Genomic DNA, 72,089 nt, shown 5'->3' on the forward strand with positions numbered 1-72,089 from the left:
AATAAGTGTATATTATTTCTCCAAGAATTCATTCACTGTACCTTACCACATGCTATCATACGACGATTTGTTCCATGTATGTTTCAGCAATACTAAAACTGTTTCGAGTTTCTCCTCCATGTACTGTACTTCAGTTAATTCCCTGTTTCCTCTAACTTGCTTTCACCTGTATCTCATCCCCTTCCCTGTGTCTCCTCTGTGCTTCATTGTCTTTTCATCTCCAGCTTTCCTTTTGGTTTGCTATTTGATCCTTTGTGATCCCTGCATTGCCTCCTTGCTGTGCTCCTGAACTCCCAGTGTATTCAGTTTGCTTTGTGTTTCTAATGTTTTTGATCATCTGTTCCAATTTTAAGACTCCACCTGGCCTTGGATTCAAGAGGAATTGGAAGTGGAAGAGATGAGGGAGGAAAATAAGAGTGGGTGGAGAAGGGTGACGATCTTGTGTTATTGTTGATGTTATTTTTCTCCATTTTCACTGCAGAGTTTAATGTTGTGGCACAATAGCTGAACAGAAAAGCCTTGTTATAGACCCTTTACACTCTCTACCCAAACTCATTTCTAGTGCAAATATTTTCCCCTCTTTTTTTTCATGCTTCTATTTTTCCGAGATAGTTTTCGTGTTTATTTGCACCTCTGTCACTCGATGGATCACCCCATCTGTCTCAGCTTCCTTTTCTGAATTCCTTTACTGATTCAAACTTTCATTTTCATTCTGTATTCAGCATTTGTAAACTGATTGGATGTGATTTCTGGAATGAAGCACAATGCAGACTTGACATATTGCTTCTGTTGCTTTTTGTCTTCCCTCACGTGTTTCCCAAGAGATGATTATTTTGTCATTAGATTTTTTCATGTCATTATCTTCTGCACACCTCTTAAACCCTTTAGTTCTCTAGGCTAACCTAGTTCTATCCACTTTTGTTTGGATGAAGGGGATTCAAAGAAGACATATTGAGGAAGGTTACAAGAGCTAAGGTTAATTGATTTCTCTCGTTGGTACTGATTGCACCAGTTAGAGAAAGCTTCTTCATACAACTAGACTTGTAGCACAACAGAAAATAGCTTTTACAAGCACGAGCAACACCAAACCACACCAAAGCCAAAGAGCTTGTTTTGTCATTATATCTCATGAAAAGTGATATCCTGTCAAATCAGCAGGAGATGTTGATATTTTGACAATAAGAAATTGTCTTTAAATTAACTGAGCACGGCAAATTCTAGTTTATGATCCTAGTGAATTTTATTATGGAGAGGGTATGAGTGTAGTTGCCTTGCCTCTACATTGTAAGGAAAAAGCAATAAATCTGATAAATGCACTTTTGTTCCCTCAGTCCATCTACCACACTGCCCATGTACAAACACATGCACACACACACACACACACACACACACACACACACACACACACACACACACACACACACACACACACACACACACACAAACACACAATTATCTGTCCAATTCTCTGCACCTGGCAACACAGTGTAAAGCTCTATCTTACCGCAAAGGTGAAGACAGGCCACTTCCGCATAGCAATAATATTCTAGCCAGTCAAGGTCACACCACAGCTGAATACATTAACACTTATACAAATCCCAGGCACACATGTATTTACAAAACCTGTAGACTTACTGCATGGAGGCAAACCAATGCTAACAGGCGGAAGTGAGGGCTAAACACCAAGCACATAAATCAGAGAAACTGGAGTGTTGGACTTTTTTTTTAAACTCCTGTTAATATGCTGTTAATATATGCTGCAAAAATGACCGGCCAACCAGTGCTCCAGAGGTCGGCGGGGGGAGATGCTGGTTATGACAGGTAAATGAATTCTCTATGTCTTTCTCTCTCGAGTTCTCATTATGTTTATGCCTCTGCCGCTGTCTCTTCCGCAAAGTCGAAAAAACTCCAACTTTTATATCTAAAGCTAAAGGAAGGGAGCTGAGTTTAAACAGTTCACACACGGAATGGCACAACGCGGCGCACTAAGAGAATGTGTATCGTTCAAAAGGCAGGCTAGCTTGATATCCAATAATAGGGGTTCCATTTTTGAGTTTTGTATTTGAGTTTGAACCGTTGTATGAAATGACATGAAATATTGTGCAATGTTTTAATGATTCCTTTTCTTTGTATGAATTTTATTTACCATGGCCTAAACACTTCAGAAAATGTCCACACAGCTTGGACATCACCCAAAGGCCATTGTCTCGTACTTTAAAATACTGTCTAGTGTGGTTATACTTTAGGAAGAGAGAGTGAAGGTCAATTCCACCTAATAAAATCTTCAGGGTTTGTAAAAAAGCGATGAAAGGGAGACAGAATGATGAGTGTGTGTGCATTTGTGTTTCCCTGTCAGCTTCTGGGAAGCAGAACTGCTTGTGGACAAAGGGGTTAGGCCTGACTTCACTAAATTACTCTCCTTATTCCACAGGTCTCCATTATGTGTGTGTGTGTGTGTGTGTGTGTGTGTGTGTGTGTGTGTGTGTGTGTGTGTGTGTGTGTGTGTGTGTGTGTGTGTGTGTGTGTGTGTGTGTGTGTGTGTGTGTGTGTGTGTGTGTGTGTGTGTGTGTGTGTGTTTTCTTCCTGGACTGACCACACACACAGTAATAGCCCTCAAAGGTTAATTGACAGCAAGCGGAGCACTTGTTCCTCCAAATAGACATTCAGGGTTAGGGTCTCCCTCCTGCTCTCTCCTCTGACCTGCACAAGATATCATTATCAAGTCTCTCCTCTGTCCTCCCTCGCTTTTCAGTCTTTTCACAGGGAGACACACACACACCTCCCCAGAGGATACCCATTCCCTCTTATTAATCCAACACCATGTCAATCTCTGTGAGATTTTAAAGTCAGTTCTCTCTGCTGGAATGTAAAGGACTCGGCTCGATCCGCTGGTGTTTTAAAGCTCAATATGGGACAGGTTTCAGATCAAGACTCATCAGTCTATATCAATGATTACTGATGAAGAGAAATACAACAGTAATAGATATTAATAACTTAAGTTATTTCCCTTGACTTTCATGAGAAAGAAGTCAAAAGATCACATTCATCCTCATGTCCTCAATGTTTAATTTCTTTCTATATTGCCGTCTAAGTGTTAAATCTCTGCCATGGTACAAGTCTGTGTCTGTAAATTATTTTTATTTTTATCAGTTGTGCCCACTCCCTACAGCGTGTCGCTCATCTTAAATAAGTGATTTAACATTCGGGGAAGGGGGGGGGGGGTAGGGGTGATTAAAAAAATTAAAAACATGTCGTGCAGGATGCTAAGAAAAACAATCTCTGGAGATTGTGATGGATTCTTGAAATATTTCAACATTTCCTGAGTAATGAATACTAATATATGAACCAGCACGCTCTTCTTAGTGTGTCTCCCATCGTCTTGCTCAGTTAGCATCAGTGGCTAATCATGGCAAATGAAAGCAAGCAGGGAGGCTGGATTGGCATAAGTTGGCATTAGCTGCTGCATTAGCAAGTGTTGGGCAATTACTTTAATGACGCAAATTGGACTGAGATTTCCCCCTGCACAGGAAGTGTATGAGAGAAATCTAACAATGATTATGATTAGGCAGTTAATTATATATATCAGCTCAATGCCGCACATAAGCCTACACAGATTCTGTTTATTTAGACGATCGGCAGGGATGGTTGGTGTGTTCACTGATTACAGCGTGTGTGTGTGTGTGCGTGCGTGTGTGCGTGTGTGTGTGTGTGTGTGTGTGTGTGTGTGCGTGTGCACTGTCATTGACATAATTATGACAGACTGAATGCGCCGATTTAAAGATGGAGTTACTTTTCTTTGATATGTTTTATCTAGTACAATATATCTAATTCATGAAGGCAATACACATGCATCATGAGTCATTCGGTTATGAGACATGAAAATAAGTGATACGGATTAGAATATTACTTTTGCATTAGACTCCAATTTAACCTTTTATAAAGGCAATCATTTAGCAGTGCAGCGGATCAGTGACATCCCAAAGCAGGTCAGTGTCAGTTCCTCACCTCCATGAAAGCATTACTGAATAATAGAAGGAATCGTCGTAAAAAAGCAAGTGAAATTAAGTGAACTGATCCGATTCCAATAATTCCAATAAAAACAACACCTGAATAAAGACCCTAAGAACTTTACCAGTTTGTGCTTCTGTATGACGTCATAGATTAAAATTGAAATTTCATCTATGAGGTCATAGATTAAAGTTTAAAATTGCATCAGGCCAGTGGGGAGACACAAACACCGCCCACTGAATAAGCTGGGTAGCTTCATCATTCAGCTACTCCGTCACCCACAGACACCAGTTGCCCTGCAAGTAAGGTCAAGGCCCCGCATATCAGGGACGGAGGAGGGCCACATTATAAGCTAATATAAAAAATAAATAAATAATTGACTTGGCATACAAGTGTGCTCACTCAAAATGACAAAATGTAAATCATTTCCTTCTGTGTGACATTACATGGCCACAAGCCATTTCTGGCATCATTATTATCATTATTTTCTTTTATAGTGGCTCCAACCTTGTAGGAAGTGAGAGACGAATGATGTGTGATTGCCTTGTTGCGCTGCATGTCTGTTAGTTCGGTTCCCAGTGCTTCCAGACCTCAGGCTGCTGCTTTAGGCCTGTTGGTTTGCCCAACATGATGGCAAACAGAAAAGCATAAAGCACTTGATGTTCCACGCTGGGCTTCAGAGACAAGAGGCTGAGGAGCACCTCTGATTCCCCCTTATTGTTCACCAAGCCCATGTTAACCAACCACCCATCACCCAGAGAACCATCAGGCTTAAAGTGTCACTGCAGGGTAATTGCCTGCCTGTCTTGTGGTCGCTACCCACAAGACCTGATGATGTATAAAACATTTATGTGTTCAAATGGGTGACTTTCAAAAGATATAAATGCTTTTAGCAACACTGACAGAATGACAGATATGGCTAAGAAGTCAGGAAAATCAAAGAGCAACATGGAATAACGTATGTTTGAGGCGTGGAAACACACCTGTATACCCCCAGTCCGTATTTAACAAGTCAACAAGTCAAATAGTGACCTGCTGACCTGAAGACAAACAACTTGATGTTCGGATCTTCTCTCTTTCTTCTGACCTCAAAGTTATACACGGGATAATTACTCCTCTCTAAATGTGCCAGATTAGCTGACCTCATAAAACAATTGTTCCACTGAGCACTCGCTAAAGACTCAGACTCCTCCAAATGGGTTTTTATTTTGGGTGCCATCCATTACTAATGATGTGAATGGTATGCTGCTGGTGATTGTGCCTTGGCCATGTTGAAGGGGTCACAATGAGGTCAAGTCTATCTGAATGTCAGAGAGGGAAGAGAAGGGGATCCCGGATCATTCTGAGGACAGATCAATCAAGTGATGCTCCATTGCCAGAAAGGAACAATACAAATTTTAATGAGCAAATTAAGTCATATTTACACATTGTAAGTCTACTGATTAAATAATAGGGATAGCTCTCCGATAAAATGTAGCCCATTAGCATGAAAAACTGCAATTAGCTTTCAACCAAATGGCATTCAATTCCTAATGTGAACATAAATTTATGTTTACTTAGCATCCAGCCTGATTTCCAGCCAGGAGTGTAAAAGAGATGAGTTGTGGGTTTGATCGAGATTGACAGGCTGTATGTTTTTGAGAAGACATTTATATTGTGATTGTCTACAGGGCTATGAATAATCATGTTTGAGAAAGTCAAAATGAATTGCATGTTTTTTAACACTGAAAATGGTTCCTAGAGATCTGAAAACGACACCAGGATTAAAACAAAAACCAATGTATGTCAACGATATCTTCGCTGCACATGACGTGTTTGCTAAATTTGACTGTAAGTGCAAATAAAGTTAGAAAAAAAAATCTCTATTTCAGTAGCAGCCATCAAGTGACCTGGTCGGCGGTGAGACCTGAAAATGGAACTCTTTTTTGGGCGATTTGGATGCATCCCCAAGCATGTCAGCTCTTCAGTCAAAGAGCGACACTCCTATCCTTGATTTTGATGGAGAAACTTCCATCATTCAAGGCGTATGGCTCAACAGAGTGTGTAACATCACACCGACTCCATGTCCTTTGCAGACAGCATGTCGCTTTTTCCTGAAACACATAACAGCACCAGGTACCAGACAGTTCACAGTCTTGGCAGTGTCGTCTTCCCCTCCACTCCTCTCCAGATTTGCAAACCCTAGATATGGGCTGTCATGCAGAGAGGTTCTTGCTTCTCTGCCTCCACACAATCAGCTTGTTACATTTCAGGCAGAGAACACTGTCTCAAGGCTTGTAGGCACCATCTAACAAGCAGTTTGGTTTGTTGTGGCCAAGGAAGTGTAAACTCTAAACTAGTCATCTCAGCAGTAGACCTCAACACTTGGGGGGTTCTACTTCAGCAAAAAGAAGGGTGAGATGTTCTTTGCAAAAATTATACAATACCATCATTGATGCCAAAGTGACATAGAGTTGACAAAAAACCAAACCAAAAAGAAAAACAAATGCAGGGCCACTGGCTCAAACTAGGAAATATATTTGCAAACCTAGAGCAGTGAAATAACTGATTTACAATGATGTGTCTGTATACATTTTTAATTCATTTTGCTAACACACCCCCAGGTGACAATGTTGATAGAAGAAATGAACATTATTTGACTTTCTAAACCATTTTTCTTTTACTTAACAAGTGTGACTTATGTCCCGAGGGAGCACACCCCATTCACTCACATCATTTCTAAAATTATTGTTATCAGCATATTAATCTGACGTTTATTTACCACAGTGGGAAATGGATGCTAGTGTCTCAGCAGCTAAATGGAATATCAATGACAGGCAAAATACTCCTGTGGCTGTCGCCTTATGTCTGTGTGTGTGTGTGTGTGTGTGTGTGTGTGTGTGTGTGTGTGTGTGTGTGTGTGTGTCTGTCCACAAGTGAGCCATCTTACACACACACACATACACACACGCATGCAAGCTGACTAATGAATAATTGTATGCATGCTGTTAATAACAAGCTATGGGTTTATTTTAAGTGATCCTGAATTAGTTGATCAGCCGCTGAACAAGACACAGTTCTATTTTATTAAGTTATTTGAATATAGCTGAGGTGCCAATAGGGTAATTACACACAATTCAAAACACTGGAGCCTTCTTTGACAATTCATATTTTACCTTGCACATGGCTGGTGTATCATATGTGAGACTTACTTCAAATAACCAGAAAACATGCTCACTGATAATTTGTGCAACATCTTAGGAGTGGGCTGCCTGTGTTGTTGAGTGTCACTGAGTTTTTGTTGCAAACAATAAGTGTACTAATCTATGGCCTGGTTGACACTTGAGACAGTCCTTTACTTTAAAGAAAGAAGGCCAGCATGACCACCAGAGACTCTGCTCTCAGCTTCATTCATTACAGTGATGTCACATGAAGAACTCCATAGAGTGTTGCTTGTATTTTTCACTTGCCTAAATGTTCCAAAGTAGCGTTATTCTTTTTCTTTATTTGCACAATGACATGTTTTTATTTTAATATTCATTCTGTGTCGCGAAAGTTTTGTCTCTGATTAAAACACATCGCTTGGTGAGATGTTTGCATGAATGTAAAAGTCCTCATTGGGACTGCAAACGACTCCAGCCTGACTGCCCTCCTCACAGCGCTGTACAATGCTCTGCCACATTCACCTATTCACATGCAATCAAAGCCCACATTCAGGCCACCGACTGCTCATCAGCAACAAGAACCATTCACACAATCACTGACACACAATGGAACAGCCAGAGGGAGCAATTTGTGGTGCAGTATCTTTCTCAAGGACACTTCGACGTGTAGACTGAAGGAGCTAGGGATCACACAAAGTGGATGGCCATTCCACCCTCTGGGCCAAAACCACACCACGTAGTAAGCGAATAAATTACCACAACTCCTCCTAAGGGAGAGTTTAAGATAATTAGTTATAATTTAACTTACAAAATATGGCTATGGAACAATAAGGGGAGAAGATGTCTATTAAATCAATGCAAGTGTCGAGTTCAAAGCATAGCTTGTAATGTAAGGTCATGGGGAAAAGAGAGAAATTAAGGGATTTAAAGGAATGCATTAAAGGTGATTGTGGATGGATGTAAAACTGAAAGTTGGATTATAAAATGTGTGAAGAATAGCTTCAAAGCAGCTGGAGTAGATGTGTTTCTGGGAATAAAGTTGAATGTGTGAGTTCTTCTGTGTATGTGTTGCAGTGTAATGTTCACAGTCTTTGCGTGTTAGTGTTTTCACAGATCAAACAAACACAGTTTGCTTCATGAGTTTGAGTTTACTATAAGGAAGGCTAGCACAGCTGCTGTGAAGGTCTCAATGAAAACGACAAGAAGTGAACATCTTCTCTTTCTAAACATTGAGAGATGTGTCTTCATAGACAGCATACGGTAGGGATTTAGAATGTCTTTGTGTATGAGATGCACTACTTGATCAAAAATAATTCAATTCAAAAATGTTCCACGCTCTCCTGAAAGGAAATTTCACTTATACAGGTGTAAGTGAAGAGACCTAGCCACGAAGACTAACCTTCAATGAGATTGTCAGTCATCTGAAATCCACTGGGTGGAGGTGTCCTTTGTTGTTGTTGTATTTGTTTTGTAATGGGGTGTATTCCTTTTATAGTTGTCCACAAAATGCCCAACAGTCCAAAGAGTGAGTGGTGGTGGTCGCGCTGCAACATTTTAAAATGAAACCTTGTTCAATAAATAATAAGCTCTAAAGAACACCTTTTCTTTATCTGTTTGAAGTTGATGAAAGTCCTCGAGCATTTTAGTGGCAAGAAACTCTTCACGCCCTTGTGAAGTTTTTATTATGAAACATTTGTAGGACTGTTGTGGAAAAGTCTTTGATTTTCAAGGTTCACAGCAGAACTTGAAATCTAGCTATTTTATAAAGTTTCAATGATCCATAATCAAACTTAATTTTTTATAAATCTTAAAGGAAAAAAAATATTACTTGAGTGTCTGCTGTGAAAAATCTAAACACACTATGTCATATTTGTCCTGGTACTGTGCATCCCAAATCATGGGCTCAATGGGAATGACAGATAATGACGTGTGATTGCTAATGAAAGAGAAAAGTACTGCTGGTGTAATTGATCGTTTGATGCCCACATCAAAATTGTGAGAAGCATTTATCAAACACAGCAACTTCTCAACCTTCTTCTTGGTCATCTATCACACAGTTCCACCTCCATCAAATCCAGGTAGGCTAATCTTGCCAAGGTTAGGTTCTTGCTACTTTGATGATCGGGGGGGGGGGTCTCTGTGGGTCTTGGTGTGTTTGTTATTTCCCCACGAAAGCCCATTAATGCATATTGCTTTCAGTCTGACCTCATCATTATCTGGTTCCTCTTGGGACACTCTTCAAGGAACAATTGCTCAAACCCCAATAAAGTGCCCCATTGACACAAGGCCAAATTAGAATGTGAATTAATTTGAATGCAAATGATCATCTCGTCTCATTATCTGCCTCAGAGACAATCTCCTTTAACGTTCCAATGCATAATTCTTTCAAATATATCAAAAATCACTTTTTGAATGACTTCCGCTGATTATTAGAAGTGGTCATATTCAAAATGAGTGAAAACAGCAAGGTTATCTCATTGATAGCTTGATTAGTGGCAAGGCAAGCCTTTGTAGAAATACAGCATAATTATTACAACAGAATAAATGTTGGTCTAAAAATTAAATCAGCGTTTGGTCTTGTAATTAAAGTTTTAGTCGACAGAAAGTCAGTCAAGACTTTGGAATTAATTAAGTGAATGCTTATGTGAGTTGGATTCTGGGTCATCTTGTCATTTTTGCGATGTAGCTGTCCTCCCGTGCATGTCAGCAGCATTATGAGGATGTTCCCCTTAGTTGTCTTTCAAACAAATAAAATTCTAAGGTGCTCTCCAGACATTTTCCTCTTTTAGGAGATATTTACTTTCCATAGATTTTTTCCTGGCTTCCACTAGCTGATGTCATTCAAAACCAATGGGAAGTCTCTCTCTTTCTCTTTTTCTCTCTTTTCTCTCTCTCCCTCCCTAACAACAAAACCCCACTATACTGTATGGGCATGAGTCTAGTATCTTATTTACCGCCCCACCCCCACCTGATGATGTCAGGAAAGGATGTAATCACCAAAGACCTTTTCCCACCCCAATTTATTTTGTTATGGTCCCTGACAATAAAACTGTATTAATTCACTCAGTATGAACATTCTCCTGATGGAAACGTTAAAGCCAACGAGAGACCACCCAGTTTAAGTAGACTACATGCATACAATGATTGTTGCTAAGCAACACAGATGTTCTTATCTAGAGTGTGGCTAATGTTCTCACCTGTCTGGATGCCACTCAGTGGCAGTTGTCCTCTACAAATGTCTGAGTATTCTGCAGCCATGTTCCTAACATGTCATAAACTTTTTTTTAAAGCTATCGTGAAGTCCATCGATGCAACAACGATAATAATTTGATGCATTGTTGTGTAGCTGTCACTTTTTGGAACCTGTTTGGGTGAAATTTCTTGATCATACTCCATTTCATACTTTCTGCAGTCACAGTCATTACACTGGTGAGTTGCTGAGAAGCTATAATGCAAATCTCACAGCTTATCTAAAGTTGCTTAGCTTGCATAAACACATGTACACACACAACCCAGTCGGAACTATGGCTGGGATTTCAGAAGCATGTGACAATTTGTGGCTTCAGTGGATTCCATTATAAGTACTGTAGATGAGATTGGAAATTAATTCAACTTCATTTTGATTTCAACACAGTGCAACTGTACTTTGATTTGCATTCACCTGCTGACTATTTTCACCCATATCCAGGTATGCATGGAGATTTGTGTTACCTTAAATTGGTTTTATGATTTGAATATACAGTACATTTGTGTAAAATACAACACACACACACACACACACACACACACACACACACACACACACACGCACACACACACACACACACACACACACACACACACACACACACACACACACAGACACACACACACACACACACACACACACACAAACACACACACACACACACACACACACACACACACACACACACACACACACACACACACACACACACACACACACACACACACACAGACACACACACACACACACACATTACAGGGAAACATATGTATTCTCTACGTAAGGAAAATTAAACCAACAAAAAGTTATATAAATCAAAATATGTGATATCTTTCTCTCTGACACACATGCACTCTGGTGGGTATGTTTCCACCGAGTTAACAGCACAAAAGTCTCATTAATATCATTAAATTTGTGACGCAACAACAAGAAATAAAACAAATTATAGAGTGGAGAGCAAGCCCTTACTCCCACGACCCAACTTTAGTATTGTAATGAACAGAATCAGAAAAAGAAAGAAAAGAGAACATTTTAATGAAATATACATGCTTGAATAGACAGACTTGTAAACTGCCTGGGTGTAAATTATTTGTCTGCTTTCTTCAAAAGAGAAACTTCAACTTCTCATTTTGATGACTTTTATTTTCATTAACTTTTAAAGCTCTTCATAAAAAGGATAATATCCCAATGGACTGACGCGTATACCTTTAATTCTCTTTCCTCAGTTAACATGAACCATTCTTCACTTCATCTGTGAGCAATTACTATAAACCCACCTTGAACAGCAGCATGAGAGAGAGAGAGAGAGAGACAGAGAGAGAGAGAGAGAGAGAGAGAGAGAGAGAGAGAGAGAGAGAGAGAGAGATTTAAAAAAAAAACTTTATTAGTCACTTTTTTTCATTTTGTTCCGGTAAAAAAAAAGACTAATGTATCACTTTAAATGAATAAGCATCAAAAATAAAACACTCAAAGAATCACATCTCCATTCAATATTTTTTGTTTGCTGCAGAACAGAGAACCATCAGAACCCCCCCAGGCCTGCTGGAATGAGTCCAGATCACTAGCCACTTTCTAAAATCAGAAGTCCACCGTTATTCTGGACCTGATCATTTTTTTGCACAAAGAAACACGTCAATGTTCAGGTCCTCCTCCACCTTCCTCCTCAGAGATGATCTGCTCACATTACTGGTGAAGAGGACACTCTGCGGAACCCAGTGCATTCTGTCCCAAAAGAAATCAGTTAAAACCCTCTATACCTGAGACAGGAGAGCGACTGGAGGATCAACGTAGGTCAGCCAGTGCCACAGGGTAGATGAGACCAGGTAGATGAGACCAGTCTCTAGCTGACAGTTTTTCTCTGTGATTACCTGAAGGAGACCCCTGAGGAAGCTGCTGTGCACCTCTGGATTTGGTGGCCATTCACTTGAGTACAGGTCTTTGTAGAAACCAGATTAGTCTGAGATCTCAGAGTGAATGATTTTTATGTCCTCCATTTTTCTGCTCCAACCCGAAGAAAAACTGGGAAGGAACGTCCATTGTTGAGATGTTCAAGAAAAGAGACCTGACCAGACCTTCCTGTGCTGTAACGCCCAGCAGGTTGGCTATAGACTCCTTTTTAGATTTGAGGGATTCTAAACACCCTCAATTTCCTGTAGACTCTGCTAGAGACTGCAGTTCTACTATCTCGGTCTCCAGGTCTCTCATAGACCGGGTTACATCCCTAGTGACATTGTGAGTGTATTATTGACAGAGTTGTTTGATATGGGCTTTTCCAAAGTCCCACCACTATTGAATACAGCTGAAGGCAGGTTTACTCTCTCTGTGGGATGCCCAGAAAACCTTAAAAGCAGTTTTAAAATCCTGGTCATTTAAAAGGCTTGAATTAAAGTGCCAATATGCACTGTTAAAGCGTACATTTTTTATAAAAATGGAGAAGGAGAGGAGACAGGCTGGATGTGACATTTTTTTAAAATTTCACCTGATGATTAAAACAGGAAAAACGGTCCAATCTGGCCAGAGTCAAACCATTTGCTCTAGAGTGGCTCCAGGTGTACTGCCTCTGGTCTCTGTTAAAAATCAGACAACTCATGTGTCACCATGAGCTGTCTGATTCTGTGGGACAAGGCATGATGAGGCTCAGGATGATTTCTGTCTATGTTTTGATCCACTGTATAGTTAAAATCACCCCCGAAAAACATAAAATCAGTCAGTCAGTCAAAATGACATACACCATTGGTGGGAGCCTGGACATTTAAGACAGTTTGGAGCTAAATCCTGCACCGAACTGTCCGGGACCTGAACAACCGGATCCGGGATCCGTGCCAGCCTTCCCGTCGCCGGGGGAACCGGAGCCGGGACCAGCGCCGAGGCAGCCGGAGGATCCCTGCCAGCTGCAACGGGAGCTGCGACTGTAGCTACCTGTTCTTCTTCTTTTCCTTTCGGCTTTTCCCTTCAGGGGTCGCCACAGCGAATCAATTTCTTCCATCTAACCCTGTCCTTTGAATCCTCTTCTCTCACACCAACTATCTTCATGTCTTCCCTCACTACATCCATAAACCTCCTCTTTGGTCTTCCTCTAGGCCTCCTGCCTGGCAGTTCAAAACTCAGACTGTAGCTACCTGTTGCTCTCCACTTTTCTTCGGGCAGGAGCGGATCAAGTGTCCCTCCGCCCCACAGCCAAAACACTCGATCATTTCTGATGTCACAAAAATCATGTAGTTGAAACCGTCTATTTTAAAATGAGAAGACAGGTTCAGATCGCGGGTGGTGTCTTTCAGGATCATATAAACTTGTCTCCTGTGACACACTACATGACTCAAATTTAGAGATTTGCTTCCCAAAGACATCCTTTTTACAGATGAGACCAGCTGGCCATACTGTGACAGCTCTTTTGCTAGCACTTTGTTTTTGATAATTGCAGGTGCGTTTGATATTATTACCTTAGTGGCTGGGCTAACGAGGGGGAGAACAGAAGTAAAGGTGTTTTGTATAACTACTCCTTTCTCCACTACCTCGCCAACCTTAGCCGTGTTGTCTAGAAACATCACGATTGCTCCATGCATGCGGGAGGCAGACTTCACGCTGCTGTCCCCGATCACTTCTCCCACCACCAGCCCCGCTTTCTCCACGGAGAAGCACAAGGCTGGCACGAGTTTAATGGCCCAACGACGAGTCAGCTACTCCAACTCGGCCTGAGCCGCCTTCACCACGGGCATGGTGCCACACCTAGCATTCTGCCCCACTCCCCACACACATACAGAAACCACCCCACCACCCCCCACCACTATTTACACACCACTATATACACACACAGAAATAAAACACATTCACCCAAGAAAAAAGATGGAAAAAGTTACAAGAAGGTACCAAATATTGGTCACAAACAATTTACCACGCTCTCAGCTCTACACTCAGTCCACCATTCTCACAGAGAGAGAGAGAGCGTGCGTGAGAGAGAGAGAGAGAGAGAGAGAGAGAGAGAGAGAGAGAGAGAGAGAGAGAGAGAGACAGAGAGAGATGGTAAGGACACATGAAAGTCAGGGACCAAGAGGAACTGGAGGAAATGAAACTCAATTGGAAAAATGACAGCATACGGTAAGAAGGAGGCAACGAAAATGAATAAGAACATAAACAAGTCTCCCACCTCTCTTTCTTTCCCTTCAATCTCATAACAAATGTGATGGTTCCTCTCCCCATACAAAACCCCATAGGCAATTTAAAGAAACTAGGCCAAAATGAAATATGGCTGCAATATAAAAACAACACTTCAGACGCACAGCAGCCTGATGACACCAATTTGTGTGTGCATGTGTGCACAACAGCGAGCATGAATGCCTGTTTTTTTTTTTCTTCCTGAGAACATAGGTCCGTGACAAAGACAGAGTGAGTTTGAGGTAGGTATGGGACCACTGGGACACTAAATCGGTCACAGTGCAGTTGAGTATTTTATTAAGATTGAATCCGAAGTAGGATTTCAAGAGGAATTTTACACCATCAAAATGGTTGAACAATCTATCATATTGTTTCTCGCTGTCTCTCCTTTCCACGACACACACATTACACTTTTGTTCGTTTGACTTTTATCCCACCGTCACACTGCACTCACACTCTAACCTTTTAGCCACCAGCATCCCGGAGCATAAACAGACTAAACCCATGATAATCCATCTGTGACATGCACGAGGACCATGTTGACTTACTCTGAAGAGTGAAGCCTGACCCAAATATAGATGTGGAGATAAGCCAAGAATGTATTTAGTGATATGATTGCATGATGACAAGGAGTATTTTTGTTGGCTAAATGGACATTGCGTGGAAATGCCATTGGTGGGCCGTCCCTTGTCTGGGTTTTAAAGACTTAATTACCCAGATTTGTATGCAGTGACATCAGCAAAGTGAGCGCTCATCTGGCCTAAATATCTCAGTCTGAGTGGTGGGGATTTTAAAAAATGCATCAGGTTCAGTCATCTTGGACAAATCCAGCTTTCAGTACAGGGTGCTCACTCTGTGCTGTCACACTGAGGGGAAATTGTGTTTTCATTTTACTTTGTTGATGACTAATTTCCAGACATGAGAGATTAGAGTGACCGCCTTAAACCTGTCCCAAATAATCCTAAGTGGCTTTATTTACAATCCTCACTTATGAGGTAGAAAAAAAAAACTAGGAAAATGTTTACAGTACTAAAAAACTGCACACACACACACACACACACAGACACACACACACACACACACACACACACACACACACACACACACACACACACACACACACACACACACACACACACACACACACACACACACACACACACACACACACACACATCTAGTCAGAGTGGTCATGAAACCCATTAACTGGCTGTCTGACAATCTTTTATATAACACCAGATAACACAAGCCCACCAGGCATGTCTGGGCCCCCCTATCTATCTGTGTTCTACCAATTAACAGAAGCTTATGTCAGTAAAGGACAAGTGCTATATTACCTGTGAAGGTTAATGGAAGGACCTGTCCCCTGTTTAATCAAGTCTCTGAATGTCTGCATGTTAGTGTACCAGTCAGCGTGTACCTGCTTCCATCTGGACGTCGTGTCTGATATGCATCAAACTGTGAGTGAGTATTCTGCATGGGAAATCAGAAGGAGGGTACTGATGCCGATGAAGGGAGTCTGAGAGTAACAGGTTTACATGTTTAGCCGTTGCACATTATCATTAGACTCACTGTTATAGTTGCAATTCAAGAGTATGGAAGATGATTTTAAAAATCATCAAAATTTTCTTAAAGGTGTCCTATTATGAAAAACACTTTTTTTTTCTCAGTTTTCTACGTATGCATAGTGGTTCTCCCTAATTATACCAACCTTTACTATCTTGAAAATAAACCAGTCCTTTATCGAGTGTTTATCCAAAAGTGTTTCAGATCAGCGCCCATTGTGATGTCATAACAGGAATGTGTGTGTGAGAACACCGCCTCTTTAGGAGCGTTTTCATCCTCGTGGTTAAGTTCGTGTCCAGCGGTATGGGAGCAGTATGATCCAATGTAGTTGCTCAGAGCTAAACATGCTCCGGTGGTCAGTTGTTGTTGAAGTCAACCTGTATTTGGCTAACTAGTTAGTTCCAATTTGGTCTATATATATATGTAGTCTTCCTACACACACACACACACACACACACACACACACACACACACACACACACACACACACACACACACACACACACACACACACGCTACTTAGCTCTGCGTCGGTCAGTGTATGTGTGTGTGTTTACGCTCAGTTTTTCCAGCTCACACATGACCACAACATTACATGAAGACAGAATGCACGACATGAACCAACTTTCTCTGAGATTGGATATTTATCTCATTTTTCCAAATTTGCGCATGAAATTAAATAATTAAATGTTGATGTTTTTTTCTAAGACTTATCACGGCCTCAGTAACAGCCTATTGGCATTAAAAGGGCAAGGGTGAAATGAGATTGTGTGTTTAAGTATGTGTTTGGCTGGTGTGGGGGTGCTGGGGGAGTTGAATCCCAGTTCTTAAAAGCTGCCATTTATTCGTCTAATCCCTGATGATGCTCGGTTATGACGCCGTCGCTCTTCTTAAACAAATTCCTTCCTCCCTCTATGTCTCCCTCTCAGCTGGGCTGGCATCCGATGCTACATCAGGCTGCAGTGTTGGATGATGGAGAGACTGTGTGACAGTGAGATGGAAAGAACAAAATTATTCTAAAGGGAATGATGATGGAATGTATCAGGGGACTTTTTTTTTTTTGCTCAAGAGAAGTTTGATTACAATAAAACAAGGATTGGGAACTTTTATAAAAATCCTGTGCTGTATTCTTGAGACAGCCGGTCCATGGAGGCTCCTTCTCTTTTCTTTTTAGAGGCAAGAGGGAGATCAAAACATGAAAAGACGAGTTTATACATATACATACCCATTAGTGATTGCCATGGCACATCATCTAAGTCCAATACCCTCTGTGTCCTATAGCCTCTGTACTCACACCAATCACCTGCCTGTCCGCCCTCACTGCATCCATAAGCCTCCTCACTGATCTTCCTCTTCTCCTCTTGCCTGGCAGCTCGATCCTAAGCATCCTTTTCCAGACATAGCTATCATCTTTCCTACATACATGTCATCTCCAGCTCGTCTCTCTCTCACCAAACTTTAAAAAGTGAGCTTCCCTTCTGATTTATTTTGTAACCCTGCTCACCCTTATTTCCTTTCTCCAATGCACACCTGCATTTCTCCAGGTTCTCCTCGACCAGCTCCTCAACCTGTTCAAACAGTTAATGGGATTGACAGTGATTTTTTTTTTATTGCTAAACACCCATTATCAAAGAACACTGACATTTATTCATTGATCTATAGTAGTTTCCTTGTATTCAAATGAATGCTGGGGAAATTAAACAAACCCTGAATGTATAAGACATATCAAGACAGGATTTATTGTTAAGTGTAAAGTAATGACACCAACCAAATAACTTTCAGGTCTGTTGTCTAATGTAAATATTAACTTAAAGATATATTCACAGTAGTGTGGATGGTTCGAGTGAGGATGCTTCTCGTTTTTCAACATACATACTAGTTTTTTAAAAAAACGTGGTGGGTGGATTCAGGGAACGCACAATCTGACATGTGATTGGCCCATGAAATGTCCCTGCCATGTTGATTGTTGTTGTTCTTTGTCTATATAAACAAAAACTGGGTCAATACCTTTTGTATAACTATCGTTTTTAATTGAGACATAGATATTTGAAGTTGTTTGTCATCCTAAACCAGAAGCCTGGGATTTTTTTTATTTTTTGACGATTTCCACTTATCATCTTCAAATCTAGACTTGTGATTAGGTGAAAATGATGGGTCACTGATTTCCACCGGTGTATCTCCCCCAGCCATCCAATCTGCTTCTTTCTTACTTGTGTTTCAGGTGCCTGGAGCACTGGAAAACTTCCTGGGGATTCATCCGTCTTCTGCTCTGGTTCATGTTATCTAAATTTTATGGGTCTAGGTCTAGCTTGTCAGCTTGTTTATCTAAAGACATCCAAACACAAGGCGTCGCTTAGCAACCGGATGTATTCAGCGCTGTGTTCAGCAGTTTCTACAATGGGTAAAAAAGTTATTACTTGTTAGTTCCTGTTATCCTTTCCTTTTTTATCTCCCATCTTTCATGATTCACAAGGTGATTAATAAACTCACTGTGGGAAAACCCATGTAGTCAGCGATATATGAGTGTTATTTTTACAGCTGCTTGAAAATGTCAGTGGAGTAAAAATGATCCCTTGTTGGTTCACGTAACTTCCATCTTGGAAATGGGAGTTTGTGGCTTGTGTGGATCCAATAATGTCTTAACTGCAAACTTGATGCCAATCTAAACAAATTCAGGAGAAAGTTTGAAATAGATTTTGTTGATTTATGTTTAGAACCTTAAGAATCCTTGGGAAATCTATTTAGTTTGTCTTGACCAAATTTCTTCAGCTAAAGAAACTCATGACTGAGTTACAGAATTGTAAAAATAGAAAAAAAAAAGTTAGCTGAGTGATTGACTCTTATTGAATGTACATTTAATGCCCATTGGAGATGAAGGGTTGTTCCCTATGTACTAATGTGACAGATGGGTGGTGGATCACCCAGACCATCATCCAATGCTGTCGCAGCACCAGCCTGCAGCTATTTGGTCATCCTCATTCACCAATTCCTCTCACCTGTTAATCACCTGCTCATCTGTTTGACTCCATGCACTGCCTTAAACATTTGAATTTTACTGTTTGAGATTTTGGCATTGCATTGTTTGGGTTAGGGTTAGGGTTCACTATTGCAGGAGTGGTTGTAATAATTGTGCCCTATAATGAAGTCTGACTGGTGTAAAAGTATGTAAAGCACAATATAATAGTAAAAATATTCAGTTGAATAATGGATGCCACAATAAATACATAACCACATTAAACAACCAGTTGAGTACAATATTGGAATAAATGCATCTAATGAAGCATACAATATATAGATGCAGGAGCATAAACAGTTTTATTATGATATTAACTGTATGTCAAGGGGCTGGACGGAGTACATTGCTATTCCAGTTGCAACTTACATTTTGAAAAAGGTGGTTTGTTTTATCTGATGTGATAGTTATCAGTCAGTGATGAGAAGAATACACAGCGGTAGAGAACATAACATTAATCAAGTTGATTCAGGCTTTTCAGCCTCAGTTGGTATCCTGATAAGACTCTGAACATTGTTTATCCCTTATATGAATACGTTCACACAAGAACACAAATGCATGCCAAATGCATTCAGTGAATTTTCTTGCAGTTGTGGGTTTTCATTAAAAAAACAAAAACAAAACAAAAGCCCATTTAAGCCCTTCAACCGAGAGCCATAGACTAAAGCAAACACACTCATTCGACACTATAAACTGCGAAGACATGTTTACTTTTCTCTGCAGGTTTGGCCTCAGGATGAGTGGAAAGGGAAAACAAAGATGAGAGAAAAAAGGACATCATATGTAGACTGTTAACCCAAGCTGTTTGTCTGACATGACTCTGGCCACTAGAACACTACATTTCATTGAGCACACAGCAGAAACGAAGGACAGGAAGACATAAACATGCGCAGGGAGCATGATTCTAATTGTTTTGAGTGACATCAAGTCATCTGTGGTGAGTAAAAGAGAGCACATCTACATGGATGTAGAAATAACAGGACGTTGACGTAGAAGACAGGGATTTTCATCCCCGTCTCTGAAGGCGTGTTAAGGGTTTAAGACAAAAATGCGAGCTGTGTCCAAGATCACCAAATTTGTACACATATTTTCCACTGGGCAGCAACTAGATGAGGAATCAGACTCACACAAGTGAATGTTGAACAAAGCTGTCTGACACGAGGTGAAAGGAAACATCCAACGGTGGAGTTCAAGTACTGAGCTGAATAACATGTGAACACCCAGGTAAATTTTAGCACCTGGAATTAAGTACAGTATGGGACAAAGTTAGCATAAACAGCAATAACAGCTTTATTCATACATTAAATGCATTTCAGGACTGCGCTGTGATGCATAGTTTTAATAGTTGGAAAAAGTTTTGGGTTTTTTCTATCTTTCCTCTTCTCAGATATGATATTTATCAGGTAATCATTTATGTTCTGGGTGCTGAATGTATAGCGATAGTGAGCCTAACATTAATCAAGTTGATTTAGCTGTGTGCCTCCATCTGTATGTGTGATGAAAGGCTCTTCGGCAGTCCTGATAAGGCTTTGTATGATGGTAATCCCTTAACACATTAACATACTATAAATAACATGAATATGTGTACAGTTACACAAACGCGTGCCAAACATACTGAATGGGCTTTCTTGCAGATGTGTGCTCCCGTGAAGAAACACAAAAGTATAATCCCTTCAGCAGAGAGCCGGCATAGAAATAAACCAAACACGTCAACTCAGCCCTAAAACAATCTTTAAAAAGACAAATGTACTGTTTTCTGCAGGTTTGGTGTCAGCGTAAATGGAAAAGGAATGCAAATATGACAAAAAAGTAAGCAGTCACCCCCAAGATGATGGTCAATGGACAATAGGTTTGCATCCCGCAGCACACAGGTGGCGTTCAGCACAAAAGGAGCCAAATAAGGTCTATTTGAACGGTTTAAAATCCACATATGCAGTTTATTTCGGACCTATGACTTCTTTTGTTAGTTATCCAGGTATAAAAGAAACAAAACAATGCTAAGGTCATGTGATTTGATCAGAATTGTTCTAAGGTGTGTTTTAGGTGTGATGTGGAGCAAACCAATCGGTTTAGTATCGCTCACCTTCATGTCTCCAGCTAGAATAACAGATTTTTTGGCTGGCTCTGATGAACAACAACTACTACACCAACCACAGTAAAAAATTGGTACTTTTTGTGCAGTTTTGAGATAATTGCAATTCTGTTTTTAGGTCAATTAATATTGATAACTTTCAGAGAGAAATCCTGGTCATTTTTTTCTTCCATATTGATCAAAATGCTTTCAATGTGCATCTGAGCGGTTTCTCACAGAAATTTAGAATCTGTTGATGATAAAATATTTTCAAACACTACCATCTTCATCAACTCATGTTCAGCTCTATGGTAAAATGTAGATGCCTTACATTGTTACTAGTCCAATAAGTTTCAAGTGCCAATCTGTAACTTCTCTTACTGTGTTTTAATTATTTAATAAACCATTATTATTATAGCAGTTGGGCACGCCTTGTGGACGGCGGACAGACTGTGCACGCCCTCTTCCCCCGTCAAGTTCAGTCCATATGTGCTGCGACCAGACAGAAACTGCAAACTGACAAGGTAAGACGTCACTGCTGCTGTTTTTTAAACTGACTTTTTAGTAGACCATGTTCATTTTTGAAAGTTGTTTATTGGGCAGGCGCCTCTCTCATGATCTCCAGTTCTGCGCGCTGCAGCTGATGTCATTTGACGCAATGCGCGTCTTGTGGAAATAGTGCGCCGTCGCCGTTCGCGCGCGCTCTTTTGCGTCTTTGTAAACGGTCAACATGTTTTGCCATCATTTGTGGATGAGTGTGAAATGCCCTCCAGCTCCACAACACCCCCGTTTCCCTCTTGTGTCAGACACACAAACCCGTTGAAACATTCAACCACGTTTTCTTGTGGATTAAATGAGCAGTAGTAAACTTAATTTTCTGCCACTTGCATGACTTTGGGGTCTACATGGACATAATAGTAAAACTGTTCTATATTTGTTTGCTGTTGTTTGTGTCTCTCAAATTAACAAATGCATGCATACATTTTCCACAGCAGCTGGAGTGTGCATCTATTCTTAACAGACTTCAGACTTTAATAGTGGACTGTACTGTACTGTAACTTAGAGTATCTACTACATGAACCGTTATTATATTATGTAGTAGTGCTTAATTGTGATTTCTTTTGCTCTTTCTCCTGTTCCCAGAACTTATCATGGAGACATTTTCACACTTTTTTCTTCTTTTTCTGTTGCCTAATTTCCTGACTGCTTCCCCTGTCACTCAAGATGACCTTGTAATCAATACAGTGCATGGGAAAGTTCAAGGGGAGTTGCTCTCGGTGTTGGGTGGTGATGTCCGAGCATTTCTTGGCATTCCTTATGGAAAACCACCTCTTGGGAAACTACGATTCAGAGCTCCAGAGCCAGTGGAGGGATGGCAAGGGGTCAAGACTGCTACTAAATACCCAAACTCCTGCTACCAGTTAGCAGAATCGAGCTATCCAGGTACGATGGGTGTTGATGGAAACGGGTGCAGGACTATTGCACAAAAATGTGATCAAATACTTAATATCCCCACCAAAGGGAGTTTACAGCTGTTTATGGACATACAGATATACAGTGTGCCCTTGCGAATTTGCACATCAACGCGGATTTTTGGTAGGCAGTCACATGATACCATACGCACATTCTATTGGCCAAAGTTATCAGGAAGTGTGCTTGGTTCCGTCAGTCTCAGACTTACTTGAGACAGAAAAGTGCTTTAAACAGTCGATAAGAGTGTGGGAAAAGGTAATACAGATAGAATGTAGTTTAACATCAGTATGTGGAGGGTCATAAATGTTTAAATTACCGTAAATACCGTATTGGCCCGAATATAAGACAGTGTTTTTTGCATTGAAATAAGACTGAAAAAGTGGGGGTCATCTTACATTCGGGGTCTAGACATTATACCCATTCACAACGCTAGATGGCGCTAGATATCTTTAAAGCGAATGCTGAACTTAACTCCGCAGGCCAAAGCTGTCACGAAGAAGAAAAATAAAAAATAGTGGTAAGAAAGAAAAGAGAAGATAACAGAAGAGATAAACAGAAAATGGAGAAATATAGCAACAATCTGGAGAAAAGTGGGTCGAAGATCGGCCAGGTTAACCGCCAGCTGAGGAGAAGTTATGATGCAAACTTCAAGATGAAGGTGCTAAATGAGGCAGAACCTTCAAACAATTGCAATGTGATTGAATATATAGATTATATTGTTAGAATAATTTGTTTCAGATGTACTGTATTTATATTCTGTATAAAAATTAAATTTGGTGTTTAAAAAGTCTTTTTTAAACTTGAGTCTTGAAAAAGAGGGGGTCGTCTTATAATCAGGGTCATCTTGCATTCGGGCCAATATGGTAATAAGATAAATAGTTTGTCACTCGATTGCGGATTCCTTAATTGTGTGTGGTTCCTGGAATGCATTAACTGCAAAGAACGAGGGCGCACTGTACTGTATCTTTATGTCTATACGTCCACATATGATGGTATACAACCCATTAATATCTCATCAAAAGCCAATGGATAGGATTCAGTTACTTCATAGGACCCAAAATGTCCACATTTTATACATTGTTGGGCATTTTTGAAGTAAAATAGATCATCAAGTAATATTGTTAACTTTTTCTAAGGTTTACATAGCCAAAGGTTTACATAGGTTATGGCTATGTCAAGGTGACATAGCAGTAGCCTATCATCATTAGCAACACATCAATTTATTGTTTACCAGTGGAGTCATGTACTGCATAATCTCCTTTGTGCATACTCCATTATTCCAATGAGCGTGATGTGAAAAAAGTGCTTAAAGCACCTGCCTGAAATGTCATCCCTGACTTGACGTCTCACTGGGATTGTGATCCTACAGTCGTGTCTTCTGCTTTGCGGGTCACGGGGGTCGCTGGTGCCTATCCCAGCTGACTATGAGTCATTAGCACATTGCAGAAGAAATTTTTTATTTTTTCCAAAAATAATAACACCCTTCCTCAGCTTACTAGTACTTATTTTCACAGTAATAAATACTGCTCGTGTTAAGTAACTCCTGATTTGGTGTCTTCTACACTTTTACAAACTGCAGACAAAACACCAACACCCAAGAAATGTAAAGTGGTGGTGGGGGGGTATCATTCCATGGCTATTAATGGATGCAGCCACCTGTCAGGGAGTGTTTGGAAGCATCTGACTGTGACTCTACAACTAAAGCCAGGCATATATTTGTTGGAGATACTCAAAACCCACTCTAAATATAAACATGGCAACAAATATAGACACAGACAGAAGACATTTTTATCCAGGGTCTGCTTTTGTTGAAAGAAAATCTCATTCACATTAAAATGAAATAATTTATTCACATTTTGCCTGAGTTATTTACTTAAGGGTTATAATTGCTCTTCCTAGGCTTCAAAGGTATTGAGAGCTGGCTCCCAAATACTCCCCAGAGTGAAGACTGCCTGTACCTGAATGTCTGGACCCCACGTTTCAACAAAACCCAGTCTCAGAACCCCAAACTGACTCCGGTCCTTGTCTGGATTTATGGGGGTGGGTTTACTGACGGGACAGCGTCACTGGACGTGTATGATGGTCGTTACTTAAGCAGAGTAGAAGGTGTTGTCGTCGTATCGATGAATTACAGGTGAAAACAAATAAGTAACTGTAAATATAAAAGGTTAATGTGGTAAAAGTTAGTTGATATAGTTATTCCATGATGTTTCCCTGAGAAGAAATCTTAGAACAGGTTTTCCAGTTTCTCCACTGGGTTTTTTGCCCACTGGAAGCAACGTAAGTCTATGGTCATTAGAACACGATAGCGGTGCGTAAAGAAATTTGTAAACAGGAAAGTAATGCTCTCATTGTGCAAGCTGATTTACATTACAGCAGTATGTGAGGAAGTAATGTGTCATTCATCTCCATTTTACTTTTATCAACATCATTCTTGTGATCATCCACCACAGAGTTGGAGTTTGGGGTTTCCTGTCTCTTCGTGACAACAAAAACATCCGGGGCAATGCAGGTCTGTTGGACCAGCGCTTGGCCCTCCAGTGGGTAGCTAATAACATTGCTGCTTTTGGAGGCGATCCTTCAATGGTGAGAGGAGTTTTGTGTCTGTAAATCAGGAAGTATTTGTTTAAAATACTGTAGATTATAAAACAAGCTCTGTTGGATTGTTGTTTGCTGCTGTCATCTCCAGGTGACCATGTTTGGGGAGAGCGCTGGAGCAGCAAGCGTGGGCTACCATTTGGTCTCTCCTGGAAGTCAAGGTTTCTTTCAGAGAGCGGTAATGCAGAGTGGTTCTCCTAATGCAGATTGGGCCACGGTCAGCCAGCCTATAGCCTGGGAGAGGTACGGGAGCTTGTGTTGAATGGATTTTTCATTTATTCAGGCTCAGTCTTCTTGAGCCTTAACCTTAACCTTCATCAATGTTTGCCTGATTGCACCATGTCTACATCAACATCCAGGTCAGAGAGTTTGGCAAAAATACTGGGATGTCCTACATCTGATTCAGATTATCTGGAGACATGTCTGCAGGAGGCAGAACCGAAGAAAGTGACATCGAAACAATATGAAGTTCTCACAAAAGTGTCGATCACACCCTTTCCCTTTGTTCCTGTTGTCGATGGGGTCTTCCTACCAGAGAAAGTCGAGGTAGGTGTGTGTGTGTTTGTGTGTGTGTGTGTGTGTGTGTGTGTGTGTGTGTGTGTGTGTGTGTCTGTGTGTGTGTGTGTGTGTTTCACATTTCAATCAAATTAAGTTTTTTGAGTTATTATGGTTTGTCCACATTACATCTTTCAAACATGGGAACATATATTGATAGTCCTTTATAGAACAAGATATCATGGCCACAACTAGAAATAAACTTTGAAAGAAACCAAAATGTATCAGTTTTTAATCCTGAATTCTTTCATTGTTTTTCTGTTGTGTGATTATGATGATACAGTGTGGCTAAAACATGTAATTCCTTCCAATGACACATATAATATTCATATTACCCATGTTAAGTTACCATTAAAACAACTAAATAATGTTCTCATCTCTCAGGTGCTGCTAAATTCTGATAAACTCCCAAAGAAAGATTTGCTGATAGGGATCAACCAGAATGAAGGCTCCTACCTCTTAGTTTTTGGATTGCCTGGATTTAACATCACCGGTCAGAGTCTCATCACTCGGGAAGAATTCTTGAGTGGAATGTCCATCTTGATGCCAAACGCCAATGATATAACGAAGGAAGCAATTATTTCAAAGTACACTGATTGGACAGATGAGAACAACAGAATGAAAAACCGTGACTTAATGAGTTCTCTAGTTGGACACCAGAAATTTTCTTGTCCGGTGATAGATTTTGCTCACAGGTAAGTAACAAATCCAAGGTTTAATGAATAGTTTTTTTAATCAAGACTGCCAAGTAATAAACATAAAGTTGTAGCAATTTGAGATTGTGCTTAGCCTGCATTTAATGAGTCCTGTCCTGAGCAATGCATACTTAACCCTGTGACTTACTTACGACTTACATTCGGCTTTTTGAATGTTTTTTTTTTTTTTTTACTCTATTTTTTTCCAGTCTTGCTTAAACCTCCCTAAAATAGAGAGACGCCTGTCAGGAGGATAACTTTTAGTCTGTAGCTCTGAAGACGTATCTGATCAGACTTTGACTTGTTGGCAGACACTTATTTGGGATTTGAAAGCGCAAATGAAATTTTCATGCTAAGCTATTATGTGTGTAGCTTATCATATCTTACCAGTCCAATCCATCTGAATGGATTGAGTTATCCACAGTCTGAAAAATAGATAGTTGACTCTCATCTCGTCATTCCCGTGGATATATTTTGAGATTGAACTAATTTAGTTTAATATTGTGACTTTTTCTTCAGATACTCACAACATGATGGTAGGACATTCTTTTATTATTTTGACCATCGGTCATCTCAAAACCCTTGGCCAGAGTGGATGGGTGTTATGCATGCTTATGAAATTGAATTTATTTTTGGAATGCCTCTGAATGCATCCCTGGAGTACACAAAGACGGAAGTGAACATTACAAAGAAGCTCATGAAACACTGGGTCACCTTTGCACGGACAGGGTATGCATAATCACACATGTATATCATGTATATCAGTGACTGTGTGAAGACACCGTTACCTTGACTGGCTTGTATTTTCCTCAGGAATCCAAGCATTGATGGAGCTCAATGGCCCCGCTTCACTCCCATAAACCACGAGTATGTCACTCTGAACCGCAACGATCTGGTCCAAAAGAGAATGATGCTAGCTGACGAGTGTCACTTCTGGAGCGAACTAATACCCCGGATAGAGAAATTATCAGGTCAGACACACAAACGAGTAGTTCACATATATTAAATTGCAAGCACAAGCGCTCACAAACATGCACAGCACGCTATAGTTATCTTTAGTAGGAGGCACAGCGTCAAGGCCTGCAGGGGAGGTGTTGTGCCTTGTTTAGCCTGTGGAGGAGATTTGTATCCTAGCTTGCTCCCCCCTCTGTTTCGGCGCAATCCTGTAGCTCTGAGTGGGAGGAGAGGAGGGTCAGTCATCACTTCACTAAACTCTGATAATGCACAGGATGAAAATACTCATACACCTCATCACTGAAGACACATTTACACATTTATTTATACGCATACACACACACACACACACACACACACACACACACACACACACACACACACACACACACACACACACAACCTGCAAATTCACCTGCATGGCATATTTTTTAGCCAGTAAGATTGAACACGCAAAATGTTTCACTTAACTTTTGAAATTATTTTGTAATACATAATAATAATTTAAAAAATGTCTCTTTCTGTCTGTTTGCTCACAGATGATTTGCAGGTTTGTACAAGTAGGAGTGGGACGGTGCTGCCCTGTAATTACATGTTCCTTCTCGCATTATTGGCTGTAATTTCACTTCTTCTGACAGTGTGAGGAGTCCAGCCTGGGCAGTTTCCTTCAGCAACACATACATACAACAGTTTACAGAAACAATAAAGAAAAAGAAGATTTTTGCTATTCTAATAAAGATTTTATTTTGTATTTTGCTCTTTAAGAAAATTTTTTTGCTATATGGTGTGCAGTTCTCTTGTGAAGTTTTTACTTCCGACTGCATTGTATTCACAAATTCAATTAATCTGTAAATATGTACAAACAAAGAAAATGTAATATGTCTTCAATGACAAGTAAGGGCGAGGGAAGATTTATATTGATTTTGGATGTCAAGCTGACCTCTTCATCACAAAGAAAATCAGGGATGCCTTGGATTTGTATTGATGTATTGTCTATTATATTGATCAGTAAAAAAACAGGTTGCATTCATTAAAGATTAATACAAGGTTGACAACGAGTTTGGTATTCTTGGCATACGTTACGTTATATCAAAAGACATTTACAGATGTTTCCTATAAGGAAAACACAATATGATTCTATCATTATTAAGTATGTATTTTTCATAAAATCTGATCACAAGGCTACAGCTTAGACCCAGGAAGTTTGAACTAACAATTATCCATGCTGCTCTTTGAGCATCCAAGTACCCTGTGATAGGATGCATTAGTCTCACTGTCCCTTTCTTTGTCCACTAGTGGGTCTTGTCTATAATTTCTATGTGATGCTAACGCTATAGCTACACACAACTGAGACACATACACACACACACGCACGCACGCACACACACACACACACACACTGTATAGTGGTTGCTCTTCTAACTGTTGTAATCAAAAATATTTCACATTTTAGCAAACTGGGGTGTTCCTCTTGCCGATGTAGATAATAATTTGAAGATAATTGGTGTTGCTGAACAAAGGTCAGAGTGTTGATACAAAAAGGTAACCGGATGTTGGAGAAATATGAACTACCCTTTTGTATTGAATGCTGTTAAAATCCTCCAGTGAGATGTAATTGCAGTTTGAGCATATGTGTGTGCAAAAGTCTGTGGCAAGTATTTAACTTTTTTTTTTAAGTTGCAAAGACCTTGGATGTTTCCAACATTTAGTTTTATCCCTAATGTTATGTAATAAGTTGTATTTTTATAGTTATAAAAGCCTGTTGCCATTATAAGCCAAGCAGTGTCAGATAAAAGTTGAAGGAGGAGCATGCATTGCAAAAGTTGGTCCATTGAGACACGGCCATTGACATTAGCAGTGACATCACACTCGTTTCTGAAACTGTTCGGTATTTTTCCAGAGGATCTCACCATCTCCAATGCCTCATCCATAATGGATAAAGACTTAGACAGCAGGGGAGAGCACATCAGGAGCTGAGGGAGGAAAGGAGAGAGAGAGAGAGAGGGGACCACAAAGAAATAGTGAAAGCAAAAGGGATCTTTGTAAATTATTATAAAGAAGTCTTTGAAGGTACAGTAAAGGATTTATTTTAATCCAGACTGAGGATCTTCACTATGTTAAGTCAAGGTGCTCCTCTCTTGCCATGACTACAGGGATCAGGAAACCTGAAAATGAACAAAAATAGCAGATAAGTGTTTCACTTTTTCACCATCTATCCAATGGGAATGAAACCAGGGGGCGACTAGGCTTCTGGGCTGCAGTCGGCTGACAGTTGCTGGCCTTCAGGATACCACAGTAATTTTTGTCCTTCTGTCCTCTAAAAATCACAAAGAAATATACTGTATTAATTTTATTATTCATGGACCAGTGGACACAAGCAGAAATCATACAGGTTCATTCCCATTGGAGGGAAAGTGTGGCTCAGGTGGCAAGGCAGGTCAGCCATTAGTCATTAAGTAATCCGATCCTCGCATCAACATGTCAAATTGTTCTTGAGCCAGGCGAAAAAATCTCTAATGGCTCCATTGCGAAGTCAGCACCCTGTTGTGTGTGGGTAAATAAATGCAAGGGATTATGAAGAGCCTGAGCAGGTTGGAAAGTGATGTAAACAGTATATGCAGTCTATTTATCATATATTAGAAAAGAAAATAGTAAAAGAGACAGAAAAAAAAATTTAAGGCTACCTCTGTGATCTTGCTGATATTGTTCCACCAGGAAAACAAGGTCAAACATTACTATAGATAAAAACATAAGGTTAATATCCATGCAGCCTCAGTGCTTTTGAATATTTTCTGTTAAAAAAAATAAAATTATTGTAATATATTATGCTCTTTCTGTGTCCCTTTCTTTATAAGCACCACTGGAGCATTCCAGAATTTTTTTTTTTATTGTATGAAATGTGCCACACTAGTTAAGTTTATTATTATAATCAAGACTACCCCAGTACTCACACATTGAAACAGCCCTCTCATAAAGTGTCTTTAATGAAGAATTTTGACTTGACTATATTATTTAGTATTTGAATTCTATATATTTGTTTTCTGTATTGACTCTTGGCAGTGTCAGAGTTGAGTGCTCAGACTTGACATTTTGACAGATATAAGGGGTTTGAACAGTTTAAAATCCACAGATGCAGTTTTATTTCGGACCTATGACTTATTTTATTAGACATTGAGGTATAAAAAGAAATAACATAATGCTAAGGTCATGCGATGTGATCAGAATTGTTCTAAGGTGTGTTTTGGGTGTGATGTAGAGCCAACCAATCAGGTTAGTACCTCTCACCTTCATGTCTCCAGCTAGAGTAACAGATTATATATATATATATACATATATATGGGTTAGGGTTAGAAAATGGCAAGTTAATTCTGGCTGCCTCTGATGAAACAACAACTACAATAACTACAATGAAAGGGTGACATTTTTTGTGCAGTTTTGAGATGATTGGAATTCTGTTTGAAGTAAATTAATATTGATAATCTGGTAACTTTCAGAGAAAAATTCTGTGCATTCTTTACTTACATAAACAAAGACTCATTTCGGCACACTGTGAAGTGGCAGCTCCACTAACCGACTATCCTGCGGAGGGCTAACAACCCACCCGGGAGAAACTCCCGGATGGGTTGTTAGTGGGTTGTGAAACTGACCAGAAAAAGAAGCCGGACTAACCAACACGACAAAGAACCCCAGCCTGCTGCCGACCAATGAATACGGATCAGCCTTCGCCGTAGGATCTGTGTCGCCACATGGAATGTCCAAACACTCCTTTGCCTCTGAGCTGCCACTCTGCTGTCCCGAGAGCTCCACCACTATAACATCACCCTGGCAGGGCTCTGTGAAGTGCGATGGCAAGGCAATGGCGAAACAACAGCAGGAGACCACTGCTACATCTGGAACGGCCCCGAGAGACATACAGGCCTTTATGGCATGGCACTTGCATCCCCAAAGGCCCTCCATGAGTTTCTCACCAGCTGGACTCCTCTGAGTGACAGACTGTTGTCGGCTCGCCTTCTCCACCAACACGGCAAGATGACAATCATTGTTGCCTATGCTCCCACCGATATCGCTGATGAGGATGCGAAGGATACCTTCTTTGACCAACCCCATAAGGCTGTTGGCCAGGCCTCACCACACAACATCACCATTATTATCAATGACGCCAATGCCAGTCTTTCCAGCAGTGATCGGTCCACAGGTTCACCTATCGGCACAATTTTGGCTGACAGGCTTACAAACGACAACGGTCACCGCCTTCTCTTTCTATGTCACCCAAACAACCTCTGCATTGCTGACACCTGGTTTCTCAGGAAACTGATCAATCAACGGACATGATACAGCCCAGATGGCAGAACCAGGAAAGGTTGGACCACATTGTCATCTCCTGACACTGGAAGTCATTTGACACCAACTGCCATGGATACAGAGGCGCAGAGCCTGGCAATACTGACCAGCTACAGCTGGTGGCCCATCGTAAGTTAAAGCTGTGAGCCAACCAGCACACCAAGATTCAACCTCACCTGGACTCCTCCCTACTCAGTGATCCAAACATTGCCACCGAGTTCAGTTACTCCATCCGCCGCACATTCGATGCCCCGGCTACCAACAAAGTGACAGACTGGCAGACCCTCAAGCATACTGTCATTCACTCAGCTTATAATGTCCTTGAATGCTCCTGATCCTCCCCCCAAAAGCCTTGGATATGGGACAGGACACTCCACATCATCGACTGGTGGCCCCAGGCCAGGCTCCAAGGCAACTTGACCGAGTACCAGGGACTGAACCACGAGCGCAAATTGGCCGTAGGTGAGGACAGAGAGAAGTTCTGGCAAGCAGACGCTGAACACCTAGAGTCCACGGCCAAAACCAACATCATGAGTCGTGTATTCACTGTCCTGCACAAGCCCGCAATGGCCCACACATCAAGACAGCCTTGGTGAAAGACTCTGATGGCAACATCATAACAACAAAAACAAGCTGCCTCGCGCGCTGGAAAGAGCACTTCATAAACAATGTCAATCCCTTCAGTGTCACGGTTTGGCGTGGCAGTTCTGGTGTGTGGCAGGGAGAGGCCAGGCTGGTGGATGGAGCCACGGCTCCACACCTGAGACTCATCCACACCCGGTTCTGATCGTTCACACCTGGACATCGTTGGTGTTATTGTCATGAGGCTTTTTAAGTCAGGTTTTTGTCACAGCCTGTTGCTGGTTTGTTTTCTCAAGTTTGATTCCTGTTAAGTCTGTCCTAATTTTGTGATTTGTTCTGTCTGGAGAATTTTTTGTGTTTGTCATTAAATCATGGATGGAAGATTCACTTTTGGTGTCCTGCAGTTGGGTCCATATTCTGCCAGCCGTGACACAGTGAGGCTTCCCAGCGACTGGACCAGAGAAGTAATCTTACCCTTCTGGAAAGGTAAGGGTGACAGGCTAGTCTGCAGCAACCACAAAAGCATTACACTTCTCTCCATCCCCGGCAAGCTCTTCACCAGGATCTTGCTCACTCCTGCTCTCCCAACCAACTGAAGTTGCAGCCGTGTCGAACAGGCTGGCTTTATGCCTAACTGCTCCACTACAAACCACATCTCTGCCATTCGCGCGCTCATAGAGAAGACCCATGAATTCCGTAAAGATCACGATCTATATATCGGATTCAACGATCTGAAAGCTGCCTGTGAAACCGCCTGCCATGCTTCACTATGGAGTATCCTACAGACCCTTGGAGCACCACCTAAGATCGTTGCCCTGGTTTGGTCATGTCTTCCACCTTCCTCCTGATCACCCAACAAGAGCCATTTTCCAGTTTGACCTGAAGGCCGCAGGCCGGAAACGCCTTTGAGGCAAGCCCCTCACCCGATGGTTTGACGTCATTGCGGGGCGACCTCCGATGACAGGGAGTCGCTGTGGAGGATGCAGAGCAGCTGGCACAAGACCCAGCGTTGGGAAAAAATAAACTGGCTCATCTGGTTGGCTCAACGTATAGGGACGGCACCCCCCCCGAAGAGCCCTACTAACTGACTGACTATTATTACAGCTGGGCACGCCTAGTGGATGGCGGACAGATTGTCCATGCCCTCTTTCTCCCTCAAGTTCGGTCCTAATGTGTTACAACCAAACAGAAACTGCAAACTGACAAGGTAAGATGTGACTACTGGTGTTTAGACAGGCTTTTCGTTAGATTCACACGTAGTAGACCATGTTTATTTTTGAAAGTGGTTTATTGGAACCTCTGAGCAGGCGCATCTCCCATGATCTCCAGTTCTGCCTACTTGACATCAGCTGCACGCTGCAGACCCGGAGGAACTGTATACGCATGCGAGTCTTGTGGAATTAGTGTGACTTAGCTGTTGGCGCGTGCTCTTTTGCGTCTTCGTAAACAGTCATAATGTTTACTATCCTTTGTGGATGAGGGTGAAATTATCTCCCAGCAACCCCCCTCCCACCCACTTCCACAACATCCTCCGTTTCCCTCTCGTGTCAGACACACAAACCCGTTGAAACATTCAACCACCTTTTCTTGTGGATTAAATGAGCAGTATTCAACATAATGTTCTGCCCCTTGCATGACTTTGGGGTGTATATGGACATAATAGTAAAACTGCTCTATATTTGATTTTTTGCTGTTGTTGTGTCTCTCTTAACAAATGCATGCAGCAGCTGGAGTGTAATTATAAAGCATCTATTCTTAACAGACTTCAATAGACTTTAACAGTGGACTGTACTGTACTGTAACTTGGAGTATCTACTACATGAAACCTTATTATATTGTTATGTAGTAGTGAGTAATTGTAATTTATTTTGCTCTTTCTCCTGTTCGCAGAACTTATCATGGACACATTTTCACACTTTTTTCTTCTTTTTCTGTTGCTTAATTTCCTGACTGCCTCCCCTGTCACTCAAGATGACCTTGTAATCAATACAGTGCATGGGAAAGTTCAAGGGGAGTTGCTCTCGGTGTTGGGTGGTGATGTCCGAGCATTTCTTGGCATTCCTTATGGAAAACCACCTCTTGGGAAACTGCGATTCAAAGCTCCAGAGCCAGTGGAGGGATGGCAAGGGGTCAAGACTGCTACTAAATACCCAAACTCCTGCTACCAGTTAGCAGAATCGAGCTATCCAGGTACGATGGGTGTTGATGAAAACTGGTGCAGGACTATTGCACAAAAATGTGATCAAATACTTAATATCCCCACCGAAGGGAGCTTACAGCTGTTTATGGACCTACAGATATACAGTGTGCCCTTGTTACTGGCGGTAAATACGTTCCAGGAACCACATGCGAATAATGAATTCTGTGATATAGCGACAAACTATCTAATTTTTTACGGTAATTTAAACATTTATGAACCGTCCCCCTACTGCTATTAAACCACCTTCTATCTTTATTACCTTTTCCGACAATCTTATCAACTATTTAATACACTTTTGTGTCTCATCTAAGTCAGATACTCATGGAATGTAGCGCACTTCCGGATACCGTCAGTCAATGAAATATTACCTAATCGCCTACTTACCAGAAATCTGCGATGAGGTGAAGTCACGAGTTTTGATGCACGAATGTGCGAGGGCTCACTGTATAGATATACTGTATGTATATGTCTATATGTTCCTATATGACGGTGTACAACCCATTCATATCTCATCAAAATCCGATGGATAGGATTCAGTGATAATTTTATAAGTATTTTGTAGGGCCCTAAATGTTCACATCCCATATTTGGTTTCTTCACTCTTCTCTGTTTTACATTGTTGGGCATTTTTGAAATAAAACGTCTTTCAAGTCAGTTTGTTTGTATTATGCAAACGGATATTGTCAAGTAATATCGGTACCTGTTTCTTTTCTAGTCCCCATTCAATATTAAGTAAATGTAAACCTTTGACTGTCCAGTCAAGGTGACATAGCCATAGCCTATCATCATTACCAACACAACAATTATTTATTGTTTACCTATGGAGTCATGTGCTGTATAATCTTCTTAGTGCATAGACCATTATTCCAGTGGGTGTGATGTGCCAAAAGTGCCTGAAATGTCATCCTTGACTTGATGTCTCACTGAGATTGTTATCCTGCCCAAAGTGAGTAATTTAATGCGATTTGTTTTTCTTCAATTAGCATATTGCAGAAGAAATTTTTACATTTTACAAAAATAATAACACTCTTTCTCAGCTTAGTAGTACATATTTTAACAGTAATAAATACTGCTTGTGTGTGGTAACTCCTGATTTGGTGTCTTCAACACTTTTACAAACTGTAGGCAAAACAGCAACAACAAAAGATGGGCGGGGGAGGGGGGGTTCGGGGTAATCATTCCATGGCTATTAATGGATGCAGCCACCTGTCAGGGAGTGTTTGGAAGCATCTGACTCTCACTCTACAAATAAAGCCAGGCATATGTTCTTTGGAAATGCCCAAAATACATTCCAAATATGGATATGGCAACAAATATAGACACGGACAGAAGACATTTTTATCCAGGGTCTGCTCTTGTTGAAGAGGATTTCATTCACAGTAAAATTAAATGATTTATTTACAATTTGTCTGTGTAATTAAGGGTTATCCAGGTAGGATAATTAAACCATTTTACTGTTTTCACACTCGAAAGATAAGATTATCTGTTCTGATTTGGCTTTACTGACAATAATTCATGTGATTCCTCTTCCTAGGCTTCAAAGGTATTGAGAGCTGGCTTGGAAATACTCCCCAGAGTGAAGACTGCCTGTACCTGAATGTCTGGACCCCACGTTTCAACAAAACCCAGTCTCAGAACCCCAACATGGCTCCAGTCCTTGTCTGGATTTATGGGGGTGGGTTTACTGAAGGGACAGCATCGCTGGACGTGTATGATGGTCGTTACTTAAGCAGAGTAGAAGGTGTTGTCGTCGTATCGATGAATTACAGGTGAAAACAAATAAGTAACTGTAAATATAAAATGTAAATGTGGTAAAAGTTGGTTGCTATTGTTATTCCATGACATTTCCCAGAGAGGAAATCGTAGAACAGGTTTTCTAAGCCTTCAGAACTGAACTGAAGGCTAGAAAACCTTCTTCATTTCTGAACTGAAGAAGCCTCTTGTATAATAGGCAAACTTTGTCAAAAAACTTAAAGTCCAGTGGATTGATTTAAACAGCTTTGGATAACTATGACCTGGATAACTGAGAACCTACAGACAACAGGTTTTCCATTTTTTCCACTGGGTTCTTGCCCACTCTGTAGGCAGCGTAAGTCTATGGTCATTAGAACGCAGTGGCAGACCTTCAATGATGTAGTACTTGGTCAAGCTTGCATAAATACATCCCAAAAAACTGTAAGTGGCACCCACACCTGCAATAATGTAGCGTTTGAGGACTAAGGCGTTTATAACTTCTCACAAAAAGTGACAAAAACCATCACTTCTGAAGAGGCAACAGCCCTATTGCTTTTATTGTCACTCACACTGAATAACCCTGCAGCCCCACCTTTTATAGACATCATACAACTAAGTCACAGAACAAAACCCACTGAAATGACCATCGTTTATGACGCCACAGCTGGAGAAACAGAATACAGAAATATACTAACACACTACTATATGTTGCATCACCTCTATTTTCCAGCAGTGATGGTGTTATGATTAAGTCTCTTTTAAATATGAATAATTAATTAAGAATAAAATGCTTGCACTCACCAAAACAGCTGTACAAAAGGCTTATTTAAATACAAAATCTGTTCTCCTCTTTTTCCTCAAGAACACTTCAATGACTTGGTTGTACAGTTTATCTTTGCATTTTAATTCCAGCAACAAATCCTTTTCTATTAACACGGAGGCCAGTGCTGAAAGCGTGTCTGTCCGGTCTCTCTTGTCTCACAAGAACGAGCTTCTCTCCAAATGTGCGTCTGAAAATGGCTTTGCGAGTATATTGGCAACCAAATCTTCATTTTGTCCTCTTTCAGCCATTGTGGCAGCAAAAAAAGTGGGTTTTTTAGATTAAAAACATGTGCAGATTTCTCTTAAACCTCTACGCTCTGACGATAACCCGATTCTTGTGATTTGCGCCACCTTCTCAGTGTGAGTTTCCAATCACAGGACACGTACATGTCACACGTATATGGCTAAATAGCAGGTCTTAGAAGGGCAACTCGTAATCTGATTGGATATTGCGTCTGTCTATTAACTATATGTACCCGTTTCCTCAGAGTGCAGGGAGTGTTGCATTCGAAACTGTGAAAGTCCTGGACAGATTTCATTCAACCTGGCAACACAAGCTAGCTGAATTCTGATTGAATAAAAACTCTTTAATCTAAAAAAAAGAACACTGACCCAGTGTTGGCCTGTCGTATTATATCCTTATATATATATATATATATATATATATATATATATATATATATATATATATATATATATATATATATATATATATATATATATATATATATATATATATATATATATATATCAACATCATTCATCATTTCTGTGATCATCCACCACAGAGTTGGAGTTTGGGGTTTCCTGTCTCTTCGTGACAACAAAAAGATCCGGGGCAATGCAGGTCTGTTGGACCAGCGCTTGGCCCTCCAGTGGGTAGCTAATAACATTGCTGCTTTTGGAGGCGATCCTTCAATGGTGAGAGGAGTTTTGTGTCTGTAAATCAGGAAGTATCTGTTCAAAATATTGTAGATTATAAAGCAAACTCTGTTGGATTGTTGTTTGCTGCTGTCATCTCCAGGTGACTGTGTTTGGGGAGAGCGCTGGAGCAGCAAGCGTGGGCTACCATTTGGTCTCTCCTGGAAGTCAAGGTTTCTTTCAGAGAGCGGTAATGCAGAGTGGTTCTCCTAATGCAGATTGGGCCACGGTCAGCCAGCCTATAGCCTGGGAGAGGTACGGGAGCTTGTGTTGAATGGATTTTTCATTTATTCAGGCTCAGTCTTCTTGAGCCTTAACCTTAACCTTCATCAATGTTTGCCTGATTGCACCATGTCTACATCAACATCCAGGTCAGAGAGTTTGGCAAAAATACTGGGATGTCCTACATCTGATTCAGATTATCTGGAGACATGTCTGCAGGAGGCAGAACCGAAGAAAATGACATCGAAACAATATGAAGTTCTCACAAAAGTGTCGATCACACCCTTTCCCTTTGTTCCTGTTGTCGATGGGGTCTTCCTACCAGAGAAGGTCGAGGTAGGTGTATATGTATGTGTGTGTGTGTGTGTGTGTGTGTGTGTGTGTGTGTGTGTGTGTGTGTGTGTGTGTGTGTGTGTGTGTGTGTGTGTGTGTGTGTGTGTGTGTGTGTGTGTGTGTGCGTGTGTGCTTGTGTGCTTGTGTGTGTGTGTGTGTGTTTCACATTTCAATCAAATGAAGTTTTTTTTGGAGTTATTATGGTTTGTCCACATTAAATCTTTCAAACATGGAACATGGCCTTAACTAGCAATAAACCTTGAATGAAACCAAAATGTATCCTTTTTTAACCCTGATTTCTTTCATTGTTTTTCTGCTGTGTGATTATGATGATACAGTGAGGTTAAATGACACAAATAATATTCACATCACCAATGTCAAGGTACCATTAAAACAACTAAATAATGTTCTCATCTCTCAGGTGCTGCTAAATTCTGGTAAACTCCCAAAGAAAGATTTGCTGATAGGGATCAACCAGAATGAAGGCTCCTACCTCTTAGTGTTTGGAATGCCTGGATTTAACATAACTAGTGAGAGTCTCATCACTCGGGATGAGTTCTTGAATGGAATGTCCATCTTGATGCCAAACGCCAATGATGTAACAAAGGAAGCGATAATTTCCAAGTACACTGATTGGACAGATGAGAACAACAGAATGAAAAATCGTGACTTAATGAGTTCTCTAGTTGGACACCAGAAATTTTCTTGTCCAGTGTTAGATTTCGCTCACAGGTAAGCAACAAATCCAAGGTTTTATGAACAGTTTTTTTTAATCAACATAAAGTTGCAGCAATTAGAGATTGTGTGGTCAAGGCTTAGTCCTGTGCGTTGCAGGACAGAACTGTGACTTACATACATGTGACTTATATATAATTGACTTCTTGAAGATAATTTTAAAACTTTTTTTTCCTCTATTTTGTTCAAATTCAAATTCAATAAACTGTATTAGTCCCATTGGGCAATTGAAAGCACATAAAACAGGACAGGTGTAAAACATACAGTTTAAATGTAAGCAATGTAAGCATAAACAATAAACAAAAAAATTGAAAAATAATAACATAAGTTTAAATATAGATACAATGTTTATGTTGAATAACAATTCAAAACCTATATCCGCCGCAGCGGGTCACGGGGAGCCTATCTAGGCAGCATAGGGCGTGAGGCGGGGGACACTCCGGGCACGAAGCCAGTGCACCACGGAGCCACACACAAAGACTTACAACCACGCACACACACACACTCATTCCTATGAGCAATTTTGGAACGGCCAATCAACCTGAATCCGGAGAACTCGGAGAGAACCCACACAGACACGGGGAGAGCATGCGAACTCCGCACAGAGTGGGACTCGAACCCGGGTCCGTCGTGTTGTGAGGCGGCAGTGCTAACCACTGCGCCCAATACCTAATTTGTTCAAAACCTCATGGGTTACTTAGTCAGTTAGTTCAGAAACTAGTTTAAAACCTAGTTAGTTAGTTATTTCAAAACTTTGTTACTTTGAAAACCTAGATAGTTCGTTCAAAAACTAGTTGGTTTAAAACATAATTCAAAAGCAAGTTTGTTAAAAAAAAAAAAGTTCGAAACCTAGTTAGTTTAGAACCTAATTTGTTCAAATACTAATGGGTTTGTTAGTTAGTCAGTTAGTTCAGAACCTAGGTAGTTCAAAACTTAGTTAGCTAGTTATTACAAAACCTAGTTACTTAGTTCAAAACCTAGTGGGTTAGTTCCAGTCTTGCTTTAGCCTCCATAAAATAGAGAGACACATTTCAGGAGGATAACTTTTAGTCCGTAGATCTGAAGGCGTATCTGATCAGATGCTGACTTGATGGTAAACACTTATTTGGGATTTGAATGTGCAGCCAACATTTTCATGCTATGCTATTGTGTGTGTAACTTACCATATCTTACTGGTCCAATCCATCTGAATGGATTGGGTTATCCAGTCAAATCATCCTTCCTGTGGATATATTTTCAGAATTAACTATTTCAGTTTAATATTGTGGCTTTTTCTTCAGATACTCACAACACGGTGGTAGGACATTCTTCTATTATTTTGACCACCGGTCATCTATAAACCCTTGGCCAGAGTGGATGGGCGTTATGCATGGTTATGAAATTGAATTTATTTTTGGAATGCCTCTGAATGCATCCCTGGAGTACACAAAGACGGAAGTGAACATTACAAAGAAGCTCATGAAACACTGGGTCACCTTTGCACGGACAGGGTATGCATAATCACACATGTATATCATGTATATCAGTGACTGTGTGAAGACACCGTTACCTTGACTGGCTTGTATTTTCCTCAGGAATCCAAGCATTGATGGAGCTCAATGGCCCCGCTTCACTCCCATAAACCATGAGTATGTCACTCTGAACCGCAACGATCTGGTCCAAAAGAGAATGATGCTAGCTGACGAGTGTCACTTCTGGAACGAACTAATACCCCGGATAGAGAAATTATCAGGTCAGACACACACACGAGTAGTTCACATATATTAAATTGCAAGCACAAGCGCTCACAAACACGCACAGCACGCTATAGTTATCTTTAGTAGGAGGCACAGCGTCAAGGCCTGCAGGGGAGGTGTTGTGCCTTGTTTAGCCTGTGGAGGAGATTTGTATCCTAGCTTGCTCCCCCCTCTGTTTCGGCGCAATCCTGTAGGTCTGAGTGGGAGGAGAGGAGGGTCAGTCATCACTTCACTAAACGCTGATCATGCACAGGGTGAAAATACTCATACACCTCTTCACTGAAGACACTATTTATATGTGTGCGCACACAAACACACATGCAAACACACCCTGTAAATCGTATTTTCCAGTTACATAAAAAGCGCCTGTGTGGTATCTTTTTTAGCTAACAAGATTTGAATGCAAAAATTTTCCCTTCACTTTTCAAATTATTTTGTTATACATAATAATAAAAAAATGTCTCTCTTTGTCTGTTTGCTCACAGATGATTTGCAGGTTTGTACAGGTAGAAGTGAGACGGTGCTGCCCTCTAATTACATGTTCCTTCTCGTGTTATTGGCTGTAACTTCACTTCTGACAGCGTGAGGAGTCCAGCCTGGGCAGTTTCCTTCAGCAACACATACATACAACAGTTTACAGAAACAATAAAGAAAAAAAAATGATTTTGCTATTATTTTTGCTATTATTATAAAGATTTTATTTTATGTTTTGTTCTTTAAGGAATTGTGTTTTTGCCATATGGCGAGCAGTTCTCTTACTTTTTGTCCTTTTGTCCTCTAAAATCACAAAGAAATATACTGTATTAATTTTATTATTCATGGACCAGTGGACACAAGCAGAAATCATACAGGTTTGTTCCCATTGTAGGGCAACTGTGGCTCAGGTGGCAGAGCAGGTCAGCCATTAGTCATTAAGTGATCCGATCCTCGCATCAATATGTCAAACTGTTCTTGAGCCGGACAAAAAAAATCTCTAATGGCTCCATTGCAAAGTCAGCACCCTGTTGTGTGTGGGTAAATAAATGCAAGGGATTATGAAGTGCCTTGGCAGGTTGGAAAGCGATAGACTGAACAGTATATGCAATCTATTTATCATAATATTAGAAAAGTAAATAGTAAAAGACAAACAAACCAATAAAATGACCTTTAAGCCTACTTCTGTGATCTAGCTGATATTCTTCTGCCTAGAAAATGTGGTCAAATATTACTATCTCAGTCTTCCTCTAGGCCTCCTGCATGGCAGTTCAAAATTCAGCGTCCTCCTACCAATAAATTCACCATCTCTCCTCTAGACATGTCATGGTGAATTTATTGGTAGAAGGACGCTGAATTTTGAACTGCCAGGCAGGAGGCCTAGAGGAAGACCAAAGAGGAGGTTTATGGATGTAGTGAAAGAGGACATGAAGGCAGTTGGTGTGAGAGAAGAGGATGCAGAAGACAGGGTTAGATGGAGGCAACTGATTCGCTGTGGCGACCCCTGAAGGGAAAGCCAAAAGGAGAAGAAGAAGATTACTATGTATAAAAAAATAAGGTTAATATCGTTGCAGCATAAGTACTTATATATTCTTTCTTAAAAACAAAAATATTGTAATATATTATGCTCTTTCTGTGTTCCTTTCTGGATATGTAATACTGGTGCATTCCAGTTTATCTTTTTCTTCTATGAAATGTGTCACACAAATAAAGTTTATTATTATAATCGAGAATACCCTCGTGCTCACGCGTTGAAACAACCCTCTAATAAAGTGCCATTAATGAAGCATTTTTGTCAAGTACTAAATTATTCAGTATTTGAATTCTATATATTTGCTTTTGAACAATGAGTAATTGTTGGCTGTTTTGACTCTTGGCAGTGTCCCAGTTGAGCGCTCAGACTTGACACTTTGACAGATATCAGGGGTGAGCAGTGATTAACGCACATGACAGCGACAGCTTCACTAATGAAGTGCACCTCCCACTGCTTGTCATGTGAAATTAGCAGTACCAGTCCCCAGGCATAAACAGCACAACACTTCGTTAAAAGACTGACGAGACAAGAATTCTTGTTTCACATGAAGATTTTTTTTCTTTTGCAGTCTTTTAAAATTGCATCTGTTGAGATGCAAACAATTTAATTATTAAATTGGCAGTCAATGGAATGACACTTTTGTTTGTTTCGTATTATTTTTACCTTTCAAATTTGTCATTCATAAGTTTAACTTTCCATTAGCTTTTACAATTTGTTTCTTACCATAAAATTTACAATCCTGGGCAAACACACACACACACACACACACGCACGCACACACACACACACACACACACACACACACACACACACACACACACACACACACACACACACACACACACACACACACACACACACACACACACACACACAGACACTCACACATACATACATTTTGGTTTCATTCAAGGTTTATTGCTAGTTAAGGCCATGTTCCATGTTTGAAAGATTTAATGTGGACAAACCATAATAACTCCAAAAAAACTTCATTTGATTGAAATGTGAAACACACACACACACACACACACAAGCACACACACACACACACACACACACACACACACACACACACACACACACACACACACACACACACACACACACACACACACACACACACACACACACACACACACACACACATACTGTATATATGTACAAGGCTCGAAATTGCGATCATTTTGGTCGCATATGCGCCCAAATTTTAATCAGTGCGACTATTAAATACACTGCCCGGCCAAAAAAAAGTCACACTCTAATATTTTGTGGGACTGCCTGTAGCTTTGATTGCAGTGCACATTTGCCGCAACATTGTTTCGACAACCTCGTACAACGTCACAGCATTTATTTCTGTCCAGAATTGCATTATTTTTTGGCCGAGTTCTTGTAGTGACGATAGAAGCCAAACCACTCTGCAAGGTCTTCTCCAGCACATCCCATAGACTTTGAATGGGGTTAAGATCAGGACTGTGGGGGCCAATTGATGTGTCAAAATGATTCCTCACGCTCCCTGGACCACTATTTCACAATTAGAGTCCGATTAATTTTGGCATTGTTGTCCTGGAATATGATCGTGCCATCCGGGAGAAAAAATCCATTTATGGGATTGCCTGGTCATTCAGTACGTTCAAATACTCAGCTGACTTAATTTTTTTGCTGAATAATATTGCTGAGCCTAGACTTGATCAACCGAAGCAACCCCTGATCATAACACTGCAATTTGCTTACTGAAACCCAAACGGTGACTTTTTTTTGGGCCGGGCAGTGTATATTTGGGCGCACCGGTGCGACTAGGGAAAAAAATCTGGTGCGCCTTTTTTTTCCTCTTCTCTTTCGCTCTTTCTCTCTCTCCATAGAGCAGGGGTCACCAAATGGCAGACCGCGGTCCGGATGCGGACCGCGTGATGCTTCTGTCCTTACCCGTGACCACTCCACGATAAATTCACAAGACTAGATTTTCTTGTTGCACTTTTACTTGCAGTTCGCGGCTACAGACGGGGGGGCGCTGCTCCTCCAGTTAATGTGGTAATAGCGCCACTCAGTTCAGCCAATCAGATCGTTTGTCTAGCCTGCTGTCAGTGTACCAGGAAGTGAGACAGCTCGCTACCGCTGTGAGTTTACCGCTACAGCGGAGCACAGAAGGGAGACAGCATAGCTCCAAAACGAAGGGAGGTTAACGAGGAAAACCGCTGATTAACAATGAGTGGGCGAAATGTATGTTTATTCCTCCGTCAGGCAGTTCAAAACATTTTACCTCATATGGTCTGAACACGTAGCATGAGTTAAAAGTGGTAACATGAAGCGCCACTGTGGAACAAAGCACAGATCTTTTGAACAGAATTATCCCCTGAAGTCCGAGCTTGGGGCAAAATGACCGAGAAAAATGCAAACGAATAATCACTAAAGGCATGGTGGAGTTTGGGGCAACATAAAAGAACTTTTAGTGATGTTTTAAAATACAAAACAATCCAATAATAACCGAAATTGTTCAGTCCAGGCACTGAGCTGGCCTGATAGACCGGTACCTGTGCCTCGGTTTGGCCCCTGACCCGGAGGCGGACCAACGCAGCATCCTCAGGTGAGCGTCTCTCATACAGTTTTGTGTGGATGTGGGGAAAACACGTACGCGCCGAGTGTGCACCCTCTAACGCACTACCGCGAAGGTTTGATGCGGATACGTGAGTGTGGACCTGCATGAGAATGTGCTCGAAACAGTATATATATATATATATATATACATACATAATCACACACACGTCATATTTGTGCGCTTCCACTTTTTTCTATTTAAATAAAGGTAAAATGTATGACAGTAAAATGAAAAAAATAGTCTGTATTGTTATATGAGAAGGAGGTAAAAAACTCACTGCCATCCATATTTTCTCTGTTCTTCATAATGTGTGACAGCTTTTTTTTTGTTTTGCCCTTCCTAAAAATGTAAAGTCTCAAATATTGTTTGCTTGTCCGGACCTGCTGACCTACGTTGAACCGATCCTGTTCCAGTGGGTGACAGCACATTAGACAACCCTGTGATCTATGTACGTCGTCGCGCCACGCCTGAAGCTGTTGTTATGCTTCGAAAGGTTTCCCAAAAGAGACCTTTTGTATCAAAGTCATTCTTCATCTAGATCTGATTGATTATAATCAGATAAATGTTCAGCTTCACAATGCAGTGCCCCTCTGTTCTTAATGTGGGTCAGGGAGTGAGCTCAGACCACGTGGCTTTTCCCTCAGACATATTTCCTTCCTTTAGTTCCATTCCTGATAAACATGCAGGCCACCTGAAAGGTGTCCTGCTTTCTGTCAGTGCCAGCATCCTGATCGATCAGTTGTTCCTAGTTTATCGTCTAAAGAAAGCAGACTCTTGGCATCCGGACCAGATACCTAATCCACTGTAAATGGCCTCTTGTCTCTGAAATGGCTTTGCTCTGAGGTGCTGGCACCATTGCAAAAAATGCAATGGTTGAAAAAATGTATGCAATAATAATAGTAATGCTGTAATGAGAGCAGAGGGAAGGAAGTAGAAACAAAGGAAATGGATAAACAGACTTGATGGAGACGTAAAGACTACGAGTCAAATGGATGACGATGAAATGTCTGAGTAAAGTAGGTGAGAGAAGTTTTTCTTTTTAGCATGCAAGTTTATACTACACCTACATGCTCTTGAAAATATTCAGTTAATGCATTGATCCAGTTATTTGGCTTAATCAGTCGATGGCATATTATGTTTTATGACTCAATAGCAAAAATAACTTCACAGATCCTTTGTGTGCATCCTACTTTTTCAATGTAAAAAGTAGGGATGTAAGAGTACAGCACTATCTGTATCTGCATCTGTATCTGTTCAACCATCTAAATTATCTGTATCTGTGCTCGGAATGGGCGTGGCTGAAACTGGAAGTGGGTGTGGTTTGACCTGGAAACAGGTGGGGCTTAAATCTGTACAGTAATAATAAGTCTGAAATTCATATGGATGGATCAGCAGTTGCTATATTTATTGTTTATTCTAAAACTATTTACAGAACAGCCTCAAAACGGAGATTCAAATCAATTTTTTTGATCACAAAAGTAAGAGAACTATTTAAAAAACAAGTTTTTTATAAACTAAGAACATGCATATTCTTAAGTGTATGAGTAAATATTTACAGATCAGCCATAGAATTGAGATTTAATTTAATTTAATTTAATTTAATTTAATACACTGTTATAATCCCCGAAGGGAAATTAAGACTTTGATACTTTTGATCAAAATAGTAAATGGAACTATTTGCAAAACAAGTTTTTTTATGAACTCAGAACATGAAGTGCATCAATGAATACAACCCATACAAGAGGAAATTAGGCAGTCAGAGACTGCAACATCCCACGACACCCCTGAATTCAAAATTTTACCCTGACCTACATTCATAGGTCAGGGTCTCTTAATAAAAGGCCCATGGTCCAACATATAACTGGTGCATGAGGTTTCAGAGATGTGTACCAAAAAAGGTATAAAAGTGAAAATGTGACCTTGACCTATTTTTTCAAGGTCAAGGATGCAATCTAATTTTCATCCCCTCACCTCCCTGAATATACGCCTTTTGTTTTGTCTTTCTATCTTATCCGGTTTCTGAAATATCTCAGGATAGAAAATATCTCAGACCATAGATCAAAGCTAGTGCTTTGATCCATGGTCCGAGATATTTTGTACTGCTTTGATCTACGATTATTGAGCAAATGAAAGACGCTGGAGGGACTATGTCTCTCGGCTGGCCTGGGAAAGCCTCGGGCTCCCCCTGGAGGAGCTGGAGGAGGTGTCTGGGGAGAGGGAAGTATGGACATCCCTGCTGAGACTGTTGCCTCCACGACCCGGCTCCGGATAAGCGGTAGATGATGGATGGATGGATGGATGGATGGATGGATGAAGGCTGGTCTGTGAAAAAACTGTCTTCGGTGAAACCGGTCCGTGGCGCTAATAAGGTTGGGGACCGCAGGTTATGAGGATTTTCCTTCAGCACAAGCACGAGTTTTACTCGTATCGTGCTCGGACTCATCAAAAATGCTTTATCCGTACCAGATACTCGTCTGAAACGAGTACTCGGCTCAACCCCAGTAAAAAGTTGCCACGTAGCTACATTTATCTCATGGAAAGTTGTCATTTGTGTCATGTTTTTATCTGTATTCTATTTTAACTTCCATTTTTTTAGCCAGTTCTTTTCACATCACCTTCAAGATTTTACCAGGACCTGTAACCACTCTCATGATTAATCTCATAACACAAAACATTTTCTACATCCCCCTGAGTTAACCAGTAAACACTATTTAACACTGTGGCAATGTGAGAATGAGTCTGACCTTGGCTGTCAACTTAGACAGAGGCACCCATCATTCAAATGGGACGGGCAATTAAGGCAAGGACAAATCCAGACAGCTAAAGAGAAACAGACAAAAAAAAAAGATGGAGGTCCACGATATAGAGTGTAGTGATGTGGACGAGAAGAAAAAATGATGCCAAGAGGTGGAAGAGAAATTGGGAATATAACGACAATGTGATGAGCGTTCAGGCACAGACCGGCTGAGAAGTAAACTGAGGTAATGGAGGGAGTAGTTGATGGGAACAGAAAAGGAAAAAGCAGTGGATAAAAGGAAAAGAAGAAGACTCCTTTCTTTATTTGATTCAAAAAAATAAGTACAAAGTCTGAGAAAGGGGAATAAAGTGTGATAAGGAGACACACAAAGACGGTAATGAAAGACTGGAGACTTTCAACATGAGAAGGGATTTGGTGACACTGAATGATACAAGAAGAGGCAGCCGGCTTTCATTGGGCTTCTGATGAGAGGAAGCGGGGAAATATAATAGCATCATTCCGTGGAAAATGAGGAAGGTTCCAAAATTTTTCCTCTTTTTTAATCATTTTTAATGCATTCTTTATTGCTATTCACAGGGATCATTTTTAGTCCTACAGAAGCAAGAAAATAAACACAACCTTGTCTGAAAGAAGATGTCAAGCATCTCATTTTCTCTTTAAATTTTCTTTCATCTCAGTTCCCCCTGTTGGGACAATAATGTGTCTTCTCACACTCATTTACCCCTCAAGGGCAGACATTCACATTTAAAAAAAAAAAAGAACCAAGTGTAGCGCCACTGAGTTGCATTCTCAATCAGAGTAATGGTGTTATCCAGCTTGTATGCACACTACACTACCAAAGGGAAGTAGTATACTATACTGCAAAACCCAAGGTGGATATACGGGTAATATCTAAGTTAAACCTTATGAGCATCAACGTGTCTCTTATCCTCAGTGCAGGGAGCCTTGAATAAAGTAAATACAGGACTGCGTGCAGAAGGTCAAAGGAGTAACAGTGTAAAAAGGGAAAATAATTTAAATCTCACCAAACACATCCGTACACTCCAGCAGTTGTCATTGTATATTCTTATATTCAAATGAAAATGTGAGCATCATGATAAAATTTGATTTTATTTGTATTAATATTACTAAACTTGTGTTTGTAATATTATCAATAAAACCTGTGAAGTATGATTCCATATCTCAAACGTGACAGACCCACCAACAATAACCATATCGGGGAAATTTCAAGTTCTCTTAGTCAATCGAGTTTGTGAGTTTGTGCATTTCGTCAATCACATTGGGTTCCATGCCAGGGCTATTTTGAAAGCCTGGAGGAAGCTGGGACAAATTATCCTATAAGAGGAGTAATTACATCCCGCAAAGGGGATGTATTGTAATTGTCAGTATTTGTGTGTTCGTCCATCCGTTTGTTCGTTCATTTGTTCATCCGTCCGTCTGTTAGTCCACCAAATATCTTCGCAACCGTTTGCAGATAGAAAGATGAAACAAAAAGCACATTACTTGGGCGGCAAAGGGGATGAAAATGAGATGATGACCTTGACCTTGAGAAAACTAAGTCACGGTCTAATTTCAACTTTTGTACACACAGGAACCGGATAAGATAGAAAGATGAGGGAGAAGGCAGTGTAAGGCCATAGATCAAAGCTAGTGCTCTGATCTACTTATGCATTAGCTTTGATCTATGGTAAAAGCTAGTGCATAGCTCTGACCTACCCTCAAAGGTCAAAGCTACTTTCAGGGTACCCTGACCTACCCTGAAAGTAGGTTAGGGTAAGTCGGGGGATGTTGCAGTCTCTGACTGCCTTGTTAGTTTTCAGACCACACAGATCACTGCTGGTTACCTGATACAGCGAATTTTATTCCCTTCAATGATTTTTAATAATTAATCATAGACATTAAATATGTCACAGTATTTAATCTGGTGTACTCCCAAATATAAATACATGACAAGCAGAAGATTCAAATTTAAAATGGCATGCTTATATTTGTTCTTATAGTGGCTGTGCCAACACATTCTGCTGTTATATATTCTAGTATTCGCAACACACAAAGTTCACCACGATGTATTCAGAGTTCAGTGGCAGGCTTGGATTAGGAAGGGTGTGGATTGTGTGGTAGCTGTGTAGAGTAAAGAGAGTGAAGCGTGGCGAGAGAAAAGAAAGCAATGTAATGTAATAACCATTATTAGCATGAGCTACACATACCAGTAGAGGACAGACTGGTTTATTGTACCCAAAAGGAAATTTATCACGGTGTTCCATGTATAGAAAGATTGCCCGATTAGAATCCACGTACACGAACATGGAGAAAAGTGTATCTAAAATAAAATGATGTCCCTATTTGTTTATGCATGAGTCATATGTTTCTGCATTGGGTGTTTGAGTAAACTGAGTTCAGATGGTTGACAGAAGCTGCAACAAATGTTCTGTCTGACAAATCTGGAACAAAGGGTATTTGTAGCTCTCTCATGTGGGTCCTAAGAACGGGTCTTTCAGTCCTGGAACTTCAGTCAATTAGTCAATCAATCAATCAATCAGTCAATCAATCAATCAATCAATTTTTATTTAATTCTCATTGCTGCTGTTGTTGTTGGCCCTCTGCCCCCCCCCCACACACACACACATACACACACATTGTTTAACTTACTGAACCATGCTGTGATACCATGTCTGATCATGCTTTCCATTATTCCCCCATAGAATAACAGCGTAACGTGGCTGTTTGCCAAACATGGTCTTGAGAAAATAAAGCCTCAGCTGAAGTCTGTCATGAACATCCTTAACGTGTGTTTTCCAGGAGACAAAGATGTGAACGCCCAACTTTTAATCATAGGAACATTGATTGAAGGCTTTTTGACAACCACTGACTCATGGTCAGTCATGTCTTGAATCAAAATCAATTTTGCAACTCATTTACAAGGATGTAATTAGTGGCACACCATTTGATGAAAATCTATCTCTTCTCTGGTATATTATTAGACCCAGAATTAACTGACATCTTTGAGAACAGTATCACAGTTGACCTCTTCCACATAGCAGGGATGGTCCAATGAGCAACGGAGCATGGGGCTCGGTGCCAATGTTATGTCTTCTGCACAGCTCTTAATCAGAAAAGCTGACAGCCTGTTGAGGCCCATGGACTTATTTGTTCACACCTTACTGTGGAGATGCCGAACTGTCGATGGATTTGATTCCAGCTGGCCTGATGCGCTCATGTGCGGCAAATTATAATAAATAATCAGTCACTTTTGTGAATCAGACCTTCATCAATAACTTGAATAATCACGTAGGAAAGCTGTTTTATATGAGATATAATCTCATGTAATTGCATCCTACCCACCGGGTGTTTGAGTTCACTAAGTTTGCCCCTTCTCTCCATTACAGTTTGGAATCTTAAGAATCAATTGAGTTGAAGGGTCCAGTTTAGGGAGCTGTGATTGGTACCCCCTAACCGGCGTTGGTAGCATGAGAGTCAGCAGCTCCAAATCCAACCCCATGTTTCTCTGCCAGGAGACTGAAAGAATATATTTGGATAATGTTCATGAACAAAGAGAAAATGGGCCATTTGTAGCAACAACTGCGGGAATTCATGCTTTGTATCACACTGTCTTGATGAAGAGAGGGCTGAGTTCGATTTACCATTCAATTTAACTAAGCAACAACCTTCACCTATGATTGTGTGCTATGGGTAGTGACTGATGAGATTCGAGCAGCTGAAATGAGCTTCTTTCAAAAGGTGGATGGGCTCAGAGGATGGTTGGAATCGGATATCCACAGAGGGCTTGGAGTAGAGCCAGCATTCCTGTTCAGGTATCTGATTAGGATGCATCCAGGGGGAATTTCCAGGCACAACCAACTAGCAATAGACCTCAGCGTTGACCCAGAACTCGCTGAAGGGATTACATATTTCATCCATCCCAGGAAGACCTCAGGATCCCCCAGGATGAGCTGGATAGTGTTGCTGGGGTTGAGGGATGCCTGGAATGCCCTGCTTGGACTGCTGCTGCTGCAACTTGACCCAAGATAAGGCCAGAGGGTGGAAATATCCCAAGATTTGATATACGTACATCCTGGTCAGAGCCTTGGTGTATGAGTAGATGCATATTTTTTTATTTGCATGTGTCAACGTTTCTAACAAAGGTATTTTTTATAGCATCAACATACATACACAAATATGTATTCAGTACAAATATGCATTTAACTTTGTCTGTAAATTCTGCTTCTTTTCAAGATTCTTTTCGGTGTTGTTACTTTTTTTTTTAAAAACTTTTTGCAGTAGATGTACTATACTTTGGAAAATGTTTTTTTGGATTTAAGCTTTAGGATTAAGGAATGATTATTCACTGTGACCTAACTCTGGTCTTATTCATTTTATTTTACCATTTCAGCATATGTCATTTTTTGATTCAGCGGCCATGGTAACAGGAAATTCCACAACAAGACCTTTCTGCTGGTTTGCTTCCTTTCCATGTGAATTTCTATTGTGATTTTTTTCTAAGTTAAACAGCTTTTCCAATTCTTGACCCCACTGTCGTTCCAATTTCTTCCCTGCTTTCTGTTTCTCTCCATGACTTTCCCTCAAACATGTTTAATGCAGATAGCAATGGCATATAATTTGAAATTTGATAGATAAAGCATACTATTTATGATGTAAATAAATATAAGTGTTTGGATGGAATCTACAAACTTAGTCACTACGCTGCTTAGCAATGCAAAAAATAAGCAAAAAATAAGATCCCAACAGCAACAGACCTGGCAATTTAACATTACTGCTGTCAATCAAAAAGCAACCATAACCATCATGCAGATTATTTATAATGCAATAGGAGGTAGTAAACATCGGAAAGATAATCCATAACAATGTAACATTATTCTGATCGGATAGAAGGTTGACATCAGCAGACAGGTCACGTGACTATAGTGAGGCCAGGTGGCCTTATCATCACCACCTAACTGTCCTCAGTTCACTGTGTGGAGGGCTAACACTCAGCTCCAGATAGGAGACAATAAAGGTTACTATGACCGTACATGGCAGCAAAATGCAATCCAGACTCTCCCAAGTTGAAATGCCACAAGTAGACATAAATTAAAAGGAGTTAAAAACACAATCTGGGGAACACATTTATGATTATGAACACAATGAACTCCAGGCATAAAAAATGTACAGTGTGGTTTTTGCTTATCCAACAGGACCTTTGTGTATAGAACAGAAGGTGAGGTGTCACTACAGTGGGGTTTTTTAACAACTGACTGACGTTAAACAAATAGCGGGCTTCAATTTTATTCCCACTAAAGACACAACGCTAGCTTGACCTTGATCCCTGGAAGAAGGGATGAAGGAACTTCAAGATGATCCGATGAGGTCAGCCGAATTCGAACAAGAGCCATGCATCATATTATAGTGAGGATATTAAGTCACTGGTTTGTGTAAGTTATATTGGTGGAAATTAGTCATGTCCTTACAGTGGACTAAAGCAGACTTCGACTTCTCATTCTCTTGGCCTCTTTGGCTTAATGAGAACAGATGAAGGTGTGTGTCACTAAGAGGTATGAGGAGATGAATGAGGATGATAAAGACAAGACACAGTAGGAAAGTGTGAAGCACTGTCCTTGAATGCTGTCCCTGAATGACAAGTGATGGTAAGGATAGAATTAATCAGCATGTACACAATAGAGGGTGAATAAATTATCAAATAACAGTGACATGGCAGCTTCAAGTAAACTCTGAACACCTCAACCTGAATTCATTAGAATTTGCATTTTAGTGAAATTTAGGTAGAAAGGTAGTAGGTGATATAAGACGGTTAAAGCAGATCATTTGGTGCATGTTGATGTCGATGTTAGAGGCAACCTCCAGTGGCCGCAAGCTGGGCTTAGGCTTTAAGCCATGTCAATGCTTTTCTTTTTTTCTTCTAATGGGATGTTGTCATATTTAATCTTTTAATCCCCAAACCACAGCCTAGTAACAGGGATATTGGTCCACACCTGACTCCATCACCTTAAATGCTATAAATGTCACCACCATGTATCATAGATTGTATAACATACCAGTGACTTTGCACTGGTACCAAATACCAGTGCCTTATTGATTCCTGTGAAAAAAATGAATTCAAGAATACTCTTTATAATAAATGAAATAAAAATTTGGTAAGAAAATAAATATGCTTAGCGTTTGCCCAACATTAATTCTAGTTACACAAGTTCCTTTTTTTCAACATGCCCCCCATTGTGTGGGTACAGTTCTCACTCCAATATCGTAATGTAGGAAATATTTTTATCTCTTTTTCTTACTGAATTTTTCATACAGCGAGGATTTGAACTCATATCCAGCTGACTGATGGTGTACCCATCTGTCATACAAGAATCAGCACTTCTCCCCTCATAATTTGGTTTCTTTGCTTGTCTCCCCATCTTCCTGATTTATTTTATGTTTTTAGTTTGTTTGTTTTTTCCACAAGTGAGAGGTGAATCTTGAAATCTCATTTACAATGTAGATGTAGCATATGCTAACCCAAGTTCAATATATGACTTTAAAATACTGGAGCTCTGTTACATCTTACCCAGGGAATAAGAAAAGAAGTGGTAAACAATGCACAGGAACAGTCTGCTCTCTCTTGTCTTCTTGTTTATTTTTTGTGTATGTTCTTCAATCGTACATTACATTTATGGTGCTACTTTCATGCACTAATTCAAGGCAAACTTTCTTGATTTATGTGTCGTTCCACAGTCATCCCTTTTTCTTGGAAACAACTCCTTTTTCTATTTATTATTTTCATAGCACTCTCAAAGAAAGTCCACTTAAATCATTACAAAGAGCAGTGATGCAGTGCACAAAATTTCTAAAGATGTTTTTCATTCAACTAATAAGTAGAAGGATATGAAGATACACACACAAAAAAACAAACATGTTGTCCACTCTTCAGCTCTTCCTCCTATGCCCTGCTCTTCTCTCGGTGGATTGCTTTTGCCAAGCGTCTTAGCACTCTCTTTTCAGTACCGCTGATTAAAAATGTCTGATGCATCAACACGAATAAGCTGATTACAGATTTAGTTTCCCTGAGCAAAGGTTTCTGAGGAGTGCCGGAGAAGAGTAGCAAAAAAAGTGAGGAATAATGGAACATGCCGAGTCAAAGCAGCCGAATTGCGTTGAGTGTTAAATTTTCTGAAAGTGTGAGTGTGAGTGTGTGTGTAACTGAGTGAGCATGCACTCTGCTTGAATCTCTTTGAGTGTGGCTGAATGTGGAGTGTGTCATTTTATAAGAAGCAAACCTCTCAGTAAGAAAGAGGTGAACAGATATTTGTGTGATTGAATATGCAGCGATGGTTGAGGTAACGTGTCCGTTTCTTGATGTGGGGATCGGTTATTATTCCTCTATGTGATGATTTGTGTTCTCTTTCAGTCATAAACCTCGGTCAACTGACTTAATTTTTTTTTTTTCAATTGTGGTACATCTGTAACATTGTCCAGATCATAAACTTTCATGGTTTTGTAGCAACTGTCACACTCCGTTGCGTGCTCCTTCGCTCACTTATGACCCTCCAACTAAATTGTTTTATAAAGGGAAGTATCAGTAAGCTCCGCCCAGAACCTATCTATCCGAACTGTACAAGATATACTGCTTACCTCAGATTAAAAATGATGTCAAGCAGCCTGCTATCAACAATTGAACTTGTTTGTTAAACTTAAAAGTGAGTGGAGCTATTTATGATTCTAGTCATTGAGCTTGGCCAATGTCTATTACGTGATGTCAACACACAGTCAGTCATAACTGATTATTTGTTTCTGTATCCCAGATGATCTACAAATGCAAAACCCCTCTTTGAATACAGTCTAGAGTGAAACACTGGGCAGGAGATTGTTACACTCAGAAAAGCACAATGGTGTCTTTGACGTTCTAATATCAGATAGAAGATGAAGCAATTTTAAAGTAAGAAAGTGTGTGTGCGAGTGTGTGTGTATGTGCGTGCATGCTTATGTGTGTGTGTGTGTGTGTGTGTGTGTGTGTGTGTTTGTGTGTGTGTGTGTGTGTGTGTGTGTGTGTGTGTGTGTACACATTGGCTGATTGAGTGGAGGGATCACAGAGATAAAGAGGATGGGGTGAATGGAACAAACAGTAATCACAAACCGTCACAGGCACTTACCCGTGGGTCATTGCAGGAGAATTACACACATACACAAACATATATGCACTTCACATTGCACACACACACACACACACACACACACACACACACACACACACACACACACACACACACACACACACACACACACACACACACACACACACACACACACACACACACACACACACACACACACATATGAATGTCTGGTTATATAGAAGCACAAATTGTCTGCTAAAATTCACACAGAGGTAGTCCTCGGCTGAACATTTTAAACTGTAGCAGAAGAAGAACACCGAAAAAAATGGGCCAACAGGTAAACAGCTGTCTGATGAAATTATTTAGCTTGCTTCCTGGGTTCATTGTCTCTCCCGGTTTCACTGACAACACTGATCAGTCTCTTGTGGAACTGGCTCCATCAGTAATTATCAGTAGAAGACACTGGGAGATGGGCTGATAGGAAGAGACAGAAGGAAGGGGGAGTGCAAAGACAAAATGTTGCGATGCACATAGGGAAAAGACAAAAAAATAAAGTTCCCCAAAGACACCTCTAAAGTTTTGAATGAATACAAGGCAGCTGTTGATCATTAATGAAGGATTTTGTTGTGCAATGCTCATCAGGTGTGCTTACATACATGTAATTAAACATGTTATTAAACATGTTATTAAACATGTCATGTTACATACATGTTATTAAACCTGTGATTAAACATACATGTTATTAAACATGGACGGTTGTTCTTATTTCCAACTATTCATGCTCATAAGTTGAAAACTACCTGTATGTGTGTGTGTGTTATACTGTATATACTAATACTATTCTCCATGGACCCACTGAATTCTGCATTAAAGAGGTAGTCAAAAGAAACAAAGGCTATGCAGTCTGTTGTGTCAGTGCCATCCAGTCTTCTGGATAAAGGATAGAAAATATTGAAGTTCTGATTTTAACAGTTTTCAGTCATGATAGATGGGGTCTGTTAGAATGTAGCCCCACTGTGATCCCTATGGAAAACCAAGGACTGGTGGGCTAAAGGAAAACAATGAAAAAAAACCAAACAAACAATGAACTTCTGTTACTAAAGTCTCTATGAAAACCAAAGCTCATCTCACAAATACTAAACTGAGTGGAATTTAATGAAACAGCCCATATTGTCCAGAGAAAGATGTAAAGACAGCACTCCTGTGCTTCATTAAAAAGAGGAGTTGTGTCATTTGTTAACATAAGAACATCTCCCTCTTTCAATTTCTAACTGAGGTGATGGCCTCATCGCCACCTTGGATTTATTTGTTCTGTACACTCAAATTCAAAGGTGCATGTTTTGCAGGTTATCATGCTAGTAGCTGGGCTAGCCAAGATAATTGCATTGAAAGGCAGAACCATGAACAGAGGTGCTATCATGTATGTCATGAAGAGCTACTAGAATACTAATTCCATCTGATTTCCCCAAGAAACCATTAGAAGAATTAATTGACTATAATCTCACCAGACGTGCCTAAATCTGTTTAAAGGGAAATTTCATTTATTTATTTATTTATTTTGGCTTAAGAGTACCACTTGCCCCAAAGGACTATGCATAAATCAAGTCCTGGTGTTCTGAAAAATGGGATTTAATCCACATATTGTATAATCAAGATAAAAAAAGAAGGAGGAAACAATTGGAAGGGCAAAAAGACAGACGGAAATTGTAAGATATAAAAGACGGGGAAAGTAAGAAAAGAGAGAAGAAGACTGGTGTGAAGTGGCTAATAGGTTGAAGGAAATAAATGACTTTCATTAGGATGAAGGAGCAGGCAATGGTTGGAAAAAAAAGGGAGATGGAGAAAACAGAAAAACACATAGAGACAACACACCCGGAGAGAGAGGGAGGGACGGAGGGAGGGAGGGAGGGAGAGAGGGAGGAGAGAGAGAGAGAGAGAGAGAGAGAGAGAGAGAGAGAGAGAGAGAGAGAGAGAGAGAGAGAGAGAGAGAGAGAACAAGGTGTCTTGGACTCGTCCTGATGTCTGCTGTTTAAAGTTGGTCTTAGGGTCATTAATCAGACTATCACAGCAGAGTCTGAGGGAATTAGCCATCCCAACAGAACAGAAATTAAACATACACACTTGCACACACGCACACACACACACGCACGTACACACACACACACACACACACACACACACACACACACACACACACACACACACAAAAGTACTAAAGAAGTTTTCCTTTACCACAGCAGACGAAACCACAGGAGAGAATCATATCTGGACTAGTTATAATATTAACTAGAGAGTTGACAAATTTCAGATTTTCAAGATCTAATTTTCTTCTTCTGTTCATCTCAGTCATTGAAAGTAGAAGACCTGCATGAAACCCATTAATACAATAGATTAGAAATTGTATATTGCACATTACAATCAAATGTCTTGTAAGAACTGTTAGCAAATGCATTGATTTCGGATAATCAGCAGCATCACTTCGGCAATTCAGAGTGGTCTCTATGCTGATTTGACAAGAATGCTCTGAAGTGCACTCACCCCTTGTTGGGCCCTTCTCATTTAAAGAAAGATGTGCAGATGGTCCATTGGAACTCTAGTATGCTCCTTTTTCCAGGAGTCCCACTCTGAAAACAAAAGCATTGTTAAAACCAGTATCACTATTTCAAATGAATGCTAAAATTGCAATGCTGCTGGCTTAAAAGGATCAATACTGCTCTTAATGTTGATGATAAGCACATGAAGATGGCCCACACACAGATCGATTCCCACAGAGGGTTATTTGCCAAGGCTTGGCTTCTGGCTCATCAGGACATTAGCTCTATGGCTACTCATAACTGGCAAAATGACCGGCAATCACCAAAATTAGATAGATAGATAGATAGATAGATATATACTTTAATGATCCCAAGGGAAATTCAGGATGCTTTGAAATTACAATAGAAATTAAGATGCAAATTAAGATACAAATTAAGATGCTTTGATTTCCATTAGTCATACTGCTAACATTGTTATATAAAGCCCAGTTTAGCTAAGCCTAGTTGCATGTTTTCAATGACTGAAATTCATACAATTTTTGTCCCATCCAGTCTGAACAGAAACAGTTTGATGCTATGTAGGTTGATGAATGAGATCATGATGCCGCAAAATCAATTTGCACGTTATAATACCCTCGTGAGCTGACACACATAGTTAATGACTTAAAGCTCATGAGAGTGTAATCAGAAATGGTGATCTGGATCAGACAATAACAAAGCACTAAGGGGAGAATCATGACTCCACAGCTTTAATGGTACATTTATTGTCACTGTTGCTGCTGAGAGACTCCAGCTTGATTTATACCCTCAATACAACCATATGAACCGAATGATACTGAGCTCCTGTTCTGTCACTTACAGGGTGAAGAGATGAGAAACATTCCCTCCGTCTTGGGTCACGAAAAGGGGAAGGTTGAGGCACATTGTGCTCGTTGATGATATATGATGTACCTCCTAGGATGTTATTATGCTATCCTCCCAGCATGTAATCTGATTAATGAATATGTAGGCTGGGTATTATCTTTAGCTGAAACGTGCAGGCATTCATTGTTGTGCATTTGCTTGTTTTGATCTGAAAATTATAATTGTTATAATGAATGACATACATGTCTTATTTTTCTCGACTGACAGTAATTATAATGTCTAATGCTAATGGTACACAGAGTAACTATACAATATTTTTCATATCAGGTAGATACTGAGAATAAAACTGTTTTACCATCTTTGGCCAGATAGATGCCTTCATTTAAGTCATTTGTAGGCACATTGCTTTAACTCGGTAACAATAAAATGACTTATCTATTGAATACAACTCCCACACTCAAGTCATAGACTGTGTGACAGAAACTAAGCCATTAAAGTGTTTGAGGAAAAGGAGAAAGCCTGCTGTTCCCTGCCCTTGTCAAGAAAGACATGGGCAGGGTGCTGTTATTGGCTCATGGATACAGCTGTCAACCAGTAACCCCATGTGGTGGGTTACACCTTACCAGATGGAGTCAGCCCCCCCATCCCTCACCCCCATGTGTTTTGTGACGTCTGGCAACATGTGATGATTTCATAGAGGTAGTATGATTGATCAGTAGCAGTTTTAGTTCCAGTCTGGAAAGTATCTTAGCACAACTACCCCCAGTTGCCTGTTTAAACAAAAAGAAAGATTGACTGACAGTTAGTGAGTGAGAGAGAGAGAGAGAGAGAGAGAAAGAGAGAATAAAGTGCAAGTATTTGCAAGTATTTTTTTTTAAATCAACCAGTGAAAACATGTTTAAATTCTAGCTGATTTTGAACAACAGAACATATTATGCTAGTGTAGCACCAAAGACGTTTAAAATCATCCACATTTCCCATTTGTTTAAAATAACTGTATTCTAGTCTCAGTCTGGCCCTGACCTGTTACAATGGCAGACTGAGCTGTCCTCCTGTCCCTTCCTGTTCTCCACCCGTTTTTTTCTGCTGATGTAGATTGCCATTTTTGCTTCTCCTGAAAGAAAATTTAAGAGTTGCCATTTTTCTTTGTAAAAAAATTTGTAGCCAGCTCCCATGATAAAAACACTTTCAGTAAAAACTACAGCAAACAGACTAAAAACCACAGTTAAAAGGGTGAAGAACTCAGTGAGTCTCCAGCATTCTGTAAAAACATGAAAGACTGTTTCCCTGAGGTCACAAAATGGGCACTTGTTAAGAACAGCAGGATTAAGAACAGAGATAAAAGCATTAGAGGCAATAGCACCATGTAAAATCTCCCACTGGAGGTCGGCGGTCCGTTTTTTAGGGGAAGGTTTATACAGGACCCTCCACTGTGGATTGGGTTTGGTTCCCCCAGCCACTCTCTTTGTCCACACAGTGGGGGATCTGTTGCTCAGTCCATTTCTGTTGATGGATTTCATGGAGTTGTAGTATATCATCTTCTTGTCAGCACTGTGTAAAGTCAGTTTTTCTGAGTTGGCGATGGTGAGCAGGGGGCCGGTCAGGTCTCCCAGCCCTGGGCTCAGGCTGATCTCCGGAAAGGTGTCTGCTGGGTCTGGTTCAATTTTCTTACGTTCATAGTCCAAAAGTAGGCTCTTCTCTTCATGGCACAGCCTCCCCATCCAGAGCTCCAGGACTCCAGGACCTTCTTTAACACCCAGTAGAGAGCCCAGGGCCTCAACATCACATAGTTATGGTCCCAATGCATCCATCAACTGCTGCAGGCACAAGGTCCCAGATTTGCACAGTGCCGCTGTCAGGCCAGGTGTGATATTGCTGATATCCATGGAAGAGTGGCTCCCTTAACAACCAGGGCAGAGTTAGATGTTTGGTGCCTTTCTTTGATAAAAATGTTCCACAACTTAAATACACCCTGATAAAACGGAGGCAGCCCACTTAACTTAAAAAAATTGGTATCAATTAAAAACAGAGCAGCATCCAGCCCCAGGTCGTTGGCACATCCGAGAATACAGCTGGCCATATCACTCCACATTAAATCAGCTGACCCTGTTAAATACTTTTGTATAAACCGAATTCTGAAAGTGGCAGTTCTACTGTCCAGGTGGATGAGACCCTGTCCCTCCTCCTCTCTGGTTAAAAACAGAACACCTTGTGGCACCCAGTGTAGACTATCCCAAAAAAATATTTTTTTTTCTGTATTTTTGCTAATAAGCCTGAAGGGGCGTCTACACATGTTAGCTTACGCCACAGTTGTGATGCCACAAGATTGTTTAAAACCAGAATCCTATCTTTAAAAGACTTTAAAAGCGCTGGCTGAAGCATCTCCTGCTACGGTGCCCTGTGCCGCCTCAGCAGCTGCTGCGGACAGGGTACCCCCTGCCGCGGATGTGTCGCCCCCGTTGCAGACGGTGAGCCCCTCGCCGTGGATGAGGCGCATGCCCTTGCGGACAGGGAACTCGCCGCAGCAGGGCCAAGCAGTCCAGCGGCAGCAGCCGCCCCCGGAACTGGCCGAGCCGGCTCACCATGCCCTAGACAGGCCCTCACGTTGTGTCCCTCCTCACCACAAACAAAGCATTTCATGACCAATGAGGTCGCAAACAACAGATAGTCATAATCATCTGCTTTAACCAGGAAGCGGAGCCTGAGCTTCTCATCCCGGTTGTTCATTATCATATACAGTTGTCTCTGGTGAGACACTACGTGCTTCAGTAAGTCAGACTTACATCCAGACGGTATCTACTTGATGGGGGAGACCATTTTCCCGTGTCTGGACAGCTCTCTACTGAAAAACTCATCGGAGATGAACGGGGGCTGTTTGACAGAATAACTTTGGTTGCTGGTTGTGTCAGTGGCAGCACCGCCACGAAAATGCCATTCACCGTGATGTTTGTCTCAATGACGAGGCTCACCTTCTTCACCTGGTCCAGGAAGATGATGACCGCGCTTCATCCTGGAGGCCGATTTTATGCTGCTGTGTCCGACCGGGTCTCCCACAGCCAACCCAATCTCCTCCACGCTCTACGGGAAACTGGCAGAGATTTTAATGCCAGTTTCCCGTGCAGAAAAAATACAGCATATAACTATTTTGACCCCAGTTTTGCAATAATGCTAAACATTTTAACAATGCTGTGTCTTTATATTTTGACACATCAATTTTGTTATGGTTTGGGGCCTCATTGGTTCTAGTACTTTTTTTCATGTCATGCTTTGTCATTTCTTCTTCCTATTTTTCCTGCCTTTTCTGCCTCAATTGTTCCACATGTCATTATTTCATCTTGTGTTTTCTTACTTTCTGTTGTCAATTTTTATGCATTTTTTTGCATTTTAGACCATTTCCTTGTAGCATTATGGAGCACAACCATTGTACGTGAGATTGTACGTGAGATTATACAACTCAAATTGTCAAACAAAGAACCAATATCTCCTCCTGGAGGTAGGATGTGACATCAAACAAACCAAGCCTTAATTTCAGGAGATATGCAAAATCATTTCATGCTATCACTGTCTGAACTGATAACCTCCTGCTCGATTGAGTCTGCTGCTCACATACAGTATGTAAGAAATTATAAGATACAAAGAGAAAGCTTTACTTAAAAGGACACTAATCTTCAAAACCATCTCTCTGCGGAGGGTCAAACAATTTTGTTCTACTTCAATGTTAAAAATCATACAATTTGTTATTGAAGAAGTACTATATTCAAGCCACATGGGAAAACAGCACCAGTCTATTTGATCTAATCTATTTACAATCATGAGTTTGTCAAGGGAATTGTAAATGAAGGTATGGAAAAGTATTATAGATTTATAACAGACTACAGGGAAAAAAGGAAACAAGATGTAAGTTAGAGAGACAAAAAATGATAAGGACGGTGACTGGTACCCTGTATCATTCACAGTTCAGCGATTCCAAGGTCACCCTGACATAGGAAGAAAAAAAAAGGGATGTTCTTGCCGTGAAACAGACGAGTTGCGAGAAATGGCTTGATGCATCCTGCCTCACAAGTACAACTATAATTATATATGGGACACTATATATGGGAGGACTGAGGATAGTAGACAGGATTACAGGGAGATGCAGTGTAAGGTGAAAATAGAGGTAGCAAAGACCTAACAAGGGGCTTATGATGACTTGTATGCTAGGTTGGACAGTGAGGAGGGAGAGACTGATCTATACAGGTTGGCAAGACAGAAAGACAGAGATGGTAAGGACGTGCAGCAGGTTAGGGTGATTAAGGGTAGGGATGGAAGTGTATTGACAGGTGCCAGGAGCGTGATGGGAAGATGGAAAGAGTATTTTGAAGAGTTGATGAACAAGGAAAATGAGAGAGAACAAAGACTAGAAGAAGTGGCTGTTGTGGACCAGGAAGTAGCAAACATTAGTCAGGATGAAGTGAGGAGGGCATTGAAGAGGATGAAGAGTGGAAAGGCACTCGGTCCTGATGATATACCTGTGGAGGTATGGTAGTGTCTAGGAGAGGTGACAGTAGAGTTGCTGACTAGGTTGTTAAACAGGATCTTAGATAGTGAGAAGAGGCCTGAGGAATGGAGGAGAAGTGTGCTGGTGCCCAATTTTAAGAACAAGGGAAATTTGCAGAGTTGTGGCAACTACAGAGGAATAAAGCTGATGAGCCATACAATGAAGTTATGGGAAAGAGTAGTTGAAGCTAGACTAAGGGCAAAAGAGAGCATTTGTGAGCAGCAGTATGGTTTCATGCAAAAAAAAAGTACTACAGATGCAGTATTTGCTTTGAGGATGTTGATAGAGAAGTACAGAGAAGGCCAGAGGGAGCTGCATTGTATTTTTGTAGATCTGGAGAAAGCTTATGACAGGATGCCCAGAGAGGAACTGTGGTATTGTATGAGGAAGTTTGGAGTGGCAGAGAGGTATGTTAGAGTGGTGCGGGACATGTATGGGGACTGTAAGACAGTAGTAAGGTGTGCTGTAGGTGTGACAGAGGAGTTCAAGGTGGAGGTGGAACTGCATCAGAGATCAGCTATGATCCCCTTCTTGTTCGCTATGGTAATAGACAGGCTGACAGACGAGGTTAGACAGGAATTTTCATGGACTATGATGTTTGCAGGTCACTTTGTCATCTGTAGTGAGAGCAGAGAACAGGTGGAGAAGAAGGTTTGTCCTGGAAAGGAGAGGAATGAAGGTTAGCCACAGTAAGACAGAGTACATATGTGTGAATGAGAGGGACCCAAGTGGAAGAGTGAGGTTACAGGGAGAAGAGATCAAGAAGGTGGAGGATTTTAAGTATTTAGGGTCAACAGTCCAGAGCAATGGAGAGTGCGGAAAAGAGGTGAAGAAGCATGTACAGGCAGGATGGTACGGGTGGAGAAAAGTGTCAGGTGTGATGTGTGATAGAAGAGTTTCAGTTAAAATGAAAGGAAAGGTGTACAAAACTGTGCTGAGATCAGTGATGTTGTTTGGTCTAGAGACAGTGTCACTGAGGAAAAGACAGGAGACAGAGCTGGAGGTAGCAGGGATGAGTACATCAGAGGGACAGCATATGTTAGAGGTTTTGGAGATAAAGTCAGAGAGGCCAGACTGAGAAGGTTTGGACATGTCCAGAGGAGAGATAGTGAATATATTGGTAGAGGGACGCTGACTTTGAACTGCCAGGCAGGAGGCCTAGAGGAAGACTAAAGAGGAGGTTTATGGGTGTAGTGAAAGAGGACATGAAGGTAGCTGGTGTGAGAGAAGAGGATGCAGAAGACAGGGTTAGATGGAGGCAACTGATTTGCTGTGGCGACCCCTGAAGGAAAAAGCCGAAAGGAGAAGAAGAAGTTATATATGTTTTTTTTTTTTATAAACTGATTCTGATCCTTGTCATGGTCAAGGGCGCCTTGCTCAAGGGCACCTTGGCAGTGCTACAGAGGTTAGCTGACGCCTTTCACTGTCTTCTCACCTCCGGGTTTTTTTTGGGGGGGGAGGGAGCGGGAATCGAACACCAATCATTGGACAACCCGTTCTACCATGCGCTCTACCACTGAACCACTGCTGCCCCAAAAATATATGTATATACACCCACACATACACACACATAACAATTTGGATTGCCAGTATAAATAATGCACACCCTTGTGCTCCTATGCTCTTGCCAAATATGCACATGCTGCAATCTGCACAGATGCCACATGAGGTCATGGTCCTATTTGTGGATCGGAGCATTTTAGTCGCATTCCCTTGATCAGTAGCATCTTTGTTCGACTGCAGACACACACATAGTCACACATTCATCTGAAGACCAGGACACATTCATAAACCTTATGAAACTACGAATCTCAAGTGTGCGGTTGCCAGGGTGATATGGGTCACTAGTCTCAGCAATATCCTCACTTCTGAGGGGCTGAACAACTGAGGGAGAAATGACAAGAACAAAAGAGCAGATGGGATGAGGAAGGAGAGGAGGTGGTGGAGAGCTTTGGCACAAGACACTTTACCTGAGGACATGACTTTTTAAAACACAATTTTATGTGGCTACCCCTACATAAAAGATCCTTAGCCCACGTTTTAATACTTAAGTCATTGTGAATAAGCAGGAATAATCTTTTCTCTTTTGAGAGGAAAGATTAGTTGAATACTTCTGAGAGCAAATAATGTTATTTAGGTATCCATGGGGACTAGAACAAAGTAGAGAAGTTAAATATATAGAGAGGTAGACACAGAACACCAAGAAAGATGTTGAGAAAAGTGCAGAAATAGGTATGTGAATGTTGCCAAAAAAGCGTGAAAGTTAATAAATGCTCTGTTTGCTGTCAAAGACAATGGAATACTTTCTGTTCATAAGGGGATGCCATTATTCTACATTTGGTGAACCTATGGAAGTGTCTTTATTTTACACGGTAACATGTGTTAATCAATGCATCATAAATGCATGTGTTTAGTTGGTCTTACAACTTGTGCTTATAAAAACAAGTGAAACAATCCTTGTGAGGGTTCATTTTATGTCATTAATTATTCTCAAAAACCTGTGCACATAAAAACAAAGTGTTCACATGATGCCAGCACATAAAAACAATAATATAGAAAACCATCTTAATGAGACAACAATTCTGCTTCTCCAGAATCACGTTGTGGCCAATATCTAGCGTTGAATGAGGAAGACCTAACAGGATGTTATCAAAGGATCTCAGGCAGTGAGCTAGAGAATAATCACTTATTTCCTCCGGAAGCTTGACCATACAAGACCTAAAGACATATCAAACTACCTTTTTCTAACAGAAACCTTTTCCCCTCATTAAGATAGCCTTTATTCTCTTAGTATGCAGCTTATTTTTAGCCTGTGCACAGATGCCCAGCTCTCAACCTCAGTGCTAGAAGTTGCAGTGAGACCCAGCACTAATAGAGTGCAGGGAGATGTAAACAGGTCAGCACCCTGGTGCCTTACTGTCTGGGAGACAAGGAAGCTGCACTTGAAGAAGTCTCAGTGTCAACAGAGGGCACAAGGTGCATTATGTAAGACACAAACTACTGTGTGTTTTAAGGAAACAAACAGTTTTGTAACCTGATAACTTGGGCCTTGCGTATACCCTTATAAGGACTTTCAGACGTGGGGACACCATCGCCCTGGACATTGGTGACACTGGTGAAGATCTTCATATAAGATTTCCAGTCTCATTATGTAACTTGCATGGGATTGTAAAGTAAGTGGATAGATGCTTTGAGAATAGTTTTTGTGTTTAGCCCTCTAAGGTTTCAGTCTTACATCACTGTTTTGGAAAAATTTGATTTTGGTCTGTCTTGGTGTAATTTGAAATTTCATTCTAACCAAAACAACTTCTGCCACCTAAACGTGAAGTTTGCAAGAAAAGGGGGAAAAAAAATACTGATTTCATCCTTTTTATTTTAGGTCCACATCTAAACGTAATGTGCTTTTTCTTCAAGTTTAATCAAAATTCATCTAGTAGTAGAATCATTGAAAAGCAGCATTAAATCTTTTAAAGCCAAATACGGTCTGATGAGTTTTGCTTAGATTTTGGCACCAAGAAGAAGAGACGGAGACCAAGGTGATGTTAACGTTAAATATATCTCTGCAAAGAGAGGGGACAGACATGGATGTGAGAGAATAATTTTTTCGATAGCACTGAGTGTAGATGGTGGCGGTGGCTGATGGAGTGTGACGTGAGGTAAAAGGATGGCAGAGGAATCTCAGGCAAAGAGCACTAGTTACGTACAACAACCATCCTAATATTGATGGCAAAGATTATTTTAAAGTGTTGATAAGACAAAAACTCCCTTAGAAAAATAAATAAAATGAGTGAACAGCACAGAAAATCAAGGAAAAATGGTTTCCATGTAACATCAGTGTTTCCTTGTACTAAATGCTCAGAAGAACACAGCAGAAGTAATTGATTGCTAAACACTACTGAAACATATGCGTATAGAGCTGATAAAGGCTAGTGCAATAGGAAACCAATCATCCTCAAATGTCCTTCCGGAGTAATACTAAATTACTTAGTAGTCTTTTGGTATTGATCTGAAATATCAAACACATTAGAAACCAGAAGAGCAAAACATACTCGTTGTCTTGTGCAGCATCCTACTCATTTTTGTCTGTCTCTCTGCTGTTATACCAACGTGTGTGTGTGTGTGTGTGTGTGTGTGTGTGTGTGTGTGTGTGTGTGTGTGTGTGTGCGTGCGTGCGTGCGTGCGTGTGTGTGTGTGAGAGAGAATTTGTATTTGTGGTGTGTCCTACTCATCTGATATAAGATATTTTCTGTGTGGAAACTCTAACATGCTGTTACAAACTCACATAAATATATTCTCCTTTCACATTTCACACCTGTCAATACTTTGATCGCATTATTAATTATGCTCTTTGGTGACACAACTTGATCAAGGTGCACATCTCACTTCCTTTTGAGATATGGACTAAATCCCCAATAAACTTCTGCTGTCGTATTCAATATCCTGCTCAACAAGCAAACAGGCTGATGGTGTAATGATTACAGGAGCCAAATAAGGTGGCAGGAAAAGTTATTTTGGCTTTTTTATTAGTGCCGCTGAAGAAAAAGGGCCAACCAACTCATTTACAGTATCTGTCAAAACAGAATCCTAATTGGGTCAGATAATGGGCTACCTAAGCTAATACAGGATGAGATGTCTGCTTGAACAAACACAATCAGGGAAGTGAGAGAAAATTAGGTGTTGAGGTCACTAAAAGTAATAATTGCTGACACAGTAACATGGATATCAGGTAACTCATTTTTTTAAATGATTTCTGTCAGTCGAGCGTAACTTGTATTTACTTTGATGCAGTTCACCCCGTTTTGGAATAAGACGTAATGTCAAGGTGAAATATCATTGTAGGATTGTAGTTTGCAGTGCATTCCTGCACAGTGCAAAATTTTAACGCACATACAGGTAATCCTCAAGATTCACACATTTGACTTACAAACATTCAGAGATACAAACAACCCTGCCGCTGCTGTATCCGACTGCTGCAGTTCCCCTTTTTGTCACAACCTCCACCAAGCAGTATCTCATCTCCAACACTTATCTCTACCATATTGTTATTTCTTTTTTTTGGCTTCAGTATTATTATAATTAAACCACATAAAAGGGGGTCAACTTTTTTATAAGATCAATGCTTGTTTTAGTCTTGCAGCAAAATCTTTTATATATTTTAATGTGTGCATGTGACCATCACTGGTCCTCTCTGTGAACTACTGTAAGTTGTCAGTCTTTATTAGAATTTCCAATTGTGAGCCAGAGAGAGGTGTGCTGCACCTCTGTGAGTTAAGGGCGGAACCAAAAGGAGACAGGGAGAGAAAACAAGAAAACACAAACACGGTAATGGATACACAGGCAGTGCTATTAGAGTGGAAGAGCATCCAGAAACCATCACCTGAAGAGCCACCGGGGGTGCTGAGAACCACGTAGACCCAGAGACCAAGAGGAGGCAGCGGCTGCCCAGCCAGGGCGTCCATGACAGGCCCAGGGGGCACGGGGTAAGGATACCCACCTCCCAACCACCAAACCTCCCACCCCCAACAACCCACCCCATCCGCCACACCCACATCCCACCCAACTTCCCATCCCCAGGAGACAGGAAGGCCCCCCGAAGTCCATGGGGCCACCTACAGGGACCTAGCGATATGTAACCCAGCCCCCTTCATAGCCCCCCCAACCCGAGTATGGAGTCAAGAACCATTTTGTTCATGTCTTATCTGGGGAGATAAGATCAGATTTACGATGCAAACTTAATTTTTATTTTTCCGTATAATTTTTTAAAACCGATGTATAATCAAGAATGACTGATCTTGAAACAACCTGTGTTTTATATCATACTGTGTTTTGTTTTTATGTCCTTTTATTGTTTCTGCTGAGTATTAGAGACTAGTACTTTTGTATTTCGAGAAGTAACGGCATTTAAATGACCTCTGAAATGTAATAAATAATGATTTATGGACAATTCAGCTTATGAACAACCTATTGGAATCAATTGTGTTTGTATAGTGGGGACTACTTGTATTTGTTACATTTTACTCTCTATCAGTAAAGTGTTCAACTGTGTCGCTAGGGAGAATTTTGATGGACTTTACTTGATGAAATGCTAATACTAACTGTCATCATCATGTGAAATAGAATTCCAGGATATACCTTTATGTGTTGACTACATTTTTAATTCATGGAGTAATGAGAATTAAGAATTAAACAAAGTTAAATATTCTGGAACTGATTGCTTTTGCTGTTGACATAGCTCATTGATCTTGGAATTAATTCTCAAGGTATAGATTTTGAATGTTATAACATTATAACAGTTTAAACATAGTATAAATATTGAATGCCACATATGTAGTTACAAAATCAACAACAATAAAAAAATATTTGTATCCACCTCAAAAATCAGAAAAAATAACTGTTACTGGTTGATGTTAAGGATTCCCATTCCTGCTTGCGTCAAGAGAGAGAATATCAGTATGGAAACAGTAGGATTTCTGTGCTGAGCCAACGTGTCCTTGAACCCTCTGATGTATTGGTTCCAACCCCCTGAGGGAAACACATGGTGCTTTTGAAGAACACAAGAGATGCTGATGCTGGATACCAGGTGACGCAGCATCCTACTCCCTTTCGTCTGTCTTACTCTGCTATTATACCTGTGTGTGTGTGTGTGTGTGTGTGTGTGTGTGTGTGTGTGTGTGTGTGTGTGTGTGTGTGTGTGTGTGTGTGTGTGTGTCAGCAGTAGGGATTTGTGAAAAATCCCTACTGCTGACTGAGCATAGTGGTATACATACGTCTACATTTATATGTTGCATGCAAGAGATCGACTCTTTTCTTTTCAATGTAAAAAGTACACATAGTCATGAGCTAGAGACCAATCAAACACATCATTAGTTTTGGTGTCTGTTGGGCTGCAATGTCTCATTTAGAAAGAAGCAGCAAGTTCACCTAAATAACCCTGCGGAGATGTATTCACAAAATATCTTCAGGCGGAATAGCACTCCCAAACAACTAAGTTATAAGAAAATCCTAAAAAATAATAGGTGTAAACTCATTAGTCAGCTGCAGAGCTCCTTAGTCAAACAGTATTTCAGTAAATCAATGAAAACTAAAAGGTGGGCTGTCCAGAGGCCTACGGTACACTCCCAAATTAAAAAAGTCTTTTTGTCAGAAAACATTATTCTACAGTGTTAAGGAAATTTGTTTTTTATGGTTGTTTTTTTTTAAAATCTTATATACTGATTTAATCCCGGAAGGAAAATTAATGGCACACTCTAGTTAGTTGAATCATATGTGTGTGTGTGTGTGTGTGTGTGTGTGTGTGTGCGCGTGTGTGTGTGTGTGTGTGTGTGTGTGTGTGTGTGTGTGTGTGTGTGTGTGTGTGTGTGTGTATACACACACACACACACACACATGGGCACAGGCCCCCTTTGTGTCTGTCTGTGTGTATGTGTGAGTGTGCATGCAGGCCCTAAACACACACACAGGGGGCCTGTAGGCGTTGCAGGGTTAGATAGAGTGGCAGGCAGCTCTTACGTGGTACACCCAAATGAGCAACTTCTAAAGGGGACGTCGCCTTGCTCAAGGGTGCTTCGGAAGTGCTCTGGATGTAAAGAGATGTGTTGGACACATTATTAATCCCACTTCTGTATCCAGTCTAATTATATCCTGCAACACACTTCAGTTCGAAGTGTGTTGTTCTATATATCTACATGTATTCCTAACAGCACCCCGAATAGTGTAATGCTAAAACTGTTCTGGTGGATTTCTGTCTGTCAGAAACTGTGTGTCCATATATTCATATTATACTTAATTAGAGTAAACTGGATTTCTTAATATAGATAAAACACAGACAAACATATGCACAAACAGCTTAAACAGAATGGAGTTACTCTCCACCCCCAAACTCACCATCCCCACAACCCACCCCCTCTATCCAACATTTACAATAAATTCACTCAACAGCGCTACAAATGGAAATTTTAGTAGCAATCAGCATTTCACTGCTTGGCTAAAGTAAATGTGGAAGACCATAAATAGTCATGCACTTCCATTTTACAGGGGTAATTGTTAAGTAATGGTACACATTGTGCACTCTGCTGCTTCCCGGAAAA

At 40.6% G+C, this 72,089-nt stretch overlaps 2 protein-coding genes across 2 annotated transcripts; both read left to right on the top strand.

Moving 5' to 3' along the window:
• The first annotated feature begins 21,676 nt into the window (after positions 1–21,676).
• Positions 21,677–28,523, top strand: LOC137596668 (acetylcholinesterase-like). Its single transcript, XM_068317365.1, has 10 exons — positions 21,677–21,724; positions 22,344–22,643; positions 24,573–24,807; positions 25,127–25,259; positions 25,363–25,514; positions 25,631–25,817; positions 26,211–26,521; positions 27,041–27,250; positions 27,335–27,492; positions 28,015–28,523. Exons 2-10 carry the CDS (start codon positions 22,352–22,354, stop codon positions 28,116–28,118), a joined length of 1,782 nt encoding a protein of 593 aa, XP_068173466.1. The 5' UTR covers positions 21,677–21,724; positions 22,344–22,351; the 3' UTR covers positions 28,119–28,523.
• Positions 28,524–33,470: 4,947 nt separating this feature from the next.
• LOC137597269 (acetylcholinesterase-like) lies at positions 33,471–42,854 on the top strand. The gene is made up of 10 exons (XM_068318325.1): positions 33,471–33,605; positions 34,289–34,588; positions 36,133–36,367; positions 37,943–38,075; positions 38,179–38,330; positions 38,447–38,633; positions 39,052–39,362; positions 40,646–40,855; positions 40,940–41,097; positions 41,587–42,854. Exons 2-10 carry the CDS (start codon positions 34,297–34,299, stop codon positions 41,685–41,687), a joined length of 1,779 nt encoding a protein of 592 aa, XP_068174426.1. The 5' UTR covers positions 33,471–33,605; positions 34,289–34,296; the 3' UTR covers positions 41,688–42,854.
• Positions 42,855–72,089: the final 29,235 nt, after the last annotated feature.

This window comes from Antennarius striatus, chromosome 6 (assembly GCF_040054535.1).
Source record: "Antennarius striatus isolate MH-2024 chromosome 6, ASM4005453v1, whole genome shotgun sequence".
Classification (NCBI taxonomy): Eukaryota; Metazoa; Chordata; class Actinopteri; order Lophiiformes; family Antennariidae; genus Antennarius; species Antennarius striatus.

Excerpts from the sequence above, each read along its gene's own strand:
- LOC137596668 (XM_068317365.1), top strand. The coding sequence starts at position 22,352 with ATGGAGACATTTTCACACTTTTTTCTTCTTTTTCTGTTGCCTAATTTC. Across the intron at positions 25,515-25,630 it reads CAGCCTATAGCCTGGGAGAG|GTCAGAGAGTTTGGCAAAAA; the intron begins GTACGGGAGCTT and ends ATCAACATCCAG. Across the intron at positions 26,522-27,040 it reads GTGATAGATTTTGCTCACAG|ATACTCACAACATGATGGTA; the intron begins GTAAGTAACAAA and ends CTTTTTCTTCAG.
- LOC137597269 (XM_068318325.1), top strand. The coding sequence starts at position 34,297 with ATGGACACATTTTCACACTTTTTTCTTCTTTTTCTGTTGCTTAATTTC. Across the intron at positions 36,368-37,942 it reads GTCGTATCGATGAATTACAG|AGTTGGAGTTTGGGGTTTCC; the intron begins GTGAAAACAAAT and ends CATCCACCACAG. Across the intron at positions 38,331-38,446 it reads CAGCCTATAGCCTGGGAGAG|GTCAGAGAGTTTGGCAAAAA; the intron begins GTACGGGAGCTT and ends ATCAACATCCAG.